At 45.2% G+C, this 67,322-nt stretch overlaps 2 protein-coding genes and 1 long non-coding RNA gene across 4 annotated transcripts; 1 reads left to right on the forward strand and 2 right to left on the reverse strand.

Moving 5' to 3' along the window:
* Nucleotides 1-633: 633 nt before the first annotated feature.
* Nucleotides 634-27,042, reverse strand: PIP4K2B (phosphatidylinositol-5-phosphate 4-kinase type 2 beta). 2 transcript variants are annotated; one of them, XM_061391592.1, is made up of 10 exons: nt 26,707-27,042; nt 17,057-17,154; nt 13,913-14,009; nt 11,576-11,728; nt 10,188-10,334; nt 9,097-9,135; nt 8,441-8,554; nt 5,826-6,084; nt 5,231-5,334; nt 634-4,716 (listed from the first exon to the last, which is right to left on the reverse strand). In XM_061391592.1, exons 1-10 carry the CDS (start codon nt 26,863-26,865, stop codon nt 4,636-4,638), a joined length of 1,251 nt encoding a protein of 416 aa, XP_061247576.1. In that variant the 5' UTR covers nt 26,866-27,042; the 3' UTR covers nt 634-4,635. The 2 variants fall into 2 exon arrangements, with proteins under 2 accessions (XP_061247576.1, XP_061247577.1); XM_061391593.1 differs by lacking the exon at nt 26,707-27,042 and adding an exon at nt 19,461-20,320.
* LOC133232325 (uncharacterized) lies at nt 11,664-17,061 on the forward strand. Its single transcript, XR_009731369.1, has 3 exons — nt 11,664-13,258; nt 14,069-14,442; nt 14,628-17,061. It is a non-coding gene; the product is annotated as an uncharacterized LOC133232325 (long non-coding RNA).
* Nucleotides 27,043-27,910: 868 nt separating the features above from the next.
* On the reverse strand, nt 27,911-49,594 carry CWC25 (CWC25 spliceosome associated protein homolog). Its single transcript, XM_061391578.1, has 10 exons — nt 48,828-49,594; nt 45,822-45,994; nt 40,332-40,568; nt 37,085-37,154; nt 36,129-36,256; nt 35,273-35,336; nt 33,855-34,066; nt 33,382-33,480; nt 29,824-29,985; nt 27,911-29,390 (listed from the first exon to the last, which is right to left on the reverse strand). The coding sequence occupies exons 1-10, from the start codon at nt 48,843-48,845 to the stop codon at nt 29,276-29,278; spliced, it is 1,278 nt and encodes a 425-aa protein (XP_061247562.1). The 5' UTR covers nt 48,846-49,594; the 3' UTR covers nt 27,911-29,275.
* Between the last annotated feature and the right edge of the window lie 17,728 nt (nt 49,595-67,322).

A 67,322-nucleotide genomic window follows, 5' to 3' on the forward strand; every position in this document is an offset into this window, starting at 1 on the left:
GGACCCTGAGGATTGATAAGTTCCTAGGTGTGGTCCTGGACCACACTCTTGAGAACCACTAGATTTTAAGCTAAAAGTCTAGGTGGAGAGCTGGAGGCATGTAGAAGTGACTTGTTAAAAGTCAACATAGCTAGTCAAGGGAGAGCTGGGACAGATGTGTGGCTTCCACCAAGTGCTGGCTGTACGTACTGGGGAAGTGTGGGCAGTTTGTCCATTCCTCTGAGAGGGCAAGGGTGAGGGTAAATGTGGTTGACAGGTGGACCCTCCAGGGCCTGTGCCCCTGCAGATGTACATGCTAAGTCGCTTCAGTCATGTCTGACTCTTTGTTACCCTATGGACTGTAGCCCGCCTGGAGGCTCTGTCCATGGGATTCTCCAGGCAAGGATACTGAAGTGGTTGCCATTGCCACCTCAGGGGGTCTTCCAAACCCACCTACTGAATCCATGTCTCTTAAGCACCACCTTAGTCACTGCTTATTAACAGCATCTGAAAATGAGTGACCAAAGGTCCTGACTCTTACTCAAACTCAAGCCCAGATTTAGCCCAAGCAGTCCCTGAAACTGAGACCAAAACCTTCTAATTAGGAAAAAGATAAAAGGATTATTTCCAAAGGACTCACATATAACAGGTGTGTACACAAAGCTTTTTTGAGTTTTATTTTTTTCCCCGGGTTGGAGATTCATCTTCTAACATGCATGCATCTTAAAACAGTAACAGGGTCTCGAATTGTTCCGAGCAGACATTAGACAAGCACAGGGGGTTGAAAATTCCTATTTAAAAAAATGGAAATTGCAGTGGGAAATTGAGAAGTCACACACGTGGTAGGGTGGTAGTTTATCCTGCTCCCCCAAAAGCTGAATCTAAACTTCACATTTTTTTACTACAAGGACCTGACCTGATGCTTGGGTGTGCTGAGTGGCACCAGGCCTTACCCCCAAAGGCTGTTGGTTCCCACTTCCTCCCAAAATGGCTCTGAGCAAGGAGAAGGGACTCCTCTGGAAGTTTCCTCCCCCAGCCTCCAAAGGATCGCCAGGGACAGCCAGGTCTCCTCTTCCCTTTGGAGACACTTTTCGTAAGTGTCACATTTCAGAAGGCCAGGGCTGCGTCACAGAGCCCCTGGAGATGGCTGGTAGATTTGGGGGCAGTTTGAATGTTTTCCCTTTGATTCCTGTGCTCAGGTTGGAGCCCCCTCCCCACATTTCTGCCAGAAAGATGTGGGGTCCCTGGAACTGGGGGAGCCACAGGTCTAAGGCCAGAGCCTTTTAAGGGTGGTTTTAAACACACCGTCCCTTCTGGCCCCTAACATTTGAGTAGCTCAAATGCTGGGGATTGCTGAAATTTTCTCTTCAACTTGATAAAAAGACAATTAGAGGAGGGTGGGATTGGCTACTGAGAAAAGTCCTGGGTCTTTGGTCCACCTCTCGGGGCAGACCCTGGCAGACTGTGAAGAGGGGAAAGTAGGGCAGGAGCATGTAGTCCCAAGCCCTGAGCACTACCAGGGAACCTGTGTGAGGCCTAAACAGGCAAGAGGAACGCAAGGAGGAAAAGGGAGCAGGGAGGATAAGCTGCCTGTAGTGGGGACCTACGGAGTGCCACTCAGCCACAGGGGCGACTTGTAGCACATGCCACAGACCAGTAACCCCTGAGCTAAATAAGGAGACATGGAGCACTGCCTCGGGCTGTGCCCCTGGAACTGCTGGCTTCCTAGCCTGCCCTGTAGCCCCCACACTGGAAGGCACAGGGAAGGAGCTCGTACTGGGGGATGAAGACTCGGTGGTTCATTAACAGGAACCAGGGCCAGAGGCCGCCTTCTAGTGGTTGAGGTGGAGTTTTCAGGGGAACTCTCGCTTTGGTGGGGAGACCTGGGAGATGAGAGTTTTCTCAGCACAGACTTTCAGAAGAAGAGGGGCAGGATGGGAGGAGCTGTGACTGGTTAAGTGGTAGAGGGAGAGAATGGAGAAGAATCCTCCCTTATCCCCAACCAGGCCCCATCCAGGCAGCTGTGTCCTGTTCTTATGCCTTTGTTCTTACAAGACCCCAAATTATTCTGGGATGCCATAAAACCATTCAGCTTTTCTTCTTGGCTCCAGAGTGATGGTGAGGGTAGTCACTTGCCCCTGGACACCTTCTACTGCCCAGACAAGGCATGGTAGGACTGGGAAAAAAGCAGGGACAGACAAAAATTTGGGGATCACTTCACTTTCTCTACATTCAAACTGCAAACCAAATTTAACATCTTCATCCTTAACAAAAAGAAGAGAAAAACCTTGTATAAACCAAGATAAATAGCTTTCAGATATTTGAATGCCAAAGGAATTAAAGGACCAAACCCAAGGTTTTGAAGATAGCAGAGAATGACCTTTAAAAAAAATTTAAAATCCACCAAACCACAGCTTAAATGTTTTGACCCAGTCAACAATACTGTCAGAAAAACAAAAAGAGCATTTAAAACAGAATGCTACCTCTCAAAATGTAAACAATATACAAAAAAAAAAAAAAAAAAAACCACACACCCCACAAAAACTCAATGTTAAAGAAGTTAGATATCTGGTAGCTCACCTTTAACTGGGAACAATTGGTTACACTTTTCATACACATTATGAGGGACATGATCAGCAGACCAAATGGCAGGAAGCTGGAGAGAGCCCAGGGCTGTGGAGGCCCCGAGAGGACAGCCTGCCAAGCTCGGGAGTTGCTGGGCCCGACCAGGAGCAGATTCAAATTTTCATTCTTGATTAGAAGATGGGGAAATCAAGTCCAGACATTATTCCTACTAACCCCTCCCTAAGTGAAATCTGTTTCTCCATGAGCCACTTGGTACAAGTTTCCCAAGTCACTTCGCGATCTTGCTGCTGACGTCCAGAGATACCTACAGCCCCTTTCGGGGGTCAGGGCAGTTGTCTGGCCCATTTGCCTCTCCAGAAGGGTTCCGACAGCCCAGTAGAGTCCAAGAACATGGTTTCCATTCCTCCCTGACCTAAATGCTGTGCATCGGGCACAGAGATGTTGCTGGTTCCTGCTTCAGAAGCTGAGCTTGGCCAGGTTGAAGAAAGCCAAAGAAGCCAATCCATTCATTCAAAATGGTTCCACAAACTACCTTTCCATTTGCAGTTATCTACAAGTTTCACCACATATCCCAAGTCCCCAGTTCCTGGTGAGGAGGTGAGAAGACGCAGGAATGTACCTCCCCCAGCACAGAGTTGTTTTCTCTCCTGACCAGGCCAGACTGCTCTGATGGCCTCACAAAAGGACGCAGTTCTGAGGCCTCAGTAGCAGGTTCAGAAGGTGGTAGAGATCCTGAAGGAAGCAGCCAGATGCCACTCCTGAGGAGGCCTGTGGTGGCAGGTATGCAAAAAGTCTATGCATCAAGGAAACACAGCTCCAAGGCTGGGCCAGGCTGAACTGCACATCAGGCCTCCAAATTGTATTTCCCAGGTCAGATCCTCAAGTGACCCAGAAGCAACCTCAGGCTTGGGTGGCACACTCCAAAGGGGAGGGCGGGGTACACCATTCCTGCTGGCCACAACCATCCAGGCGACACATTACTGCATGGAAGCCTTGGGGCTTGAAGAGGTATCTCTGTAAGGAGTGCCCCAGGCCCCGGCTAAAAGCTCACCTACAAATGAGAATGCCTGGGAGAAGATCTGAAGGAAGCAAATGGATGGAGGGCACAAGACCTCATTTGATACTCATCAGCTTTTCTGGAGTTTTCTCAAGGGGAAATAACCATGTAAGCATGAGGGTCCTGTTATATCCAGAGGTGCTTTCTAGTTCCTCTTGACTCAGTGGGAGACAGGCTTCATTCACAGAGATGATGTCTGCACTCCAGGGGCTGCAAAGAGCCTGGGGCCTGGGTGATGATCATGGGGTTCTCTGAGAACCAGCGGTCCCCCAACCCCTGACCATCCCGTGAGGATGAACTTATTCCCCTCTGAGCTCTTTGATTCTGCTCCAAGATGCCTGATGCTGACCTGGAGCACGCCTTTGGGAGGGACAGCGTTTAGATGGAGGAACTATGTAACATTTCACTTGGAGCCGAGGCCAGAAAGGTAGAGGAAGCTGTGCACAATACTCCATGAAACTAAGTCAACCAGACAAGATCAAACGCAGCAGGGCCGAGGTGTCTAACCTCTTCTCCGGCACCAGAGCATTTTGCTCTGAGAGGACCCTTCGCTGGGTCTGTGGGTGCTTCTTTAATTGAGGGAACGGAGAGCAGGGCAGGGACGGGGATGGTGGATAGGGTGATGACATAAATCATTATAAATAGCAAATCTGGAGCAATGAGATTTCAGAAACAAACCCCAAATAAACCCAGAAAATCATCTCTAGCCCCAAGGTATCTTACAACGTTACAAGGCAACAAAAAGGAAACACCTTTTTAACCTAGGTCAAAGGCGGGGAAATCAAGGGTAAGCAGATGAGGCTACATCCTGTGAGCACACGCACGCATGGCACATCCCCTCCCCTCCTGCTGGAGTCTCTCTCAATGTCACAGGCTGCAGTCACCTTGCTAAAGCCCTCCCCGACCCCCATTCTGCTCCCCGCCCTCCCATCTAGCCCAGATAACACCTTCTCTCTCTTCCAATCCCCGACCCCACATCCAGCACGCTGGCTCTGGCTGAAGGTAGACGATAACTACGTCAGGATGTTGGACATGAACTCGTTGAAGCGCTTGGAGTACTGCTCAGGGTTCACAGTCGAGATCTCGGCCCCCGCCTGTAATACACAGAGGCCCATATCAGGAGGTGGCACTGCCCCGCCCACAGCTGGGCGGGCCACCTTGAGAAATCGTTCCCATGTCTCAGAAGTGCCTTGGCCCTGCTTTGCTGATTCACAATCCCAGGGCTGCACCCACTGAAGCAAGAACAAGGCAGTGGGGAGGCGGCAGAGAGGCTCCAGAGCTCTGTGGGGGCCCGTTTGGAGAACAGTAGCTTGAAGCCCATGGGAAACAGGCCTCTGGGGAGCAGCATGGCATGTAAACAAAGCTATTACTGGCAGTCAACAAGATGCACGACATGCCCAGCAGCCTGAGGGAAAGGAGCCAGAGAACTTGGGGAAAAACAAGTTGGGCATTTCAGCCAGCTGCAGCGTGGGGATGGGGTGTAGATGGCAAAGAGAGAACACAAGGCACCCAGGCAGGGCCAAGGGGCAGGAGAGTCTCCTTTGAGCAGGAGCCCTGGGGGCCTGAGGGCCTGCCACCCGGGCCTAGACGGAGACGGGAAGAACTCACCCCGTGTTTCACTGTTTTGGCAGCATGCGCAGCTTTCTTCTTAGCATCGTATGGTGTGAGGATATCAATGATGGCCATGAAATACACCTCCTTCTTGGGGGCACCTGCAGGGGGAGAGGAAGCAGGAAAGGAGGAAGAGGCAGGGACAAGGGCAGAAAGCAGCTGTGTCCTTAACCCTTCAGATACGACATCCAGATTCATCCCTGTCATTTTGAATCTGAGAAAAGAAATGACCCATGGAGTCCTTCTTAGAAGCTTTCATAGCTCTCATCTTATCTGATCTTCACAGCTACCCTGTGGGGTTGACATGACACTGTTTAGGAGGCTCTGTCCCTCCCATGAACCTGAGCCAACCAGGCCTCAGCTATCCAGGACACGCACAGAGGTGAAGAAAGGCCTGAGAGAAGGACCTCAGGGCCCCAGAAGACAGAGTTACTGGTGGTGACCCTGGATGGCAGCCGGAGGCAAAAAGAGGCCAGGGTCAGCAGTTAATAAGGTGGAGGCTCAGGCACCCGCAGGGGATCTGAACAACAGGCCTGAAGCAGGGGGTGGAAGGAGGGCTGGAGGGGCCTGGCAGGCACAGGCTCCTACTTACTTTCATGGCTCTTCATGGCATAGACGTCAACAGAGGGGTCAAATTCCCCCGGTCCAAAGAACCGGGGAAAGCTGAGGAGGTTGCCCGGGCTGTCTGGAGGCGTGCCGTAGGAGCAGAGCAGGCTGCCGCCCATGCCGTCGTTCTCACACTCCTCGTCCTCGGCCCGCTCCTCCACCTCCATCTCCTCCTGCTCTGCCCGGTCCACGTCGTGGATGCCCACCAGCAGGCTGTAGTCCATGATCTTTAGCTGGGCCAGGAACTATGGAGGTGGGGGAAGGAAAGGCGGAAGGCAGAGGTTAACACGGGACATTTGGCGTGGCAGATTAGCATCTGGAAAGGGGAGAAAAGGCACTCCTTCAACTTAATTCTCCCACTCTGAAACACAGCAGAGACCAAGACATCAGAGTCTCTGCCCTGGACAAGTTCGATGTCTAATGGTGAAGACAGTCACTCCACCAGGGCAAGGAGCTGTGTGAGTCCAGCAGTGGGAAGAGGGCCTCCCTGAGGAAAGGAGTCGAGGCTGATCCTAGTGAATGAAGACAAGTCAGGCAGGTAGAGCCTGCAGGAGTAAAAGCAGAAGGAGCCCTGCACGAAGAGGGAAGAGGCAATTCCATCTGGGACTGAGAGGCCATGGTGAGCTGGAGGGAAGAATGGAATGCTGCACTATGCATTCCTCATCCATACAAGCACTGGGAACAGCACTGTGCTCAAGTCTCCTGAGCTAGGACTCCATAACCTGGAGAAGAACAAAGAGCGTGGGACGACAACCACAATAGGGGGTGGCTAAGATACAGATGCCTAACAAAAAGAAGTTTGTAAAACTCACGTTCACAGCAGCATTATTCACAACGATGAGTGGAGATTAATTTTATGTGTCAACTTGACTGCACTACTGGGTGCCCACAAATGTGGTCCAATGCTATTCTGGATGTGTCTGGGGTGGTGCTCGTGGATGAGATTAACATCTGAACTGATAAACTGATAAAGCAGATTGCTCTCCCTAAGGTAGGTGGGCCTCATTCAGTCAGTTGAAGGGCAAAAAGAATAAAAAGGCTGACTCTCCTACGAGTAAAAGGGAACTCCTCCTGCCTAACTGCCTCTGAGCTGGGCCATGAGTCTTCTTCCTGCCTTCAGACACAGACTGAAAAAAACGTCAGTTCTTCCTGCGTCTCGAGCCTGTTGGCCTCTGGACTAAAACTACACCATCAGGTCTCTTGGGTCTCCAGCTGGCCAACTGCAGACAGATCTTGGGACTTTTGTCAGCCTCCATAATCCTGTGAGCCAATTCCTTATACTAAATATCTAGCTATCTACATCCTCCTCTGCTTCTCTGGAGACGTCTAACTAGATTAACTACTTAATCTTAACTAGAGACCAAGTGTCCATCAATGGATGAATGCGTAAACAAAATGCGGTGCATGCATTCAACGGAATGTTACTCAGCCTCAGAAAAAAGGAAGGACATTCTGACAAAAAGCACAAAATGGATGATCTTTGAAGATATTCGGTTCACTTCAGTTCAGTTGCTCAGCCGTGTCTGACTCTTTGCAACCCCACGGACTGCAGCACGCCAGGCCTCCCTGTCCATCACCAACTCCCGGAGTTCACTCAGACTCACGTCCATCGAGTCAGTGATGCCATCCAGCCATCTCATCCTCTGTCGTCCCCTTCTCCTCCTGCCCCCAATCCCTCCCAGCATCAGAGTCTTTTCCAATGAGTCAACTCTTCACATGAGGTGGCCAAAGTACTGGAGTTTCAGCTTCAGCATCATTCCTTCCAAAGAACAAGTGAAGTAAGCCAGACACAAAGGACAAACACGGTGTGACCCACTCATAAGAGATCCCTGGAGCAGTCGACTTCATAAACACAGAGTAGGATGGGGCTGCCGGGGGCACGGAAGAGGAGGCAATGGGCACAGACTTTTCACCCAGGAAGATGAAAGGTCCTGGAGACGGATGGTGGCGGTGGCTGCACAACTGTGTGATGTGCTGAGCGCCGCTCAGAACCAGTCTCAGAGGGCCGATTTTATGTTATGCATATTTTACCACAATAAAAAAAACATTTTCTAAAGTTTATACAGTTTGGTTGTAATGAACAGGCTCCCGATTTATTAAAATAGGAGGCACCAAGTTATCAAGTGGTGCAGATATCACATTCATTATTTAGCACGTGTCCTCTCCAAAGAACTTCTCCACAGGAAGTCCCCTGCCAACCAGAAAGTTGCAAGGCAAGTGGAGAATCTGAGCCAGAGAAAGGCACGGTTGGTGGGTCTTAATAGTTGGTTTCCTGTCACTCTGACACCTGGATGCCTCCTCCACTATGGGGATAACACCAGAAAGGAAGCTTGCAGAGGAGTTTCAAAAGGAGGTTATAACAGACAAGAAAAGAAATGAGGGAAAGCACTTCAAACTGAGTTGCACAGGTTCGGCCAGCACAAACTGTGTCCTCCCAAATGGAATGTGTACTTGCACTAGCTTTACCCACACGGCTCAAATCACTACCTTCCTCTTGTCCACACTCCTGGAAGTGGTGAATTCAATTTTCCTTAAGGTTAAGGAGGCTTCTGTTCTGGGGACAAGAGCTCAACCAAAGTAAAATCATGGGTAAGTACATACCTCTACGTCCCGTTTCAGTTTTTCCAGGAAGTTCTTTTTACTCTCTTCTCCTACATGCAGCTTCTGCCCTTCGTTGAGGAAGTCATTGTCTTTGAAGGTTGGCAAGTCCTTGGCCTGAGAGAGCAATAGCAGTGTTAGGCTGGTGGCCTGCTTTGTTCACCTGCAAGGCTGTGGGCAATGATACAGGAGAGGAAAGGGTCCTTGGCACAAAGACGGCCAACCTGCTGATCAACAGCTCTGTCCAGGAGTCTACATTCCCAGCTTCGGACAGGCAGAGATGGCAAGTAGGTGGCAGGAGTCAGGCAATGAGGACTGATCAAAGGACTTCCTTCTGGGCCTGGACCACCAGGCTTGAGCTACCTCGAGCTCAGGGCTCAAGCAGCCACTCACTGATTCAGGCTGGGCTGAGATGGAAGCTGCCAGCCCTCTAGGACTGTGAAGAACCCAGCAAGGGCAAAGGTGAAAAGCTGGTGACCAAGGCCTAGGCCAAGGATGAGGACAGGCAGGAGCTTAGAGACACAGTACTTCACACCCACAGACTGCATGTCTAGGAACTAGGCTGGACGGCAGCGGAGGAAGGGACCGCAGGGGTGGGAGAAGGTGTTTCTGATTCCAAGTGACCCATTCCACAAGTGATGAGCACAGACCCCACATACCTTCTCCTTGTCACTCGCTTCTCTGGCAACAGTAGAACCCTGAAAGGATAAGAGCTGTCAGGAGAAGTCCAAGCTGAGGCAGATTCCGCTGAGCGAAAAAAACATGGACCAGTCTTTAGGGCGAGGCAGCAGGTGAACTCAAGTAGACTGGTTAGACTCCTAGAGGGGCCAGGAGGCAGCAACTTGTTCACTTCCTCTGTCACAGACTGTACAGAGCTCTGACTATAACCAGACTCGTGCTCAGGAAATAGGGCGGAACTGAGAGACTCAGTCCCTGCCCTTAAGGAGCTCTCCTTCTAACAGGGGAGACAGACAGTAAGCAGGAGTTACACAGTTAATTAACCCATTAATTACAATAGTGCAAAGTGCTACAGGTGAGCAGGCAGGACTCTCTCACCTGTGCAGCATGCAGTACAGGCCCAGGGTCTAGACTAGATAGGGGTTTGGCCAAAGCCTGCTTCTTGGAATTAGTGATGTTTGAGCTGAGCTTGAAAGGCTAAGTAGGAAGTGATTAGGTGGAGGAAGGTGGACATGGAGAAGAGGGCGGGGAGGGAAACAATGGCAGGCAGCCTCTGGGAGATGCTGGGGGTGTGGAGAGCATGGGCACCGTGGGAGCAGAAAGGAGGCCAGTGCAGCCGTGGCAGACAGAGGGAGAGGGGTCTGAGGGACCCGGGTCAGGAAGCCAGGTTCGGGAACAGCGGAGCACTGCGGTTCACAGGCACAAGTGTGTTTTTCACTGTGTCTAGAAATGTGCCTGTGCACAGTCCATGAGGCCTGGACAGCCGCCAGGGTGTGTGTGCCATAGCCTGTCCCCACCCTGCTGCCCTCAGTGTGCACATCCCCCTGACAGGAATTGAAGAACATTCATTGCACATAAATAGGAGACATTTGGGGCTTGAATAGCCTCCTGTCGCTGTCACCTGGACACGAGACAGCCTTTGGCTCAAGTGGGTTAGGAGTACCAACTCTAGAGCCACTTGTCCACACCAAAACCTATGCCTCAGCTTTCCCAACATGTGGAAGTTGTAGTTGCAGCCCCTCCAAGCCTCGGGGAGAGAGGGCCACAGAGCTGGGAAACACAGAGCTCTTACCTTGAGGTCATACTTGCGATGTACAGTGAGCCGATGGCTGAAAACGTTCCTGGTGACCACCATGTAGGTTTCCACACCATCCACGGTCAGGCGGTACATGCCCAGGAACTGTGGCAAAAGGGTATTGCCGTGACACTCCACTATGAACTACAAAGGAAGGGAGGAAAGGAACAGGTGAACGTGCCGGCAGACAGGGCTCTTCCCAGGCTCACATGCCCCCTGGGATTCTAGCCTCTAGACTGGTGCTGGTTTAGTAGCTAAGTCGTGTCCGACTCTTGCGACCCCATGGACTGTAGCCTGCCAGGCTCCTCCGTCCATGGGATCCTCCAGGCAAGAATACTGGAGTAGATTGGCATTTCCTTCTCCAGGGAATCTTCCCAACCCAGGAATCAAACCCAGGTCTCCTGCATCGCAGGCAGATTCTTTACTGACTGAGCTACAAGGGAAGTCCAGCCTCTAGACTGCTGCTGCTGCTAAGTCACTTCAGTTGTGTCCAACTCTGTGCAACCCCATGGACTGTAGCCTACCAGGCTCCTCTGTCCATGGGTTTTCCAGGCAAGAGTACTGGAGTGGGGTGCCATTGCCTTCTCCGGCCTCTAGACTAGTGGCTTCCAAACCAGATTCTGTGAAGTCATGGGGTTCCTCAGACCTGCAAAAGGCAAGGCCACCCCTGCCCCCAATTAGAAGGCAGACTGAGAGGCTCAGCAGGCCGTGCAGAGCCCCTTTGGTTTCATACGGTTGGGATTCTGCAGGAAAATGACTGATCCCGGCCTTGCATCCTCTCTGCCAGCCTGATATGGGGAGCCGGAGGGGAGAGATGGGGTGCAGAGGCAGGGCTGTGAGGCGGCCGTCTGGGGAAACAGAATGGATTCGCACTCACCACTCTCGCTCATGCCAGACCCCAGCGTTTTCTGCTCTAACTCCCCAAACGCCAGAGGGCCCCTGCACCACCTCTCAGGTGCCCACAGAGAAGCCAGTTTTCCCTGAAGACCCAGGCAGGCTTCAGACAGGCACCCCCTGCTCTTCCCACGGACAGGTTCCAGAAGAGAGGCGAAAGGGAATGGGAAAAGCAGCGGCCCTGCTGAGCCGACAGGACCTCTCTCAGAAGAAATGAGGCAAGTGCCAGAGGGTGAAAACTCCCCAACTCTGACGAGAAACAGCTGGTCAACTGGGACTGCGTCCATAACACACCTTCATTTCTTTCTTCTTTTTCTCAAGGAGGAATTTCACCCCACAGAAACACAGCCCCAGGGGAGGGCAAGTGCCTGGTTATCAGGAAGCACCTGCCATTACCAGAGAGGACCCAGCCCTCCCCAGGAAGCTCTACCGGAGGCTCCTCTCCCTCTTCCAACCCATCCTCTGCTGTTGAGGTTCACGACTCACCATACCTGGTGGTATTTCTTTAAGATGTTGTGCATTTCAGCCACATCCTCACTTGAGACAGTCTTGATCACAAAGCGCCGGTCATAGGTAGTGAGGAATCGTGTGCCACACCGGCCCTGGCTGTCACTGTTGATGGGGGCGCTGCGTGTCACTGAATTCTGATGGACCAAGACAAAAGCTGGTCTTGGGAGGGGAAACAAGGACTCTGACCTTTACTCTGAGTCTTCTCTTATGGGCCAGACTGCTCTGAAGCCAATAGCACTGAGGCAGATGAGACCTTACCTGCCCCCTTTCTCTTGGGAAATTCACATCTCTCCCAAATCTTCCTTAAGAGAGACATGAGTTGTTCCTCACCCACTGCACCTAATCCTTGACTGTGATGAGAAGAGGACCGACTGTGAAATATTTCTTTTCATTCTGATCCTAGAGAGCTGCTCTAGAACCTAAAACTCAGCCTCGGATGTTAGGGGCCTGGGCTCTAATCCTGACGCTCACAGGTACCGTGACCGTGGGAGAGCCACTGCACTTCTCTCCTCCTGAGTTCCCTCACCTGGAACACAAGGGAGCAGACCGAGATGATTCCCCCGTCTCTCGGGGGTGATGAAGACAACGCTTAGGAGATATTCAAGAAGTCAAGCATAAAGAAGGAGTGGATAGAATTGTCTTTATTTTCTGTTATGTACCCTCATGCTAGAAATCTCTTCCTAAGGCAGGAAGCTGGTCCTCACTGCTCTGCCCAACACCTCTCCCCTCACCTCAAACTCCTGCTTGTCTGCCCAGAGCTGGGAGGCAAACCTGCGGAGCTTTTCTGGCTTTGTCCCTGCTCCTCCCAGGGCCCCACTCCTATCAGAATCCGAAGCAGGAGAACCCTCAAGCAGGGAGGGAGTAGGGGAAGGTGTGAGTCAACCAAAGGAATGTGTTCACCAATCAGATGCCTGGAAAAGACCTCTGGTAGGTCAGAAGACAGAGGATGGACAAGAGCAGTTCCACCCCTGCCTCATTTCTAGGTGGCATCTCCTGCCTCTCTCAGTCATTGGTAGTCTCAGAGCAGAGTCCCCTCCCTGAACACCATCCTCCCTGCCCCTCTTCCACTCTTGAGCACAATTATTTGCCCACAAGACTATTAGAGAAATAAACAAGATGTGGTTAGATGGCCAAAGGGAAGGGAAAGAGCCACCGTGGAAGGAGATACCCCAACAACCTAGGGTTGCACTAATGGCAAATTTTCAGAAAACCTCATGCTCTGATCAGGGCATGACAGTTCAGGGTTTGGTCCCAACAGGAGGGGCTGGAGGGCGGCCCACCACCTCTTGAACATGACCGTTCCTGATTGCTCAAGGCCCTGGCATCCCTTCTGCCTCTCACGTCCCCTATCCCTCCTCCTCAGGAGGCCCCCTGGAGCTGGTGGAGAGGGGAGGAGACTCTGTTTCTTGTGGTCTACTCTGTGAAAGACTTTCCAGGAGCGGGGTGGGAGGAATGACAGTATTATCCAAGATGCGGGCATCCATTTTATATTTCACTAGGCTGTACATTCCTCTTTCCCCCCAACAGACAACTGAAAATCAGCTATATTTTTTACTGCTACACAAGTGAAGTGGAAAATTCTCCCACCTTCAACACCAGGCTGTCTGCCAGAGGAAGAAGTCCAAGGAAGGTGCTAGGTGGAGAAGTAACAGAAGCCACAGATGGTGAGTCACACTAGAATGTCCCTGATTGGGACTGATTGGGACTGATTCCTTCCAATAGGTCAAAGGCCTCTGTGACATGATCACCCCCTAAAAGGGGCAGCTTCCTGCATGCCTAGCCCCCTCCCAAAGTCAGAACAGGGGACAAGTTTAGGAGGTGGCACTCATATCTGGCAAGAAGTTACACTACCCTTGAAGTAAGTCTTCCTTTTCTAATCTGTCTTATCTGCTTTAAGAGGCCTCATCTCCTGCTAGCAACAATTCTCTCTCTTTTAAGTCAAACTATGAAGGAGAAGGGTTCTTCAGCCTAGACTGGGAATGTCAGACTAAAATGAAGCAGCTTCCACAGACCCCTCTCCCTCCACCTGCGCTCCCTCTGAGGGAGGGGAGCCTAAACCTAGGAGGCACCATCAGAAGTACTTCTAAGGCCCTCATTCCTCCAAGAGCCCACCAGCACTGGACAAAGACTGCCTGGGTGGAGTGAGACCTGACAGGAAGACACAGCACAAGAATAGTAGCACATTTTTTTCCTCCACTTGTCCTGTGGCTTCCTGACCACCCCAGCCACCCCCCCCGCCACTGCCCCCTGCCTCCCCCCGCCACCGCCCCCTGCCTCCCACTCTCTAACCCTCCTGATTTTTCAAAGACATTCCATACCTGGTAATCCTGATCGTCAATCCCAAACCTCTCCCGGAGATTTCGGAACACCATGGGGCAGTACTCCTTAAACTTGAAGCGGCTGGGGAGGTTCTCTCTGGGGAAAAGCAGAGACGTGTTTCTGTGAACTCCTTGCTCCTCTAATTCATACATCAGGGCTTCTCAAGCTGTGGTCCACACGTCACCTGGATCGGAACAATCTGCAGTGCTTAAAATGTAGCCCCCAACATTCTGGAGGTAAGTCTGGAAAGCTGCATTTTTAACACACACTCCAGGTGATTCTGAGCATGTTAAAGTTTAAAAACTTCACATTCCTTGTGCACATTCCTTAATTCCTTGTAAAAAATTAATCTAGCTGTGTATTTATGACTTACGTACTTTTGCTGAGTATGTGCTATCTTTCCATAAAACTTACACTGAAGTGGAAAAAAAACCCTTCCCTGCAGAGAAGTGAGACTGAGTGTGCGCCCTCCTTCATAAGTGCTGAACTTGCTACAGAAAGGTGGCTGCATGTGAACAGCTGCTGTGAGGTAAATGTCAGTTTGACTGCTAAAGGGAAAGCCTTTTCTCATCAAAGGACCCCTCTCCTCTGGGGAGGCTCTTATCAACACATCCTGAAAACGGTTACACGCAGGACGTCCTGCCCTTGGCTTCCACTAGGATGGAAGGGGTAGGTGCTTTCCTAAGTCGACTGACCGGGATCCTATCTTTTTAGGAAGCCTTGTTTGCTGGCTGCTGGCACCAATCTATGTCTTCCCCACTCCTCAGCCAATGCATAGACTTTCAGGAGGGAAGAGAATTACCTGAAGGGATGCCTCCTCCAAACCCTCCATCTTGACAAGAGCCACTTACTTGGGAACTCCCTTTCAGAAATGCGTCCCTCTATTCTCATCACAAGGAAAAAATTTTTTTCTTTTTTTTAATTCTATATGAGATGATGGATATTCACTAAATTTATTGTGACAATCACTTCATGAATTATATAAGTCAAATTATCATGCTGGACACCTCAAACTTAAGACAGTGCTGTATATCAAATATATCTCAATAAAACTGAGGTGGGAAAAAAAAAAAAGAAATATGTCCCTCTGATTACTCCAGGATGGGAGACTTCAAGGAAATAAAAAGTAGAGGCTTCTCATGAAGGCAGGTCCTTGTCTCATAGTAAACAGCACTGCAGTCTAATAACTAGCACATAAACAGTTGTTGAAAAGACAAAAGGAATCAGTGAAAAGAAAGAAAAAAAAGAAAAAAACAAAGATATTGGAAGTTCACTTTAGGCCAAAATGTCAATGCGGTGGTGGACACCATGGACCCCGGTACAATGTGGTACACGGTCGACTCCTGAGCCCTGACCTCTGGCAGAGAACAACCCCTTTTCCTGCCCCAGAGGTTAGGGCTGCCTCTCCTTCCTTAAGTGGTGTGATATTGAATGTAATAACAAATACATATTTAGTCTTTGTCCCTGTTTCTCGCACAGAGTTCCTAAAATCTTTGGAATTTGCTAAGTGGTAAGCAATAAAGGTGTATTTTGTTCTTTGTAACAAACCCCCTTCAATCACACCTGAATTTATGTTGATGAGGTGACTTCTGTTACACCTGTAAGGATGGGTGCTCATGGCCAGGGGAACCAACCAGGACTAGAGGGTTGGAACTTCCAGTCCCAGGCCCCTGACTTCTAGGAAGGGGAGAGGCGCTGCAGGCAGAACCAACTGCCAATGGCCAATGACTTCCTCAATCATGCTGTTATAAAAGTCTCCACAAAAATCCAAAAGGACAGGGTTGGGGAGCTTCCAGGTTGGTGAACACATCGAGGTCTGGGGCAGGTGGTGCACCTGGAGAGGGCCTGCAAGCTCCCTGCCCCTTCCCACATACCTTGCCCCATGCCTCTCTTCCCCCGACTGTTCCAGAGTTGCATCCTTTTATAATACGCCAGTAACCTAGCATGCAAACTGTTTCTCGAGTTCTGTGAGCCACTCAAGCAAAGTAATCCAACCCAGTGGGGAGGGTCATGGGAACTGCCAACCTATACGGCAAATAGGTCAGAGCACAAGTGACAACCTGGACTTGAGACTGGCATCTGCAGGGGTCGGGGGGTAGTCTGCAGGACTCAGTCCTTAATCTTTGAGACCTGATGCTAACTTCAGGTCGCTAAGAGTCAGAACTGAACTGAATTGCAGGACACCTTGTTAGTGTCCTACAGAATTGCTTGATGGGGGGGGGGAACCCACTTATCTGGTGTTAGAAATAAGCAGTTGTGTGAGAATAGAAGAGAAACAGTTTTTTCTTCTATACAAGTGGCCACTTAGCAAGTCACAGCTATGAAGACAGACAGCTTCTAGAATACAATGTTATTACTCACTATGCCAGAGAGAGGCCACTAATAGATGTTTTCAAATCAAGCTTCTCCTCTGGGCTAACAGTCTGGGAATGGTGGGGTGACAGAATTCAGCTGGTGAGGTGGTGGGGACTGTAGGACAATGGAGAGTGGAACCAAGATTCAAATGCAGAAAGGAAGAGAGTGTGAACACCACATATTTCTTGGGTGACCCACAGAAGGATGGAAGAGCCTCTACAAGGCTTAGAGGAGGTCCCAAACTGTGCCAAGGGAAATGGCTGCTCCATCAAAGTCTGAGACACCAGTTTTAATCCAAGAAGCCACAATGAGCAAAATTGGGAAAACCGATTTTAGATAGCACCCCTGGGCACCATGCTCAGCCTGTGGTTCACACACTAGTTGGAAAGAAAGGAGCTTGGCTGCATCCCAGGTCAGGAACATGCCTGGCAGTTCTTGCCTCAGACTAAGATCAAGATAGGGCCACTGCTGTCAGCCTCGTACTAGACACCTCAGCTCCTGGGCAGCTCACTGTTACCTAGACTGGCCCTGGATGAATCAGCCTGCGTGAGCCACAAGTCCTGAGGGACACTGAAGGTAGGCTGATGGAGGACTGAGATGACAGGACAGCACAAGCGGGAGAGGCGCATAATGAGCACGTTTTCCCAGCCAGTCTTCCAGCTCTGTGACCCAGGTGTCACTTTCACACCATGCTAGGTGCTTGCTTGCCCCCTGACGGTGAGGTTTTGGGAGGCTCTCTGCCTTGAGGGAAAGAACTGCCTACAAGACCCACTCAGCTGGCCACTTACTTATTGAAGAGATGGTTGTCCACCTTGATCTTGCTGTAGGCTTTGAAGTCATCTGGCATTAGCATGACAGGGACAGGGACATTGCTCAGCTCATTGATCTGCAAAGCAAGGGGAAAATGAGGTTCTTAGCCAGGCCACCTGCCTCAGAGAGATAACTGCTACACCACAGATGCCACCATCTCACCAAAGACATGTCCGTGGATTCCCTTCTTGTCTTTATTTCTGTTCTTCTCTTCAAATATTTAATATGTTCCCAACTTCATCTCTACCTATTGTAACTCTCCCCACCTGATAAGGCCCACCTCCTCTATGAAGCTTTTCATGATTCTCCAGACTATAAATGTTCTTTCCCATCTCGGAATTCCTGAAGCTTTGTTTGTATCCCTCTTCTGGCCATCTCACAGCCTCCCTCACATTGTATTTAATGCTCATAAACCTCATAAGCCTGCTTGACTATAAGTAGGCAAGATCATATCACTGATCTTTTTAAGCAAAGATCATCCACCTGACTCTTGGAGGCTCCACACAAGCTACCTGGCACCATGATTTGCATATGGTGGGTACTATGTAAGTGTATTTATCAAATGCAAAAATAAATGGATCAGGGAATAAATATCACCCAATATACATTGAGTATTCACTGAGGCCTTTGAACATCTTCATACAAATTAAAGGTCACTCCAGAAAGCAGCCTGGGGCAAGAAAAAATCGGGGTGGATTTATATGGGTGTGTAACTCTTACCTCCAAAGAATTAAATTTAAAGTGAGCAGAAGAGGTAGACATCTGGCTACTGGCTCACTCTCACTCTCCTGATAAACTCCTTTCATCAAGCCAATTCCTAAAGCCACATCCTGCCTTGGACTGAACTGGGGGAGACGTGGGAGGGGTGCCTTGCCCCCACTACAAACAAGCCTTCTCATTGTCTTTCATCCCCTTCAGGGAGCTGGAGGCTGCACAGGGAACTGGCCTCCCACTGGTGCAGAGCTGAGAAGGCAGCTCCTGCCCTTCCCCATCCCAGTTTAGCCAATTAGTGGCCTAATTAGCCACAGATGTCCTCTTCCATCACAGCAGAGTATTTGACATTTGACCCTCAACCCAGTTGCCACTAATGCATTCAGGATTTAGAGAGGAAACCTTAGTCCTGACTTAATGGATAGGGGGCAGGGGGAGTACAGTCTTGGGTCTCCCGGATACTTTCCTTGCAAATCCTATTATCTCAATGAGGCCCCATGCGGCAGTGAGGGAATAACCTAGTCATTAGGACTCCTCCAGGAGCATAAATGGGGGGAAATACCATTTAATTTGCTGCCCCTTTCATGTTCCAAAGCTTTTTTATTTAGAAATGTCAGAGGATGGAGGAAGTTCACATTAATGCAGTAACTGGGTGGGGGAAACCATTCCTTCCTAGAGCTGGTGAAAAACCCAATTTACTCCTGGGGAAACGAAGGATATGTGTATGGGGAGAGGCCGTAGGGTAGTAGTGTTAAGTTGGCAGTGGTGCAAGAGCCTCAATAAACTGCTGGCAAAACTGACTGGCACAGATATAAAAGTACATCTTATATGATTCCATTTATATGAAATTCTAGAATCTACAGTGAGAGAGTCCAGTAAGACGCAGCCTGGGTCAGGCAGTCGTGTGGTTGACTGTAAAGGCACATGAGGTGCCAATTCTAGGTATGAGAAATGTTCTAAGTGCTGTTTAGGGTGATGACTCCATGGGTATGTACATTTGTCAAAACTGATCAAATTGTAGGCTTAAAATTTTCAGCATCCAGGTCTGAGACGTCCACCACTGGCTAAACCACCACGGACACATACAAAACCACCCTGCAGTTATCCTTCCGGGGAGTGCTCACAGGACAACCTGATTGTTAAGTGTATGCCTACAGAGGAAACCACTCCACTTCTTGTCTCCCTGCCAACAGAAACAATTCATGGTAGCTGTGCCACTTCCTTTTTCCATTAAGTCTGGCTCTGATATTTAAAGAAGTTCATGGCTCTTATGCAATTCTTCCTTTTCGAGCTTATACCTCCATCCTAGAAAGAACTCACCACTGGCCCAAAGAGTATGATTTTATACTAGAAGGTTCTGGTATCTGCTACTGATTGAATCTGGGTTAGGCTAAAATCAAGACTCTATGCCATGGTCAGGGCTTGTTACTGGGAGAACTAGGAAAGACTAAAACACCCACTTGCGAGGGGTCAACTGCCTCTTAGCCAGGATGAATTATTCTAACAAGAGTTGTTCATTATTAATTTTCTGTGTAACTCAAAAGTGTGGCATACTTTGAACAGCTGTAAGTTGGTCAGTTTTTATTCTCAACTATACAACCCAACAGCAGGAAATTTCTAACAGATAATATATTGCTGAATAATCCATACAGCTGAACTGTGTAGACTCACCCTCATTTCCATTGGGCCACATGTAGATGATTCACTCTAGGGATCAGCTGTACTATTTTTTTTTTAGTTGTGCTAAATTTTATATCCCCAGAGAGTTCTATTCAATTTCAATTGAACAAGCACTTGCCGAAATACCTACTACATGCTTCATTTCATGTTAGGGAGAAGAGTGTGTGCAGCAAGGGAGCGTTGTGTGCACTGCGCACAGAAAAGTGGGAGGCTTATCCTCTTATTGGGGAGATGAGACAAACCCAGGATACAGTGAAACTTGAAGTCAAGGGGCATTTAAGTAAGTCAGAACACAGGGGCGGCAAACAGAACAGCAGAGTTTCAGAGGAGGGTGAAAACACGGTCAGTCCCAGCACTCACACATCAGGCTAGAATGGAACCTAACGCCCCGCCTGGTGTTGCCAAGAGCACTTGACGCTGGAAGAACCTACAACAAGGTCACGTTACACCCTGCTTAAAAACCTTCCATGGCTCCTCACCAGCCTCAGGGTAAAGTTTTAACTCCTTAGCCTGGCATCTAAGGTCTTTCCGGATCTGAGACTCGGCTAAACTTGTATTCAGTTTACTTCTCTCAATGTAGCCTTACTATGTGCCCTTACTGTCCCAGAAGCCGCAGATACAAAACCGAAAAGATACGGTCTCTGTTTAGCTGGGAAGGCAGACAACAAATAACAAATAAAATGTGATGAGTGCTATAGAGTTATGAATAAAGGGAGATGAAACAGCAGACTAAGAAAAGACTGATCTGGGAGTTCCCTGATGGCCCAGTAGTTGGAATTCCAGGCTTTCACTGCCATGGCCCAGGTTCCATTCCGGGTCAGGGAACTGAGATCCTGAAAGCAGTGCAGCATGGCCAATAAATAAATAAAATTTATAAAAAAATGACTGAGTCTGCCTGGGAGTGGGAGAGCTGGCTGCTAGAAGAAGCTATAGAGAAATACAAGTGAGAAAGGCCTAAGAGGTAGTTCGCCAAAAAAAAAGAACAAAACACAAAACCCAAGGAAGGGAATCCCAGCTGTGGGAACTATAAGCCTCAGAGGTAAAAAGTACATTGCCCATTTTTGGTAAGGGGGAAGGGCAGGGGGAAGGGCGGCAGGATAGAAGAGAGGTATGAAGAAGTGGAGGGAAATAGTACAGGAAAGACAGGTGAACGGCCTTGGACGTTATCAATATTAGTAAATAACAGTTGCTTCTATTCATGGCATGTCTATAAGTGGTCAGTTCTCTATATTATTATGTATCATATATCTCACACACATATATATATTCTTCTGTATTTCTAATACTTAATAGTCACATGAAATATTATTAATTTGATTTTGCCTTTTGCAAAAGATTCAAGGTACCTCGCTCAAGGTCACACAGACAATATGTGCAGAGTCAGGATTTGCTCCTAGGTCTGCTGGTGCCAAAACCTGGGCTGTTGACACTGTGCTGTGCAATCCTTGCTATGGGCAGCTACCTGGACTAAGGTAGTGTTTTCCATTCCTTCCCTCTGTCCTAATAATCTTCAAGGTAAGTGTTATGCTCATTTTATAGAAAAGGAAAATGAGGCTCAGAGAGAAAATTACTACTCCAAAGCTATACTAAGGCACACAGCCTGAATTTGAACTTAATTTGTCCACTATATAATAACTTGAACTTATCTGTGTAGGCAATGGGAAGTCTTCTCAGGTTTAAGTCCAGGAATTCACATGATCAGATGGATGATATAGAAAGGTAATTCTGGAATCAAGTGAGGTTTGGAAAAGGCAAAGGTAGCAAGACCATTTATAAGGCTATTAGAATAGTTCCCAGGTGGCGCTAGTGAATCTGCCTGCAAACGCAGGAAACACAAGAGACACAGGTTTGATCCCTGGGAAGAGAAGATCCCCTGGAATAGGAAATGGCAACCCACTCCAGTAATCTTGCCTGGAAAATCCTACGGACAGAGGAGCCTGGTGGGCTACAGTCCATAGGGCTGCAGAGTTGGACACGACTGAACACATATATACACACACGTAATAGTTCAGGTAATAGACTATAGCAGCAAAAACAGAAGAAGGAATAAAGCCAAGGGAATCATCTAAGATATGGCTAAATAACACTTTTTCTGTGAAAGCTTCCCTGTCTTTCCCAGGATGAACTACTCACTTGTTCCTCTGTTTATCTTTATATCCTAACTATCACATTCGCTTGGGTAATTACTTGTTTACACGTTTGATTTCTCCACTAGACTCTGAGCCCTGAGAAAGAAGAGACTATCTTACCCATTTTTATGTCCCTAGAACAATGGCTGGCACATAGCAGTTACACAATAAATGCTGGATGGAAGGACAGATGGCCAGAAAAAAGGGGACTGAAAGATGACTAACACTAGGAAAAAGAGATGGCAAAGCTGGTGTGACCATGCCAAAGATTCATGGTCTGGAGGATGGAAAAGAAGATTAAGGTTAGCTATTGAGGCTATGACCAGACTGTAAAGAGTCTTAAAAGCCCAGGACAGAAGAATAAACTTCACTTGGTAGACAAAAGAGAATGACAAAAAGCTTTGAAGTGTGAAAGGCTATGACTAAAGCAATGTTTCCGGAAGATCTGCCTTTCTTTACTACCTAGCACACTTCTGGGCCAACCTCCTTCACTTTCAGCAGAAGTGCACTTGCGGAATGCAACTCATTTGAGTAGTATGATAAACAGAACGTATTAGGGTGGTAAGTCTGTTGTATCTCACACCATGTAAGTGGTTCCGGGATTATCCACATGATCAACTCTATGAGCCATCAGCATAAATAATGAGGAGGCTAAAACAAGCTGTATGAGAACTTAGGAGTAGTGAGTTCACGCTATGCTGATCTGATTGGACATGAAAATTCAGTTGCTAGTTCTAATCTGGTGAACTTCTGATTCCAGAAGCCTCCAACTTCCCTGCGTGACCTTCATTGGAATTGCTACCCAGGAAGCTTCCCGACACGTGCCAGGGTTCTGTGGGTGGCTCAGCAATGGGCTGGCCACCACTGGCAATCATTTGTTGCCTGCCACCATCAGAAAACTGACAAGTTGGGAAACACATTCCCGAGACCAAGGAGGTCCAAGTGAGATCGAAACTCCAGAAAAAAAAGAGAAGAACAGAGAGCCACAAGGGCCAACAAATCCACCCCTATATAGTGGTTTATTCCTCCTTTTTACACCTTGGTTTTTCTGCTCCTGTTTTTGAGTCTCAGTGTTCTCTGTGAGGTGAGAAGGTGTGCTGAAGGACAAATTCATCCAAAGGCTTCATAGAACAGAAATATTTACTGAAGATTTTTAAAGTAGCAGGAGAAAAGGAAAAGGCAAGGAAAGGAGGTTCTGGGTCTGCATTAAGCAAAGAAAATGTGTGGACAGAATGGGGGAAGAATGTGGGGGAGAACTGAGCAGACTTAAGAATAAATCTGTTCCTCATACCATTCACAAAAAATTAACTTAAAATGGATTAGAGATCTAAATGTAAGAGTTAGATCTAAAAGAGTTTTTCTTAGAAGACTCTGAGTTTTTCTCAGAAAAAAATATAGGAGTAAATGTTCATGATCTTGGGTTTGGCAAAGCATTCTTAGATATGACACCAAAAGTACAAGTAACCAAAGAAAAATAAACTGGACTTCATCAAAACCAAAGAAAAATAGATAAATTGGACTTCATCAAAATTAAAAACTTGAGCTTCAAAAGATACCATCAAGAAAGTAAAAAAAGATAACCCGAAGCATGGGATAAAACATTTGCAAATCATGTATCTGATAAGGAACTTGAATCTATAATATATAAAGAACTCTTACAAGTTAATTATAAAGAAATAAATAGCCCAATTTTAAAATGAGCAAAAAAGTAACTGGCAAGGGATGTTAACTGGCCAATAAACACATGAAAAGATATTCAGCATCATTAACTATCTAGGAAAGGAAAACAAAATCACAATGAGATACCACTTCAAATCTAAGGTGGCTGAAATAAAAAAGACAATAACAAAGGTTGACAGGATTTGGAGAAATTAGAACCCACATACAATACTGGGAGAAATGTAAAATAGTACAGTCATTTTCAAGAATCAGTCTGGCAGCTTCCCAAATGGTTAAACATAATTACCACCAACCTCTCCTATTCCTTCTGATCACTGGGGTGAGGCTTCAAACATAACCAGTTCCTAAAATGGCCAAAAGGTTATCAAGCCACGTCTGCCTCCTCTGATCTCTACATACTTCTCCCAGGCCATCTCGTCCCTATCTCCAGGCCCCCTGAACTGTATTTCATCCACGAAAACACTAGTTTCTCTCTCTTTACTAGTTCTCCTCTAACAGATCCAAAGTCTTCTGAGCTTTTCTTCCTGTTTCCTCCATAAAGTCTAGGGGCTGCATCTCTTGTCCATGACAGGAGGTCCTGTTTCAATACTGAGTTCAAGGCCTCTTTTTCCACCCAGGAAGTAAATCAACCACCTCATGGGAGAATATGTAACTGACTTGTGCTATAGATAAAGATGTATCCATCCCTCATCTACCATACACCATCAGCCAGAGACCATCAATGTCTAAATGCTCAAAGAGGTGAGAAACTAAAGAAACAAACAAAAGGTGATATTTTTTTTCTATAAACTTAGATTGCAAAAAGTTGCAGCCGTGGGCTCTGAAGGAAGGGAACCTCCAAGAAAGGCTATCAATCCACCAAAACTGAGTGGTGCAAAACTTGAGAACTGCAAGATTTTATAGTCTTCTGGGGAGATGCTCCATTTCACATGGGGACCCACAAAATCCTAGACCTTACTGCAGGTCAAGAGGAAGCAATAAAACTCTTGACTAACTGATCTTCAAAGCTGGGCCTGTCAAGGACAGCGGTGTCGGGTACCTTTCCCCTGAGGCACTTGCTCAGTATATCCAGAGGCTTGGGTCTTGCTTAAAGTCAATACCTTCCCAGATAGCTCTCAAACAAACTTTCTTAAAAGTTAGCAAAGAAAGAGGGTGACTGCCTAGTCAAAGAGAATCTTAAGATACCTCATTAGCAGAGTTTCACTGCCTTCGTATGGGAAACCAAGTACCATACACACCAAGGGAACTGGCAGGCACAGGCACAGACATCTGAGCATACATTCAGGTTCTCTAACAAGACCATAATTCCCATCTATCCTGGAACTTGGCTGAGAGGCAGGACAAGGAACAGGAGGCAAATAAAATAAGACCTCTCATTCAAGCACATCATCAGCCAATGCAGCCCATGGTGTGGACAATGAGCTGCATTTTTTGCTCTGCAAAAGACCACAGGTGAACTAATTCTGCACTTAGGGCTTTCATTTCTTCATGTATAAAATAAGGGACTCAAAGTCCCTTCCAACTAGCAGTAATATTCCTGACTTTCAGACGACTACCAGTTCTCCACAGACAGGATGCCTTCTAGTGAGAAGCAAGCTCCACAACAAAATCAAGGATTGATTTCCAGGCAAGGACATAGGGTTCACATTTTAATGACCCAGTTTCCCTTGCAATATTGTCAGATGACCCCTGAGGCAGCAGGAAGCAGAGAGAACAAACTCTGCTGGACTGTTGGATCAAAGCAGCTCCCAGAGAAGATCAAATAGGTCAATTCTAAAGGAAATCAACCCTGAATATTCATTGGAAGGACTGATGCTGAAGCTGAAGCTCCATGTGAAGAGTTGACTCACTGGAAAAGACCTTGATGCTAGGAAAGGTTGAAGGCAAAAGGAGAAGGGGGCAGCAGAGGATAAGGTGATTAGATAGCTTCACTGACTCAAATGACATGAACCTGAGCAAACTCTGGGAGATAGTGGAGGACAAAGGAGCCTGGCGGGCTACAGTCTGTGAGATCGCAGAGTTGGACACCACTTAGTGACTGAACAACAGCTCCCAGAGGGTTAGGCATAAAGCCAGACCACAGAGAACCAGTGGTTCTCCCCACCCTAGCCAGGACCTTCACCTCAGTGAGGTCTTTGAAAACAGTAACTCAGCCAAGACCAGGAAACCTTGTTGGTTGTCTTCATTAGACCTCACCATACTCATGCATTTCCATATTAGAGGTAAAACTCTGGCTGGAACTATGGTTTATCAATCTCCAACCAGAGGCTCTTCCAGTAAAGCAAAGCAAAAAGTCCTGCTAGCCCTGCATCCCTTTGGCATCACTTGGTCTTGTGGGCAATTTCAAGTGCTCCGAGAAGTCAGGGAGCCTACAGAACTGATTGATATCCACAGAAAACTCAAGCCATTAGCTTCATTTTCTTCATTCCAAACTTTTAGCTGGTGAAGTGGCATTTCAAGTCTTCATACTTCCTCTCCTCATTTCTGGTGTAAGGACTCAATAAAATGGTCAGAATGCAAGAAGCATGTAGTTGGAAGAGAAAGAAGAAAGACCCCAAACAAACAGGACACAAAGTCCTCCAGCTCAAACACTGTGCAGCGTTCCAACTTCCTAACAGGAGCTATTGGACAATCCCAAAGCTACCCAAGGATCCAGGGAACCTCTTATCCTAACCATCATTACATACAATAGAAAGCACAACACCTGAGAAGTCAACATCTTTGACATGAACCCCACAGAATTCAGGTCCTCTGCTATGAATGGTCCTCATAAGCAGGCCTCACCTCCTCTCAGATGGTTACACTCTCCCTTCCCCCTAACCCAGGAAGACCCCAGTGAAGTGTCCATGGTCCAAGGAAGCCTGTGCTTCTCCAGTGGATACATCTCCAAGAAGAAAAAGAGGAAACCCAGGGAAGATTTCCAGTCGGTGGTAAGGAGGTCTGGAGGATGGGGAAACTCTGAGCAGCCACATCAACCAAGCGACCACAAACAGAGGAATACTCAGGCAGACTAATGCCACTTAACTCTCAATTGGACAGTGAGCTAGGCAGCCCATTACAAGGAACAAGGAGGAAAACAAATGCAACTAACGGGAACGAGGTGAGAAGAGAGGAAGAGGGGATGAAAGCCCTTTCATCCCACCCAGGCCTTCTCTCTGTGCTCTGGGGGTTGCCCGAAGCCAGACGCATGAAGCTTGAGGGGCTGGAGGGAAGGGGAGGACGCGACGGCACGCCACCGTCGGTGACACCAGGCCTCGCGTGGCGCGCGGGGAGGCACACCCGGATGGGACAGCGTGCAAGGGTGGGGTGGGCGTGCAACTGGCTCGGCTAGGGGTTGCAGGCGTCACTGGCTGGGCCTGCCGAGCGAGGGCCCTGGGGCTGCGGGGGGCGTGAGCACGCGCGGGGCCGCGCTCGGAGGGGCTGGTTACCGTGTGGTTCACCCCCCACATCAGGACGCTGAGGATCGGCTCGCTGGCCCGGAATAGCTTCACTTTCTGGCACACGAAATGCTTCTTCTTGGTCTTGGTCTTGCTGGCGCTGAGTGGCGCCACCGCCACCGCCGTGGTGCTGGTGCAGTTGGACGACATGCCCGGGGCGGCGGCGGCGGCGGCAGCGAAAGGGGGGGGCGGCCGAGACGGCGCACGAGCCAGCGGTCCCAGGCCTCCCCCGGACCGATCCCCACCCCCCGCTCCCTCACCGCGCCATGGTCGCGCCCGTCCCGTTACCTCCCCACCCCGCCCCGGTGGTTCCGTCCGCCCCACGCTCCGCCCTCCCCGCCCCGCCCCGCCCCGCCCCGCCCCAGGGAGCCGGCCGGCCCGCTCTGCACCCCGCCCTGGGCAGTGCCGAAGCCCCGCCGTCACCAGGCCCTTTCCTCCCTCCCTGGGTGGTACCGCCCGTCCCGGGGAGGTAGCGGGCCGCCCAGCCTGCTCCTCCTCCCCGGGCCCGACAGGAGCCAAGCCGGCCTCCGCGCGCCTCAGAGCCCCGCGCCCTAGCAGGGAGGGGAGGAGGGCTGGGTAGGTCTCGCAGACTACTGCGGGAGCATCTCCCTGACCGGGCCCCCAAAGCTAGGGTTTGGGTCTTTCCTCAACCTGACGTGCCAAGATGGCGGCGGCACCACGGCTCCGAAGGGGAGGAGGGGCGGGAATGCGAGGAGGGTGGGACGTACCATCCCCACCCCGGGGGAGAGAGGAGGAACACAGCGAGGGCAAAAGGAAGTCCTGCCGGGAAAAGCAAGAAACGCCCCCTCGCTCCACCCATGCGTGGATCTTTCCCACTCCCCTGGGACCGGGGGCGCGCTCCACCCGCGGGACACGCCCTCTCCCCCCAGGGCCAATGAGAGGAGCCAGCTGGAAGCCTCGGGTTTTATGAATGAGTCCCGCTCTCACCCACCGGTGGCCGGCCTCCGGCCAAAGCGTCCAGTTCAGGGGCAGGCCGGCACCTTAAGACACTTATCATGCGACAGGGAATTATAATCGTCTTACTCTCTGGCTCACTCGGTGAAATCTTTCAGTAAACTGCTCACGCTTTCTTCATAATTCCTCTCGGAATTATGTTTTATGTTGAACACAAATCGTGGATCAACATTGTTGTGTATAGGAATTCGGTACTCAGCACAGGTGGCTCTTTACACAGTTACAAAAATAAATGTAGTTTTTATTACCAAGTAATAAAATAAAAGACATAATTAACCCTAGTATAGGGAAGCAGGATAAGGTGTTAAATTGAATAACAAGTGTATGTTACTTTCTCTCTGGGGAAAGACTGGGTTTTAAGCATAACAGTGTCTGGCAGCATAAGTGCTCAAAAAATATAAATCCAAATTCGTTTAAGAATTAGGAATTAGCAGAACAAGGAACTAGCCCAGCTAATGTGTGGATCAAGAGTGCCTAGGACTCCTGAGTCAAATGAGAACTTCTGGTAGGAGACAGGAAAGGGATGAAGACAGGAGATTGATCCTATGAGTTTGGGTTTGTTTGTTTTTTTTTAATCCTGACTAAAAAATAATACCAAACAACTCCTGAAAACCTAGACTTGTAATAAGATTACTACATGATAAAAGGGAAGGCATGAAATAAACAGCTTCCACTATACTTTCTTTTAAGAGCCAGGGTGCAAACTGATAGTTTGGTCCTGACTCCTAAAATGATTTGACTTCATTTCTGCACTGCCCACACATCAGAGACTATAAGCAGTGTAAAAAGGACAGATACCCTAGATCCAATCAATAAACCCTAGGCCCCTCCAAAATCCGCCAGATTTGCAGAGGAAAGAAAAGCTAATCTGCCTTACTGTGTTACTGGATAACAAGATTCAATGAGGTTCTATTACATAGTAAAGTCACTTATCAAACAAGATATTCTCACAAAGCTAACTTCTTTTTTTCCAAAAGAATGTAAAAATTATAATTTATACATATGCACACACTATATTTTACAGTTTGATAGTTCAAATAGTTAAACAGTTCATTTAGGGGTTTTTTTTTTTTTTTTGCATTGTTTTCCCTTCCAGATTCTTTGTCACTGCCTTGGCTCTGCCCTAATCTGACATCATTCTGTCACATCATCTACTAAATCAAGTTAAGTCTTCATTTACCTTGGTAAGAACAATCTTTCTGGGTGATTCAGAGGGGAGAGGTTTCTGAAAGGTCCAGTCTATTCTGAGGTGGTAGAGTTAAGTCTGTTCACACAGGTGGAAGGAAGAGGCATAGGGAGGCTCCCTCCAGAGCAAGATGAGTGCTCACACCTAGATGTTCCAGTGCCTATCCACTGAAAAAACTACTCTGCACCCAGCAAAAGTTACCGAGGGTCCCATAGAGCAAGTCACACTGGTTCTCAAAAGAACTGAGCTGTTTCTGGAATCCATGAAGGAAAGTCACTTTGAACAGTGGTGGTTTGACATCTGTGAAAGAAGCCGTTTGAACTCTTATAAAGAGAATTTTTAAGGGATCAGCAGCCTCCCTGGAAATTTCAGGAAAACCAGCAAGAGAGGGGATGGCTTTCATCTTTTCATAAAGTTCTTCTCCAGAGCTACTGAGGTTCTCTGGAGAGAGTAAATATTCCGCTTCACCCGATCTTCCAGAGAGGAGGTAGATGCGCTCTCTAGCTTCATGCGGCTGGAAAGAGAAGATGGGAAAGTTAAAACATGTTGTTAGCCATAAAGCAGCTGTAGCAACACAAGCTATCTTTAAGTCCACATAGATAACTTTTGAGTAACTCCATCTGGAACTCAATTTTTTACAAATTTGTAAGGGAAAATTTATCAGTTCTGGAAAATAAGTCCAAGTCTCATTTGAAAAAGGCTTCCTGAGCCATGAATTCTTAGAAGGACAAGAAGATTCAGTAAAATACCAATTCATTTCTCCTCCCCTCAAATCAAAAACATCTCACGGTCTGGCCAGAAGTTGAGAAGAGCAACAGAGGTGTCTGGGGGCTGAGCTCCACACAGACACAGAAACACTGGGAACACAGTGAATGAACCAGTTTTTCTGACTGCCTCCTTGGGACCATTGCCATGAAAGCTGTTAGGCAGGGAAAAGATGCACTCACTGGATAAACTTCCCATCCCGGGAGTCTAGCTTCTCCAGCCTCTGCTCCCGCTCGTCATCCTTGGCATGCCTCTTGAGGATGTTCAGCCTCTCTTCCTCCCGCCACTTGGCGTTTTCCATCATCTCTTGCCTTTTTCGCTCCAGCTCCTCTGATGAGAGCTTTCTGTTGAACACAAAAATTACCCTAAGGCCTACTTCTCTCCCAGCCAAAAAATAGAAATATCACAGGAAGAGAAACCAGGTAGGACCCAGGATCTCCAGCCCATAGCTCTCTTCCCTTAGAAATGCCCAGCCCAGTGCCATACTCAGCAAGAGTTTCCTTCCTTCCTAACAACTTGATCAGGTGGTTTCACTCAAATTTCAATGACTTTTAGTGAAGGAATCCATACTCTCATTCAATAATCTCTAGAGTAATTATTCTGAAACAATAAATACATAATAAGAACTAATCAGGAGCCTCCATCTATGGCAATTATATTCCAATTGTTTGTTTAACAACTTATAGAAGAACAGGGAACCAAGTTTATTCATATGATGGTTGACATCTACCACCTACCCACTGGAGATGCTTAGAAATTCATGGACATAGCTCATGAGTATACCACTCAGGATTAAGCTAGAAGCAAGTTGCCTGAAGAATTTAACTCAGCCTCAGTCAGTAATAGGTCTTCTTTCCTAGCACTCACTGCAAATGAAGAGCAAGAAGAGGAGGAGATGAACCAGCTCGATCACTATTTACTAATGTAAGACATCCAAATCCATTGTTTCTCAAATTGGTGTGATATACAGATCCCCCTTTAAAAGGAAAAATAATTATTGGAGTCCCATAAGGGAGTGGGAGCCCAATTTTAAGAAATAAACTTGATACTAAAAATCTGACATTTAGTTATCTATAGCGAAATGAAGGCTCCCCTTCAAAAACCCTACTAACTAAAAAGAAAATGGAACAGGAAATAACTCTAGATAATACATATGTGAACAAACTTGTCAGAAGATACAAGAGGATGAAGGAGTGGTAACCACTTTAACAGATTAGAGAAAACTGAATCCTAAATGCCTGATACTGATCAGAAGCAATCACACTGTGAAACCCAGGAGAGCGTCAGGTAATGGAGGCTGTAATATTCTGGAGTGTGGTACACAAGGATGAAAACAAAGGGACTAATTAAAGTCTGTATAAGGAACAATTAAGATATCCTGGGATCCTCATGCCTGACTCAGGGGAAGTCAGTGACTGCTCTCCCAAACATCTACAGGAGATCCTCTAGAGGGTAGACTCTGGTAGTTTCTAGAGAAACTGAACCACGCAGGAGAACCACACCAGACAGCTACATGTAAAAGAATAAAATCAGAACATTTTCTCACACCACATACAAACATAAACTCAAAATGGATTAAAGACCCAAATACAAAACCAGAAACCATAAAACTCCTAGAAGAAACAGGCAGAACATTCTTTGACATAGTCACAGCAATTTTTTTTTTTTTAAATCTGTCTGCTCAGGCAAAGGAAACAAAAGCAAAAATAAACAAATGGGACCAGATTAAACTTGAAAGCTTTTGAACAGCAAAAGAAACTATCAACAAAATGAAAAAAATTACTGAACGGGAAAAAATATATTTACAAATAACATGACTGACAAAGAGTTAATATCCAAATTATATAAACAGCTCAAACAACTCAATAGCAGAAAATACAACCCAACAAAAAATGAGTAGAAGACCTGAAGAGACATTTTTCCAGAGAAGATGCACAGATGGTTAACATGCACACGAAAAGATGCTCAACACTGCTAAACATCAGAGAAAAACATCAAAACCACAACGTGGTATCACCTCACACCTGAAGAATGGCTAGCATCAAAAAGACCACAAATAACAGGTTGGTGAAGGTGTGAAGAAACGGGAGGAGCTTCATCTTTTTAATTGACAAGAAAGGTGTTTCAGATCACTAATTAAAACATTCAAAAGAGAATTCAAAAAATTTTTAAATCTTGCAGAACTCTCAGACCCTTGAGGAAATATTCAATGACTCTCAATATGAGAAACAATATAAACAGTGCTAAGAAAGGTTTTACAGCCGTAAGCTTTCTTTCTTTATTCAGTACCCAAATCTTGGTTACATCTTTAGTGTTCAACTACCTGGAACACCAAACCAAAACAAAGAGATCACAAAATCCATCCTTTCAAGTTTCTGTGTTTCCATTCCTGGAAGACTGAGATCTTGAGGGCTCTAACTCACTTTTTAAAAAAAGTTTTATTGAAATATTGGTCTATTGGTCCTACACAGTAGGAACCTGTTTATTCTAACTTTCTAAATCACAAAATTCAACAAAAATTCTAACAGCACTAAAAAAAGGTTGACAAAGTAAGACAAATTCAAGTGATGGCAGATGGCAAAAGAGACAGAAAAACAAAGCAGGATCTGAAAAAGCAGGCCTTGCACTGACCAAGAGTCTTAAAATATATTAAAAAAAAAATACAGATAGTCATGAGCATTCATCCCTAAGAAGAGCATGGATTACAGCACAGCTGAAGAACTGACCCAGCGACACCAACAGGAGATTAAATAACATGCAGTATACCCTCCCCCTCTGGAAGGCAGGGAAATATGTAATATTTTGGAAAGTTGCCGGTCAAAATTAAACCTTAAACTTAGGGAATCAGGCAATTAAGAGTTAAAAGGGACCTTAGGGTCCGCATCTCTTCTAACACCATAGTGATTGAAAGAGGTTATTATGAACTCAGTGATTTTTTTAGTGCTGGTTGTATACTGGAATTACTGAGGTAATTCATGTTCATTGAGTCGCTGATCCTAGCTACCCAACTCATCCTCCCAGAAATTATGTCATAGGAGCTGCCAGGGAATGGGATTTGGGGTTTTCTTTAAGCGTTTCAGGTGATTCTAACATGCAGCCAATTGGGGAGGCAGTTAAAGGAAGTACACAAAAGTTGCCCAACTCTTTTTTATTTTTTTGTGCCAAATCTTAGTTCCTCCACCAGGAATTGAACCCAAGCCCTCAGCAGGGAAAGTGCGGAGTCCTCACTGGACCACTAGGGAATTCCCTCATCTAATAACTTCTAAGAGCAATTGAGACCCTTTGGGACAGCCTCTCAAGGGCACAGCCAACTCCACTCAGGTCCCAAGGCTGTACATCTATGTTCTGTCAGATCCAAGCCATACCTAACTCAAACGCAGTTGATCTTAGGGCATTTGCCCTCAAAGAGACCACCCTGCTTCCCTTTCAGCTGATGCCTCAAGAAAGGAGCACTCTTTCTTCCTGTGGAAATCTCTGTGAGAATAACCGTGGTTTACAGATGTTGACAGAGAGTTACTTAGTGAACCGGTCATTAGTTCAGTAGTTCAAAACTATTTCCTTTGTCCTTTCAATGTGACTGCCATGCAGTAGGGGGTAGGGTGGATGGTTAAAAGTTAACAAGTGGAGTAAGAAAGCGGTAAACAAAAAAGGTGATACAGCTTATCCTCTTGCCCTGGTCTGAGCCACGCCTAGACTCAGGCCTGGGAGTCTGAAGTGAATCTCCTGGGCTCTAGACTCACCTGGTGTACCCAGGAGCATGCCGCCTTTGGTAAACCTCCTTTTTAGGAGATGGGCTCTTACTTCGGCCTCTGTCTTTCCTATTTCCCTTAGAGTTGTGCCTGTAACAGATACAGAAGGCAGAGAGGAGAAAAGCTTTTTCAATATAGGAGCTTCTACCATGTCCTTCAAAAGATGGAAGAAAAACTAACAGCTTCAGAATCATAACCCAATTGAAGAAAATAGAGGGAGGAACTGGAAGAAAAATAAAGGCATAAGGATACAAAAGATTTGATATTACTCTCACTCCAGAGATTCCACACATACAAATATGTAGTTCTAGAAATTTGAGCTTTACATTAAAAAAAAAAAGTAACAATAATAACAAAGCAAAGACATTTGGAAGAGTTGATGAACAGATATGGCCAAAAGCAAACCCCAGCTGTGACCAGGCCCCCACATTCACAGGTTACTGCCCCTGAATTCCCACACTCACGGTTTGCTTGGCCTTGGGGACCGAGACCTTCTGCCAGGGGATCGGGACCTCCTATCCCGGGACCCTGCTTCCCTGGTGCTCTTCTTGCTGGTATGTCTGGGAGGTGAGGAAGAGGAGCTCCTGGACCTGGAATAATTTTTCAACCCATGCGCTCCCTTTCGTTCGGCCATCAGAGAACCCTGCAGGCCCTGGCTATGGTCGGAGTTCCTGACCTGTATCATCAAGGAAAGGAAGGAAAGCTGTATGCAGGAAGATCCTGTGGCTCAGAAGATGCAGTGAAACAAGAAAATGAATAAAAACTGAGGTCCTATAAGGGGCCAACTGGGTATTGCAATCCCATCATACGGTTATCACTGAGAGCTACACTTAGGAAAGTCATCCTCTGCTGCTGCTGCTAAGTCGCTTCAGTCGTGTCCGACTCTTCGCGACCCCATGGACTGCAGCCTACCAGGCTCCTCTGTCCATGGGATTTTCCAGGCAAGAGTACTGGAGTGGGGTGCCATCGCCTTCTCCGAAAGTCATCCTCAGAATGCCCTAAAAGGATATATCACCCAAGCACTTAAACTGGCCTGGCTCTTCTCTACAGCCTGAGGGGGAGTAGGAGGCAGAACATGGAGGAAAAGACCTGAGGGGAAACAAGGAGTCCAGAGGGATGTACATTTATCAAAAAGTCATCAACCCGTACACTTAAAATGTATGTATTTCATGTAAATTACCTGCAGAAGGAAGGGGGGTGATGCCTAAATGCCCATTGATGGTTTAGCCCCTCTACTCACAGGGACTTCAGCTTAGTGAGAGGCTCAGGAGTAAGGAAGGGGCCTGTTCCCCAGCAATCCCAGCCTCTGCTGCCCAAACTCCCTTCTTTCTGTGTGTCTGACTGGCTGCTAAAAATGCTCTATGTCCATGCAGCAACATGGATGGACTCAGAGACTGTCATACTGAGGGAAATCAGTCAGACAAAGAAGGAGAAATAGCGTATGACATCCCTGATATGCAGAATCTAAAAGTGATAGAAATGAAACTGTTTACAAAATAGAAAAAGACTCACAGACTTAGAGAACGAACTTATGGTTGCCAGGGGGAAAGGCTGGGGGAAGGAACAGTTAGGGAGTTTGCAATGGACAGGTACACACTGCTATATTTAAAATGGATAACCAATAAGGGTGGACTGTATATAGCACTGGGAACTCTGCTCAGTGTTATGTGGCAGCTTGGATGGGAGGGGAGTTTGGAGGAGAGTGGACACATGTATATATATGGCTGAGTCCCTCTGCTGTACACCTGAAGCTACCATAACATCAGCTATACTCCAAAATGAAATAAAAAGTTAAAAAAAAATGCTCTATATCCAAAAAGGCTGTCAGGTTGGCATGTTCCATGGCCCCACAGTCACTCCCTTTGAGAAGCCATATCCTTACCTGTAAGCCATATCCAGGGACTTTGGACAAAACAGGGGGAGAATTTGCCATCTTCTTTTGAGATCTAAGAGATTAAACACATACTCATTGAAAAAGAAGATGCCTTAAGGTCCAGTTTACAGCTCTGTGCTGAAATGTGCTTCCTGTTTTAAACATGACCTCTCCCACCTCTTGCCTCTCACGTGGGAGTGTGTTTCTCTATCTTTGCTGGAAGATGCATCAGCACAGTCATGTTTTTCCTGTGAAAAACCGTGGGCCTCACTTTTCAGCCCTAGAGCCCGAGCATATTCTCCTCTCACCTCGTGCTGCTATTCTAGGGACTCTGAGTCAGCAGCGACAGTGCTGGCGGCTCCCGCAGAGAAGACACAGAACAGGCCCAGATGGGCCCATTAATGCATTAAAAAAAAAAAAAGCCTCCATAAAACCCACTTCAGTCTTGGTGGAATCAAGAGCTGAAATGAGGGACTGCCCTGGCAATCCAGCAGTTAAGATTCTGAGCTTACAATGCAAGAAGCGCAGGTCCCATCCCTCATCGAGGAACTAAGATCCCACATGTCATGCAGTGCGGCCAAAAAGTACATAAATAAATAAAATAAAAAAGCGCTGAAAGCTGCATCCAGGACGTCTGATTTAGGACCGACACGGCTGCAGCCAGCCCTGCTGGCGATCTTGCCAGCACCTCCAGGAACTCTAATGCTAGCTGGCAACTCCATGGGCAGAGAGCCAGAGTGTGCAAGTGCCCTCCACTGAGCCCCCAGAACCTAGCGGTTCTCGGTCCAGAGCAAGCGCTTGTCCACTTCTGTGGAATGAATGAGAGTGAATGAATCAATGGTGCAGGAGGCCACTCTGTGCTCACCTCCCCCTGCTGCGCTCGTCCTCGCTGCTGCAACGATCGCTGCCTGAGCTTCTGTGCTTATGTTTCTTGTGCTTCTTTTTCTTCTCCTTCTTTTTCTTCTTCTCCTTTTTTTCCAGACTCATTTGCAACTAGAAAATACCCAGAACATAACCATGTAAGATTATCCAGACCTGTCAGCCTCTCTGAGGGTAATGTGCAAACTGCCTGACATCAGGTCTCTGGGTCTACAGGGGTTCGGGGACATGATCAGTCAGCCGCCCCCTGTTGACAACAGTGGCGGGTCTTGACCCTGGTTGTGCAGAAACACCCACTAGACTACTGAATGGACTTTCTGGTGAAACAGTCCCCAGAACCACTGCCTAGGAATTTCTATTCTGTCAAAAGAATCCAACTCCACTGAAAGTAATTAGGGGCTGCAAGATCAATTTTTAAACTTTTCTTACCAACTGATCCAAGAAACATGCACATAAAGGGAGTTTAGGGGAGAATGGATACATGTGCACGTAAAGCTGAGTCCTCTGCGGTCAACCTGACACTCTCACAACAATCGGCTACACTCCAATATAAAATAAAAGGTTAAAAAAAAAAAAAGAAACAGCCACATAATATGTGAATGATGAATGGGCCCTAATGGTGAATGGGATACCACCTGATCTCCTGAACAGTGTACAATCATGCTTTCCACAGGCATATCCCAATATCCCTCTTTTTCTGGAAGAATGACATCACATGCTGCATTTCCAACCAAAAAACATAAAAGAGAAAATCAAGCATAACTAAGCTTGATATAAGATTGCATAAAATCACCAGGAGACAGTCTCTAAAAGACAAAGACATTTAAAGCCATTCTGTTTTCCCTCTCATAAGAATAAACGGAGAGAAGGAAAAAAAAAGAATAAATGGAGAGGAGTTCTCATGTTAAGTAGTTCTTAATGCTTACATAATGCACTACTTACCAATTCTTTGATTTTCTTCATTTTCACAGGATTATTCAATACTTCTCTTTTTTTCTCCTCCTCTTTCTTCCTAAAGAAAGAGAAGAAGTTATAAAAATTATAATCATTTCTTCAGAAAGGGAATTAAGTCATTCATTCTACTCTCCATAACTCTATGCAGCAATCTTTTTTCTAAATGCAGGCAGACAAGCCCTATGCTGCCATCTGCATGATGGTGTGAAAGCCAGAAATCTTCCCCAAGTCTGCATGAGGGATTGCGTATTGTGGGTAAAGTCCACACTGGCTCCCTGTTGGGCAACAAAGTAGTTTGGTCTGTTGCTTGTTAAGCTTCATGCTCAGGGCTTCCCAACTGGTCAAATAAATGTATGTCATCTTGTGTATCAAACATATGCAGCATTTCAATACTACCTCCACTGTTTAGCATCATAACACATTGAAAAGTAAAGAGAATGGATTCCTCTTTAAAGAAGTCTTATTCTCATATATTCATAGGAGGATAAACAGGTCAATTTTCCTGGAGGACAATCTGGCAACATTTATCACAGCCTGTACATACTCATAAACTCTTTAATCTTACAAATGCTTCCTCAAGAATTTATTACTGAAGGGATATAATCAAGGAAGGTCACTAAAAAGTTGTTCATATTAGAACAACAAAAGCCTGGAAACAAGTTAGGGTTTCAATAGAAGAATATTAATAAAATAAATTATAGTACATCCATACAATATAGATATTAAAAATGATGTTATAAAAGTGTGGTCAGCAATAAAAAAAAGATGCCCCATATATATGATTAGGTGGGAAAAAGGAGTTTATGCATATTTATAATATGCATATTTATACACCAATGTTCATAGAAGTATTATTCATAATAGCTAAAAGGGGGAAATAATCCCAATGGGCATGAGAGATGAATGAATTAAAAAATGTGGTATAAACATGCAACTGACTATCACTCAGCCTTAGAAAAGAAGGAAATTCTGATACAACCTGGGTGAACCTTGAAGGTATTATATAAAGTGAAATAAGCCACTCAAAAAAGCAAATACTGAAGGATTTCACTTCTGTGAGGCTCAGAATAGGCCAACAATAGGAATGGAAAGTACAATAGTGGTTCCCAGGGACTGCAGGGGAGGGGAAATGGAGAGTTGTTTAATGGGTATAGATTTTCAGTTTTGTAAGATGAGGACTTTCCTGGTGGCCTAGAGGTTAGGATTCCAGGCTTTCACTTCGGTGGCCTGGGCTCAACCCCTGGTCAGGGAAGATCCAGTAAGCCTTCCAAAAAAAAAAAACCAAAAAACAAAGAGATGAAAAACTTCTGGATTGACTACACAATAATTCAAATGCCCTACTGCTGAACTGTATATATAAAATGGTTTAAATGGGAAATTGTACATCATGTGCATTTTACCACAATTTTTAAAACAGAAATTCTTGACACATGCTATATAATATGGATAAACCTTGATGACATAATGCTGAGTGAAATAGGCCAGTCACACAAAAAAATAAATACCATCTGATTCCACTTATATGAGTAATTAGAGTATACTCATAGAAACAGAAAGTAGAAGTGGTTGCCAGGAACTGGGAAGAGGAGGGAATGGGGACTTATTGTTTACTGAGTATACGGTTTCAGCTGCAGAGATGAAAAAGCTCTGGGATGGATGGGTGGGGTGACGGTGGCACAACACTGTGAACGCGCCTGCTGCCACTGACTTGTACACTTCAGAACAGTTAGGATGGCAAATTTTATGTTATTCGTATTTTATACAAAATGGGAGAAAACATGTACATATAAAGATATATAAATAAGAAATAAACAGTTTTCAATGTTCTATCTTACATCCTTGAAATAAAATTATCCAAATTAAAACACACACACACACACACACACAACATGATTTTATTTAACACCCAAAATGCAGCTTTACTTTGATCTGTTTTGTATTAAGATTTCAAGTAAGATTCTAAAGCTTCTTTTTAAAGGGTTCTGCTATGAAAACAAACAAACAAAGGGAGGGAGAGAGGGGAGAGGAAAAGAGCTCTATCAGTTCAGTTCAGTCGCTCAGTCGTGTCCGACTCTTTGCGACCCCATGAATTGTGGTACACGAGGCCTCCCTGTCCATCACCAACTCCCAGGATTCACCCAAACTCAAGTCCATCAAGTTGGTGATGCCATCCAGCCATCTCATCCTCTGTCATACCCTTCTCCTCATGCCCCCAATCCCTCCCAGCATCAGAGTCTTTTCCAATGAGTCAACTCTTCGCATGAGGTGGCCAAAGTACTGGAGTTTCAGCTTTAGCATCATTCCTTCCAATGAACACCCAGGACTGATCTCCTTTAGAATGGACTGGTTGGATCTCCTTGCAGTCCAAGGGACTCTCAAGAGTCTTCTCCAACACCACAGTTCAAAAGCATCAATTCTTCAGCGCTCAGCTTTCTTCACAGTCCAACTCTCACATCCGTACATGACTGCTGGAAAAACCATAGCCTTGACTAGACAGACCTTTGTTGGCAAAGTAATGTCTCTGCTTTTGAATATGCTATCTAGGTTGGTCATAACTTTCCTTCCAAGGAGTAAGCGTCTTTTAATTTCATGGCTGCAGTCAACATCTGCAGTGATTTTGGAGCCCAGAAAAATAAAGTCTGACACTGTTTCCCCATCTATTTCCCATGAAGTGATGGGACCAGATGCCATGATCTTCGTTTTCTGAATGCTGAGCTTTAAGCCAACTTTTTCACTCTCCTCTTTCACTTTCATCAAGAGGCTTTTTAGTTCCTCTTCACTTTCTGCCATAAGGGTGGTATCATCTGCATATCTGAGGTTATTGATATTTCTCCCAGCAATCTTGACTCCAGCTTGTGTTTCTTCCAGCCCAGCGTTTCTCATGATGTACTCTGCATAGAAGTTAAATAAGCAGGGTGACAATATACAGCTTTGACGTACTCCTTTTCCTATTTGGAACCAGTCTGTTGTTCCATGTCCAGTTCTAACTGTTGCTTCCTGACCTGCATATAGGTTTCTCAAGAGGCAGGTCATACATATCCCCAGATTTCTAAGAAGCTGCCAGTCTTTCTCATCTTGTTTCTACCTCTTGTTATTTAATGGCTAAGGGTAAATGGATAAATCTGATCTGGTCTGGTACATTTACCAATCTCTTCCCAATTGTAAAGCAAGAGGCGAGATAAGATCTCGGCTGAGCGTCTTTAACAAAACCCCCTTCCCAGACCCTCATCAGTACCTGATGATGAAAAGCGGGTCCTCTCGGATTTTGCTGGCCATGTCCAGAAGGGAATTGGCACCTGACGGGGCAAAGATAGAGCCTGGGAGGAGTCCTGTCTCCGAAGAACAGCCTGCCTCCTTCTCCTCCATCTTTTCAAAAACGTATTTGTCAATAGGACGCCCCAGCAAGTACTCATCACGGTTCACCATCCCACCAGGACCCTGGTACATCCAGTCCAATTTTTCCTCCTTTTTCCTAGTTGAAGGGGAAAAAAAAAAAATAGTCAAAGAAAATGTAGACTCCTGCAAACCTTATCACAAAACCTGAACACAAGCGACAGATAATAAGCACAGCTAGGGGAATTCCCTGGCGTCCAGTGGTTAGGACTCCATGCTCTTGCTGTCAAGGTTGTGGGTTCAATCCCTAGTCAGGGAATTAGGATCCCACAGGTTGCAAGGCACGGCCAAACATTAAAGGAAAGAAAAAGTGTGGCTGGTCAGACTAGGAGTCATTCCTCAGGCTCTTTAGCAAAGGCTAAACACCACACTCCACGAGGCACTCGGGAAGAAATGGTTCTTGCTGTCATGGAGTTTACATTTTAGCAGAGAGATTATTTCCACACAACTAAAGCAACTTGTAAGGAAAGAATGTTCCTCAGCCTGGGGTGTGGATCTTTGCTCAGGGCTTCTCAAGTCTCCTTTACGAAGTTTTGTGCTGTGCCTTCATGTCGAGGATAACCTGAAACAGCTAATGTGCACATTTTGGATCAGCTCATCACCAAGAACAATGCCAGTGACCACATATGCAGTGGTGTTTATCACATGTTTTGGAAATTACTGGCATATTGGCGCCAGTGGTAATATCGCATTCAAGGGGATAATGAGAAAAACCAGCCATAACAAGCTATGTTTTCAAGCCAAAAGAGCGAAGCCAAATTATGTCACAGTATCACGCCAAATATTTCCCTGTGGTTCTAAGAGAAAAAGTGGTGAGAAAATCGGGTCTCCATGCAACAAACAATAAAGGTGTGCTGAACTCATACAAGTATGTACTGGGGCAACCAATGTCACATTCACATTGCAAGCGGCAAAGCAGTCTCATCAAAACAGTACTATCCATAACATTAGTTTCAGGGATTTTTGAGTATGACATTTTTTGTATATTGATTTTTAAGATTACATAACTATGAGCATAAATAATATCTTTCTAGTTATATCTTTGCACATTTTTAAAAAATGTTTTGAATATTTATTTATTTCGCTGTGCCAGGTCTTAGTTGCTCCCTGACCAGGGAATGAACCTGGGTCCCCTGCATCGAGAGTTTGGAATCTTAGCCACTGAACCACCAGGGAAGTCTCATGTTTGCACATTTTAATAAAAATAATTTAAACCAATAAGAGGGTCTAACCCTTTAGATACCTCTTTTCTTATTAAAATGATTGGTTTGATGGACTTCCCTGGTGGTCCAGTGGTTAAGAATCCCCTATGCAATGCAGGGGGGATGCAGATTTGATCCCTGGTCAGGGAACTAAGATCCCACATCAGAGCAAGGAAGGCCTTGTGCCACAACTACTGAGCCCGTGAGCTCTGGGTCGCCTTGCAGCATGACTCGAGAGAAGCCTGTATACCCGCAGCAAAAGATCCCATGTGCCACAACTAAGACCTGATGCGACCAAATGAAACAAATAAACATATCTTAAAATAAATAAATAAGTGAAAGGACATGTCAAAGATGACTCAAAGGATCGTGCCTATACATGCCTGACGTGAACATGGACTGGGAAGCGGGGACTAAAGATTCATTTGTATACATTTGTAAACACTGACTCAGCATTCTTCCTGTGTGCCAGGCAGAGAGGAGTAACATCAGAAAGATGACAAAGATTCAGGCAGCTGAGCTGCTCACAGGCTACCCGATAAGGCACAGAGGTCAACAGATTACCAAATGGTGCTGCTGAGAGCTAAGAATGTGAGGAGGTGACTGTGGGGCAGAAACACCTGAATATGCAGAGATACACGTGGGAGTCATCAGCATGAAGCTGACACTGGTACCAGTGGATGAAGGCACTCTTTTAAAAAAAAAAAAAATTTATTTTATGTATTTATTTATTGGCTGTGCTGAGTCTTCATGGTGGCTTGAGGGCTTCTCTACTTGTGGCGCACAGGCTTAGTGGCCCAGTGGCATGTGTGATCTTAGTGCCCTGACCAGGGCTCGAACCCACGTCCCCCACAGTGGAAGGCAGGTTCTCCACCACTGGACCACCAGGGAAGTCCCTGAAGGCACCCTTAGAGAATAAAGGGAGAAGAGCAGTGAGCCTTGGGGAGCAGGAGCAGTTATGAGATGAGGGAAAAGAAACTAAGCGAAAGAAAGAGAAGAGATGACATGAAAAGATAGGCGGGCTGGGAGCCTGAAGACAGAACAGCAAAACCTGTCCAGGAGAAAGAAGGAAAAATGAAAACGGACACTTCTATGAAGTAGTATTTTCAGGGCTCCAGTTTGTCTCCAAAGGACTCAACTAGGGCTTCCCTGGTTGGCCCAGTGGTAAAGAGTCCTCCTGCCAATGCAGGAGGCATAGGTTCTATCCCTGATCTGGGAAGATTCCACATGCCACAGAGCCACTAAGCCCATGTGCCACAGCTGCTGAATGTGTGCTCTAGAGCCAGGGAGCGGTAATGACTGAGCCCTCGCGCTGCAACTACTGAAGCCTGAGCTCTAGAGACTGTGCTCAGCACTGAGAAGCCCAAGTACCACAACTAGAGAAAAGTCCACGGAGCAGCAATGACCCAGCACAGCCAACAATCAATCAATCAATTAATTAATTTTTTTTTTTTAAAAAAGGACTCAATTAATATGAGTCCTCTTCAGGCCCTCTGGTAAGAAACCATGCTGTAATCACAGAGATCCAGTGCCACTGGACTTGGCCTGGTTCTACCACTAACCAGCCTGGTAACCATCCAAGTTATTTCTTCACACTTCCACATCCTCACATCTAAAATGGAAACTAGTTTCCCAATACAGGGGACATGAGTTAGATCCCTCGTCCAGACACTAAGACCCCACACGTCACGGGGCAAGTAGCCTGTGTACCACTGCTACTGAGCCCACTCGCCTAGAGCCTGTGCTCCCCAACAAGAGAAGCCACTGCAATGGGAAGCCCGTGCACGGCAATGACAGAAAGCCCTTGGGCAGCGATGAAGACCTAACCAAAAATAAACAGATAAATAAAATTTTTAAATAAAATGGAGCTAGTAACTGCCAACTCCCATTGTTTTTAAATGAGATCCTCTCTCTGAGTTTTTAAATGAGAAAAGACATAGGGTAAAAGTCATATAAAAATGAAATAATCTACAGATTTTTGCTGTTGCTATCACTAAGGATATAGAACAGGTTCTTGAGACTGCCCATGAGGCTCACCCAGGGAGATTTTTATTTTTGCCACGCAAGTGGCTTGTGAGATTTTAGTTCCCTAACCAGAGACCAAACCCGAGCCTTCGGCAGTGAAAGCTGAGAAGTGAGAGGTCCTACCCACTGGGTGGCCAGGGAATTCCCAGGGAGCTGTTAAAATCTACAGATGCCCTTGCCCCAGACAACCCCTGCTATTCTTAGGAAGTTCGCCTGAGTGGGAATCACTCCCATCTTCATCTATCTAATCTCCAAAGGGTGCAAGGGTTGAGAAATGCTGGTGTAGACCCGTGCGTGGAAAACACAATTTTCTAATAATATCAGAGAATACTAAAGCAACACTCTACTGCAAAGAGGAATCTGATGAAGATCAAGGATAATGTAGATATTAAGGTTTCTTTCTTTGTTCTAGGAGAGAAGCATAATAAACATAGAAAAGATCATCTGAACCGTAGAAGCGAGCTGTTAAACAGTAAAGGGTGTTTACTGCATCCATGAAAAGCACGACACTGTGCAAAGAACTACACAGGCCAGCCCGCTGGACAAGCAGATCGTCTAACACTTGCAAGTAAAGACCGAGAAAAGGGACCTACACGTTGACCTTTGAGTTTCACGATATTGGAGGATATAAGTGAGGGGGCTGGGGCAAATAATCAGAAGAATATAAAATCACCTTCCTCCCACTCACAGCAGACAAGAGGGCGTGAGGGTCAGCAACGTGGTAACCACTGGACTCCCAGCTCTTAAGCTGCTCATCTATACTCTGCAAAGCCCCAAATTTCTGACATATCAGGTGCATATCTGTAACACTTGTCTGAATAAAAATTTCAAAATAATTTTTTACTTTTGGTTAGTTGGGAAGTAAACTCTTCTAACAGATATTCTGTCTAAAGTTGACATTTGTTTTAAAATCAAGGGTTCACAAAATCTAAAAGGTCACATATAAGAATGTCTTACAAGCTGCCCAGGAATTAGTCCAAATGTGTGAAACTGATTTACTTTAAATTATAAAGGATATAATTTATACAAAGTGTGAAAAGTAAAATAACTTAATGTGTGCCTATGGTTAAAAAAAAAAAAAGTACAGAATTTGATTCTCTTAGCTCATTTTATATATTAATGCCCTAAATATATTGTGTTGTACTTGAAAAATTCCAAAATTTTATTTTAAAATATTCCAAATATTTTAAACTCATACTTAGGTCAGAATGGCGTTCTCCCAATCCATTTTCCTGAAAGAATGTAATTGTTATCCTGCCTAAATTCCATAATACCATTTGCATGAGCTGAAACGAAGTCTCTCTCTTGGTCTGTGTCTCTTCTCTCATATACACACTCACACACACACAAATGTCACTAATCCTCCTGTCATGAATACAGGGGAAAGTATGTCACATGTCACCCTGGAGACTTGTCCACAAGGATACGCACAAGGAACAGTACAGACTACTCAATTTTAGTCTAGAGTTTTTACTCAATTCTGATTTAGGACTGCACTGCATATCTTATGCTTTTTATTTTTCTCAGAACACATTTACTTCTATCCCCTTTTATGGAGGCTGGTAGGGTATATCATCTGTTACTTCTACCCGATATTATACAAGAGGAAACCGAATGGGACTATCCACAGTCACAAAGCTTTCACTGACAGACACAACATCTATCTCCTTCCATGGGACCTCACTGCCTCCCTAAAATGAGCCTGCAGTACATACAGTAACAAAAGTAGGAATGGGGCCTCCACACACTTAAGAGCAGGGTAGAGGCTGTCATCCTCAGTCACAGTTACTTGTCAATTGTCTACCATGAACTTGGCCTACACTAAGGCCTTTACATGTCATCTCATCTGATCCTCTAAAAGCCTTAGGAGTTGGGTACTCTCAGCCCACCTGGTTCTACTGAGGTCACTGAGGCTCCCAAACTTGCTCGCAGTTACATAGCTGGGCTAGTTCATACAAAGTCAGCCTTAGAACCCAGTTCAGACTGACTCCAAACTCATTCTCTTATCCAGCTATTATGCAACAACTGGACGATGCATCCACAGGCCTGCACTCCCGCACACACCAAGACACCCCCAGCCCAAACGGCCTGAGTGCCTTGCTTACTTGACAGCCCCGACATCCTCTGCGTAGCGCTGCATCTCCTCCCGGGCCCTCTCCTCCCGCAGCTCACGCTGAAGCTCCTCAATTTTCTTCCGCTCAGCCTCATGCTTCTGCTCAGCCTTCCACACTTTCTCCACATTGCGGAGGGTCTGCGGGTGCCAGCTCTTCTTCAGATTCTGTGGCAAATGAAAGGAGGGAGAAAACAAGGCAGGGAGTAGGTGTGTGGTGAGCGTAACTGGCCCTGCCTCACCCCACCCCATTCACGCCAAGGCAGCCATGTAAGGGCAAGATGTCTCTAACAATGGCAAGGTTGGCACCCAACAATCTCTCACACGTGGAGGGCGGAGGAGAGGTTGTTCAAGTACATAAAATTTCAGGATAGAACAGGCCCCTCCGCAATTCCCTTCAACTACTTCTATCCTGAAATGTATGAGTCTAACTTCCACAGGCCTGAAGTGAGGGCTGGTGATGACAATACAGAAATGAGGCAGAGAGGTGGGAAGGTATAGACTCTGAAAGGTGAAAGAACTCAAGTGCCTTTGGCACTGGACACATTCTTAAGAATACAACCTTCTTTCCTCGAGTCCACTGAACTTGCCTTGAACTTGCATGGTTTTACCACCACACCTGGTAGCTCTTTCAACCTTCCTTCCCAAGAATCCCCCCCTGATTCTGATATTCCCTTTCACTCTCAAGGAGTGCTTCACTTCTCCCTTTCTCCCCATGAGTCACTGCATGGTTCAGCTTCCCAACCAGGGAAGGTTTTCTGGAGGAAGTGACATCTAAGGACAAGTATAAATTATGCCAGTGATGTGGGAAGCAGGGACGAGTGGAGTAGATTTCCAAAGAGAGGTAACAGCACACACAACTGCAAGCCCAGTGGTGAGAAAGAACAGAATACAAATAATTCAGCATGGCTGGAGATAGGCGAGCAACCTGATGGGAAGGGGACTCGAGATGAAGCCAATAAAGCAAGCAACAGGTTAAGGGCCTTATAAGCCATGTTAAGGGACTGAATTATCCCGTTGGCAGTAGAATATATTAAACATTCATATGCAGCTGAAATGCATGACCAGCTTAGCACGTAAAGAATGAATTGGAGAGAATCAGGATTGGAAAGGCCTCAATCCCTCAATTCCCTCAATCTTGAGGTATCTCTCTTATCTGATTAAAAGCTTTCTAACAGACATAAAACACCTTGCTAAAAACTAGCAAGGGGGCACTCTGTCCCCTTCAGATGTCTATGTCAGAAGCTTTCCCTATCTCTGTTATACTTTAATAAAACTTTGGTACACAAAAAGCTCCAAGTACTCAATCAAGCCTCATCTCTGACCCCAGTTCGAAATCTTCTCCTCCGAGGTCACGAATTCCGGTGTAACACATGGCTCACAGCAGCAACCTTTCACTTTCCCCTCATCAGGTTATTCAACCCTTCCTTCCCCACCCCCCACCTTGTCCTAATGGTCCTTCTCGCTTGCCTTCAATACAGGTGATTTTGCGTCTCAGGGAACACTTGGGAATGTCTGTAGACACTTTTGGCTGTCACAACTCGGGGAGAAAGGTGCTACTAGCCAGAGGCCAGGGATGTTGCTAAATATCCTACATGCACAGGACTACACACACAACAAAGAATTATCCAGCCCTAAATGTCAATAGTGGTGAGGCTGAGAAACTTTTGATTCGAGCTTTCCTGTCCCTAAATGCAGCTACTTGAAGACACTAAATCGGACTAACCTTGATGGTATCATGGAAGTCATTCTAATTGATAACATCTGACAAACTCTAATATAGCTACTAGACAAATGGCTAAATCAATCTATTTGCTGATTCAATTAGCTACACTTTCAGGAGATAAGCATTTTTCTGATCTTGTACCACGTTCTTATGGGTACATTTTCCCATTTGGTGGCTATACAGGTTATGAGAATTAGCCACATAACTTACAATCACTGCAGACAGTGACTGCAGCCATGAAATTAAAAGACACTTGCCCTTTGGAAGAAAAGCCATGACAAACATAGACAGCATATTAAAAAGCAGAGACATCACTTTGCTGACAAAGGTCCATATAGTCAAAGCTATGGTTTTTCCAGTAGTCATGTATGGATGTGAGAGTTGGACTATAAAGAAGGTTGAACACCAAAGAACTGATGCTTTCGAACTGCGGTGTTGGAGAAGACTGTTGAGAGTCACTTGGACTGCAGAGAGATCAAACCAGTCAATCCTAAAGGAAATCAATCCTGAATATTCATTGGAAGGACTGATGTTGAAGCTGAAGCTCCAATACTTTGGCCACCTGATGCTGGGAAAGATTGAAGGCAGGAGAAGAGGATTACAGAGGATGAGATGGTTGGATGGCATCACTGACTCAATGGACATGAGTTTGAGCAAACTCCAGAGACAGTGAAGGACAGCAAGCCTGGCGTGCTGCAATCCATGGGGTCGCAAAGAATTGGACACGACTGAGCAATTGAACAACAATGAATTCAGAAGAAAGCTCTGCCACTACAGATCAGAATGCTGCACTAAAGGGGTGAAAGTCAGAAAGGCGAACATGAGGAAGATCTGTGATCCCGGAACGTGGCTCAGGGATGAGGAGAATGGGGCATAAATCACCACAATTACAGCGCAGGACAAGACTGAATTCTTAGTTGAGGAAAGGCAAGGTACCCCAAGACAAAATATACAAAACAAAATCTGCGTGACACGTCCTCCACACCGGCCTCCTTTGCTAGCCACGGTTCCAACCGTCCCGAAGCTCCCCAGATTTTCCAGCCAGAAGGGTTTCCTGCCAACAAACACCACCTGCCATCCTTGGCGACCCACCTCACACGCCTTTCCAAGTCTCCGCCCCGTCCCTCCACGGCCGCAGTGATCCGCACCCTGTCCAGGGCTACAGCTATCTCTCCCCGAAAGCACAGCTGCGTTTTAAGAATACTCACTGCCACACCCGTCGCCAGCCCCAGCTGGCCTCTCAGTCCTCCCCCAGCCCTGGGCTCCCTCACTTACCAGGTCTCCGCCTCCCATGATGGTGGAGACGTTGCCTCACTCCGCGGAGCCAGAAGACGCAGGCAGGATAGGAGAGAAACTTGGAGAAATAGTTCAACAACGACCTCCCGAGATCTGGTCCCGGGGGAAACCGGCTACCACTTTCACTGCCCGATCTAGAGCCCACTTCCGGGAGGGCGTCCTATTACAGAAACAGCGTCGCAGGACAGTGACGTTTAATACTAGCTGTCGCGTTGCGTGGCGGTAGCTTCGCGAGCAGTCTCACGGGGTACGGCCCATGATATCGCGGGATTTGTGGTTTCCTTTCGGTCACCTCGAGTTGGCTCTTCCCCCCTGGCTTTCCAAATGGTGTGGTAATAAGCTGAAGATCTGTGGGGTTGTGCTTCCAAGGTGGCGCTAGTGGTAAAGAACCCAAATGGCCAGTGAAGGAGACATGGAGACGCGGATTCCATCTCTGAGTCGGGAAGATTCCCCTGGAAGAGGGCATGGCAACCCACTCCAGTATTCTTTCCTGTAGAATCCCATAGGCAGAGGAGCCCCGGCTACTGAAGCGACTTAGCACGCACGCGCTGTTCGGGGGTTCTAATCGAGCCTGGGCCTCACCTGGCGGTTCTGTTGCCATGGCAGTGCACTGTGGCGTCCTTGGGAGCTCCCCTCCGGATCTCACTCCCGAGCCCCAGCGTGGACCAGCCTAGGCCACCTAGAGTTTGTAAAACGGCTTTTCAAATCAGCACTCTCCTCCAACCTCGGCTCACAGCCACCTCCCTTTCCCCAGGCTTATTTTACAGAGTTAAACAGAAACCAGCCAACCGAAATTCCATCAGCTTCCCTGTATCAAACCTTGAGAATCTGCCAGTTTCTCCCTTTCCTTTCCCTTCGTTTATGGTGGAAGAGGCATCCCTCCTAATCTAAGGCATGGAGGTTCATCAGTTGGGATCCCACCCCTCACATCTGGTATTGATAAAGTAGTTGACTAAATAGTTAATGCCACTAGGGGATTGTTAAGTAGAAAAAAAATGGGAGACCCTTCTAAGTTAATGATTACTGGAGAAAGCAGGCTTCCCTTGTGGCCCAGCTGCAATGCGGGAGACCTGGGTTCGATCCCTGGGTTGGGAAGAATCCCTGGAGATGGGAAAGGCTACCCACTCCAGTATTCTGGCCTGGAGAATTCCATGGAGTATATAGTCCATGGGGGTCGCAAAGAGAGATGACTGAGCGACTTGAAGAAACCAGGCTTGCTTAGCAATAAATCATGCAACAGAAGCAGGAGACATGCCCCCCAATGAATGATAGCATGCGATCCACATCCTGCCCAGTGAGCTGAATAAGCTAATGAACGCTAGGTCACAACTCTCTGCTCAGGTAAAAAACAATAATTTGTGGACCTAGCTTAATCGTATAGGAACAAGAAAACTCACCTGCCCACCCTGGAGTAGGAACTGATGGTAGAAGCATGATGTCTACTGAAGAAAGACAAAGAAGGTCTTCTCCCCTTCCCCACTTTTCCTTTGATTATAAAACTGTAGCCTGGACACAGCACTACCTTGCCCTCCTGCTTGTAAGCCTCACAAGCATCCTATTCTAATAAATCACTTCTTGTGCATCAGTTTGCCTCTGGCTGAATTCTTTCTGTGCTGAGACATAAAGGACTATGGTTACGAGCTCTTTGGAGTCCCTGGAAGCGACACCAAACAGTTTAAGTATTACTCAATTTCTCACTCTCTCCTCTAACTCCCTAAGTATTGGCTTACTATCATCATCATTTTAGATATACTTGATCCTTTAAAAAGAAGTCTTTCCCTCAGCTACTGCAATCTCCTCTCTGTCTTTAGCAAACTTATAACAAGTTACCTCCACTGTGGAGGCAAGATGCTTCCGCTTCAACTTTGGCTTAACCTGAACTCTCCACTCAACTATTCTTCCCATGACCTTCAATAATGCGCCCCTCCTCGTATTTAAATCAAAAACCACATTTCACCCTCATCTGGACTACCTCTAAACTTTGGTATTTAGGATTACTTTCTCCTTACTGATATACTTTTTACTTAATTTCTTCCCATCACTGTCCAAATTTTCATTCTCTAGATCCTTCTCAGGGAACGTTTTTTTTTCTTCCTCATTCTGCCTCTTAAGTTCTGTCTTAGGCCTTTTCACAGTGTTCTCCTCTTGTGATCTCATCTAGTCACAGGGCTTCAGTTACCGTCTATTAAAATATGCTAATGATCCCAAATTCATTATCTCCCATCATAGCTCCCTTTCAAGCTCCAGGGTTTTAAGCCTGGCTATTAGGCATTTCCAACTGGACATACCAAGATTTAGAGATATCTTGCTATCTACGTGAGTGCAGGCTGTGTCTCTCTCAACATATGATTTTATCAACCCACTGCTTTAACAAGTTTCACAGCTCCCCATTATTCATACTATAAAACCCACATTTTAAAAATGTCAAGTCCTGGGAATTCCCTGGTTGTCTGGTAGTTAGGACTCTACACTTTCACTGCCGAGAGCCTAGGTTCAGTCCCTGATTGGGGAACTAAGATCTCACAAGCCACAACGTGCAGTTCTTTCATGACTTGGCTCTTCTGACTCCTCCAGCCTCACAAGACTTCCTACCTCTCACTCACTACGCTACAGCTAAACTTTTATTTCCCTAGCCAAATACTCTTAACAAAAACAGTCTTTAACGGGTAATACATTGTAAATATATATATATATATTTTAAGATTTATTTATTTGCTTACTTTTGGCTGTGCTGGGTCTTCGTTTGCTGTGTGGGCTGCTCTGAAATTGTGGTGTGTGCACTTTTCATTACAATAGCTTCTCTTGCTGTGGAACATGGGCTCTAAAGTGTATGGACTTCAATAGTTGTGGCACATAGGCTCAGTAGTTGCGACTCCAGGCTCTAGAGCAGAGTAGTTGTGGCCCATGGGCTTAGTTGCTCCAAGGCACGTGGGATCTTCTTGGCTCAGGGATCGAACCCATGTTTCCTGCATTGGTTGGAAGAGTCTTTACCACTGAGCCACCAAGGAGGCCCTGTAAATATGTTTTAAAAGATATAAAAGTCAACATGATACAGACTTCCCTGGTGGTCCAGTGGCTAAGAATCTGTGCCACATTCCAGCGGCATGGGTTCTATCCCTTGTGAGGAAACTAAGATACCACATACCATATGGTGCTGTCAAAAAAAAAAAAAAAAAATCAATGCAATAAAAGTCTCCCACCATGCTTATATCCTCCTCAATCAGCATTTCATTTATCTCAAGTTTCCTTTATGTATCATTATAGTTTTGTATTAAATGTTTTAGTCTTTGACCCATTTGGAATTTTTTAAATTGTCTTTCTGGTTGGCTACACATTCATCTCAACATCTCTATAGAATAATCTTATATTTTCTCCACTGGTGTGAAATACATGCATATACACATATACTATATTCCCATTTGTATCTGAGTCTGTTTCTGAATTCTCTATTCCACTCCATTAATCCATCTATTCACGTGTTCTTATCAAACTGCCCTGATAGCTTTGTTTTAATGATATAGGCCCACTGTACCCTCGCTACTCTTCTTTTCCTAGAGTTTCATGGTTTTATTTTACAATTTTATTTTTCTAAATTAACTTTCAAGTCAACTTGTCCAGTTCCAGAAATGATGTTTTTAATATTGTTATTGAGATATATATTAAATTTATAGATCACTTACTCTGTATTAAAATTGCCTATATATATGTCTGCATCCATGCAAGTTCCATAATGCTAAAGATCTTCACCTTTGTATCCCTTATGCATAACACATTTTCTGGCACATAGTAGTTGCGTGTGTGTGTGTGTGTGTGTGTGTGTGTGTGTGTGTGCCCAGTCGTGTCCAACTCTTTGCACGTCCCTGGACTGTAGCCCAACAGGCTCCTCTGTCCATGGAATTTTCCAGGCAAGAATAATGAAGTGGGTTGCCATTTCCTGCTCTGGGGGATCTTCTCAACTCAGGGATCGAACCCAAGTCTCTTGCATCTTCTACATTGACAGGCAGATTCTTTAGATTGCACCACCTGGAAAGTCCTGTTTAATGTTGTTAAATGAATACATGAATGGATGGATGATCCTTAAAGGCCCTGTGTTCTGAAATCACAATAGACTAAGGTGTTTTGCATAGGGCATGAATTCATAGAAATAATTGTTAATATTAACAATTTCATGTAATAATAAGGGAGTTATATGCTTTAAAAGTTAAAAAATAATGGGGTTATATGTTTACCTCCCTCCTGAGAAACCTGTATGCAGGTCAAGAAGCAACAATTAGAACCCTACATGGAACAACAGACTGGTTCCAAATTGGGAAAAGAGTATATCAAGGTTGTATATTGTCAACCTGCTTATTTTACTTATAGGCAGAGTACATCATGCGAAATGCTGGGCTGGATGAATGGGGAGAAAAATTAATAACCTCAGATATGCAGATGACACCACACTAATGGCAGAAAGCAAAGAAAAGCTAAAGAGCCTCTTGATGAAAGTGAAAGAAGAGAGTGAAAAAACTGCCTTAAAACTCAACATTTAAAAAACTAAGATCATGGCATCCAGTCCCATCACTTCATGGCAAATAGATGGGGAAACAATGGAAACAGTGACAGACTTTATTTTCTTGGGCTCCAAAATCACTGTGGACAGTGACTGCAGCCATTTAAAAGACTGCATTTAAGTAACTGCAGCTCCTTGGAAGAAAAGCTGTGATCAACCTAGACAGCATATTAAGGCAGAGACATTACTTTGCCAACAAAATTCTGTCTAGTCAAAGCTATGGTTTTTCCATAGTCATGTATAGATGTGAGAGTTGGACCATAAAGAAGGCTGAGTGCTGAAAAATTGATGCTTTTCAACTGTGGTGTTGGAGAAGACTCTTGAGAGTCCCTTGGGCTGCAAGGAGATCAAACCAGTCAATCCTGAATATCCATTGGAGGGGCTGATGCTGAAACTGAACCTCCAACACTTTGGCCACCTGATGCGAAGAGCTGACTCATTGGAAAAGACCCTGATGCTGGGAAAGATAGAAGGCATGAGAAGGGTACGACAGAGGATGAGATGGTTGGATGGCATCACCGACTCAATGGATATGAGTTTGAGCACACTCGGGAGTTGGTAAAGAACAGGGAAGCCTGGTGTGCTGCATGGGGTCGCCAAGACTTGGACATGACTGAGCAACTGAACAACAACATGCTGTAAAAGCTATGGCTTTGACTTGAACTTCAATCTCAAGTCTATCAGGTATGTTACATAACCTTGGACAAGTTACACAACCTCTCTGAGGATTTTTCCTCATCTGTAAAATAAGAGCGATACCACCTACCCTGCAAAGTTGTAAGAATTAGAAGCAATAAAATTTGTAAAACATTTTACATGGTGTTTGTTGGGTAGTAGGTGTTTAATAAATAACAATTCTACCGACAAAGTTACCAATATCCATAGTAAGTTATCTTCTAGGGGGCTTATCTTCTAGGGCTGATTGATAGCAAACCTTAGCAGGAAGAAAATGATTCTAAAAAACAACAGTACCACAGTTTTGTGGTGGAAAGTACTTGAAAACAAGACAGGGCTATTTTTGAGGCAGAAATAACTGAAATTGCAGAAACTACATAAGCCAATTTCTTTTCACCAGTGTTTCTCAAAGTGTGACCTGAGACGATCTATAATAGAATACATAGAAGGTCTCCTTAAACATGACAGATTCCTGGACTTTACCTTTGAACCACTGAATCAGACTTTTCAGGGGTGAGATCCTCAGATTCTAGAAAGTTCTTCGTGTGATTCATGTGCACACTAGAGTTAGAAAACCACTGCTTTAGAATAAAGTTATTTTTCAAAGATAAATAAATAAATGAAGTTGTCTTGTTTTAAGCCAAGAAACATAAAGGTTATGTACAAATGCTGTAATACAGCTGGTTTCTCAGTGAGCAGAGGGGAGATATCAGAGGCGAATTAAGAAATTAATTGCCACAACTGAGCTGTGTTGCCTTTCATCTAGCTACTCATTATTTATGAATTCGTTCATTTTTCCATTCAGTGGATGTCGGACACTGGACAAATTGTACTATAGCCATAGTCTGTAAACTGATAAATGCTCTTCCCAAGGTAGAGTCAGATCTTTGCTACTCCTCAGCTACTCCAGAGATGAATGCCCAAATGATGCTCCTTTGGATCTTGTGCCAGTCAGTCCTACAGTCAAATAACCACAAATAGCCCCACAGCTACTAAATCAGGTTAACAAGTATGGGCCCTGATCAAATGGTCTGCTTAGACATGAATTCTTGCAGAAAGTGGTGGAAGAGGGATCTATTGAGGTGGGATTAAGTTAAAAAGCTTCATCCAAATTAGGAAACATTCCTTTCTTCCTTCCTTCCTTCCTCCATTCAGCAACTTAAGGGAAGATTATTATGGGCTAGTTGAGTTCAGTTCAGTCGCTTAGTCATGTCTGACTCCTTGCAGCCCCATGGACTACGGCACGCCAGGCTTCCTTGTCCATCACCAGCTCCTGGAGCTTACTCAAACTCATGTCCGTCGAGTCAGTGATGCCATCCAACCATCTCATCCTCTGTCATCTCCTTCTCCTCCCACCTACAATCTTTCCCAGCATCAGGGTCTTTCCCAATGAGTCAGTTCTTTGCATCATGTGGCCAAAGTATTGGAGTTTCAGCTTCAACATCAGTCCTTCCAATGAATATTCAGGACTGATCTCCTTTAGGATGGACTGGTTGGATCTCCTTGCAGTCCAAGGGACTCTCAAGAGTCTTCTCCAACACCACAGTTCATAAGCATCAATTCTTCGGCTCTCAGCTTTCTTTATAGTCCAACTCTCACATCCATACGTGACAACTGGAAAAACCATAGCCTTGACTAGACAGACCTTTGTTGGCAAAGTAATGTCTATGATTTTGAATATGCTGTCTAGGTTGATCACAGCTTTTCTTCCAAGCAGCAAGTGTCTTTTAATTTCATGGCTGCAGTCACCATCTACAGTGATTTTGAAGCCCAAGAAAATAAAGTCTGTCACTGTTTCCATTGTTTCCCCATCTATTTGCCATGAAGTGATGGAACCAGATGCCATGATCTTAGTTTTCTGAGTGTTGAGTTTTAAGCCAATTTTTTCACTTTCCTCTTTCACTTTCATCAAGAGGCTCTTTGGTTTTTCTTTGCTTTCTGCCATTAGTGTGGTGTCTTCTGTATATCTGAGGTTGTTGATATTTTTCCCCACAATCTTGATTTCAGCTTGTGCTTCATCCAGCCTGGCATTTCACTTGATGTATTCTGCATATAAGTTAAATAAGCAAGGTGACAGTATACAGCCTTGATGTATTCCTTTCCCTATTTGGAAACAATCTGTTGTTCCACATCCAGTTCTAACTGTTGCTTCTTGATCTGTATACAGATTTCTCAGGAGGCAGGTCAGGTGGTCTGGTATTCCCATCTCTTTAAGAACTTTCCACAGTTTGTTGTGATCCACACATTGATTATTAATAAATTTATTTATATTTGGCTGCACTGGGTCTTCGCTGCTGCACTCTAGTTGCAGGACTTTCTAGGGCTTTCTCTAGTTGTGGTAAGTGGGGTCTACTCTTTAGCTGTGATGTGCAGGCTTCTCACTGCAGTGGCTTCTCATTGCAGAGCACAGGCTATCGGGCATGCCAGCTTCAGTAGTTATGTTGCACAGTCTTAGGTGCCCCACAGCACATGGAATCTTCCTGGAGCAGGGATTCAATCTGTGTCCCCTGCATTGGCAGGTAGGTTTTTAACCACTGGACCACTAGAGAAGTCCTAAATTTTGTTTTTTAACAGGAATCACAGAGCATAAAGGCCTTCACTGATGGCTCAGCAGGTAAAGAATCTGCTTGTAATGCAGGAGACACAGAAGATGTGGATTCTATTTCTGAGTTGGGTAGATCCCCTGGAGTAGGAAATGGTAGCCCGGTCCAGTATTCTTGGCTGAAAAATTCCATTCCATGGATAGAGGAGCCTGACAGGCTACAGTCCAAAGGATCACAAAGAGTTGGACACAGCCAAGTGACTAAGCAGCGGCAGTGCACAGAACATAACCATAGTCTCCAGTTCACCAATCTGTATTCTCTGTGGTGGGCCATTAGCCCATAGCATTTGGCTGGTTCTGTGGTTATTAAGAAGGAGTCTTCCTGTATTCTAGAGAGACTTGAATAGTACACACTACTGGATGTCACTGAAACCATAGTCAACTCTAGGCTTAACTAGCTCCCATCACTCCATTTTGGGTTTACCCTAGGTAGTAATGAGCCATCTCTGGTATTTATTTTTGTGTATGGTATGAGATTCATCTTCTTCCATATGGATATCCAGTTATTCTGGCACCTATTTATGAAAAGTCTTTTTCTCCCCATTGCATTATTTTGGTGCCTTGGTAAAAATCAAATGATCAAATAAGTGGGATCTATTTCTAGGCTCTCGATTCTCCACCACTGGTCTATTTGTCAATCCTTATGCCAGTACCATCTGTCTTGATTACCATGCTTTTTATAGAGTATGGGAAGCAGGCCATGTTGCTGCTGCTACTGCTGCTGCTAAGTCGCTTCAGTCGTGTCTGACTCTGTGCGACCCCATAGACGGCAGCCCACTAGGCTCCTCTGTCCCTGGGATTCTCCAGGCAAGAATACTGGAGTGGGTTGGCATTTCCTTCTCCAATGCATGAAAGTGAAAAGTGAAAGTGAAGTCATGTTAAGTCATTCAATTTTGGTCCTTTCTTTGAAGATAGCTTTGGCTATTCTAGGACTTTTATGTTTCCTTATAAATTTTAGAATCAGCTTGACAACTTAAAAGTGCTGCGATTTGAGAGAGATTGTGCTGAATCTTGGAGAAGGCAATGGCACCCCACTCCAGTACTCTTGCCTGGAAAATCCCATGGATGGAGGAGCCTGGTGGGCTGTAGTCCATGGTGTCGCTGGGAGTCGGGCACGACTGAGTGACTTCATTTTCACTTTCCACTTTCATGCATTGGAGAAGGAAATGCCAACCCACTCCAGTATTCTTGCCTGGAGAATCCCAGGGACGGGGGAGCCTGGTGGGCTGCCATCTATGGGGTCGCACAGAGTCGGACACTACTGAAGTGACTTAGCAGCAGCAGCAGTGCTGAATCTATGGATTTGGAGAATTGACATCCCCTATCACTACTGAGTCTTCAATATGTGAACATGGTATATTCTCTGTTTTTTTCAATATGGTATATTCTTTTATTTATTTGAGTGTTCTTTAATTTCAGCAGTACTTTGTCATTTTCTGAATAGAGATCTTACATATCTTTTGCTAAATTTATTCCTAAGTTTTTATTTTTTGTGATGCTATCTTATTTTTTTATTTTTTGGTTGTCTGGGATGTTTTTATTTCACTTATATTCTCTTTTTTTAGAAAAAACATATTAAAAGAATAATGAGGGAATTTCCTGGGAGCCCAGAGGTTACGACTTGACATGGCAGGACAAACAAAAAAAGAGAATCCCTTTTATCTGAATATATAATATGAACATGAAATTTCTCACTTTACTGCCTTAAATGTGAGGTGTGAGAGCTGTGAGAATCCACCTGCTACTGCAGGGGACATGGGTTCGATCCCTGGTCCAGGAGGATTCCATGTGCCTTGGAACAACTGGGCCCGTGTGCCACATCTCTTGAGCCCACACGCTGCAAACACTGAAGCTCATGCACCCTGGAACCTGTGCTCCGATACAAGAAAAGCCACCACAGTGAGAAGTCCACACGTCGCAACTAGAGAGTGGTCCTGCCCTCTGCAACCAGAGAAAGCCCATGCGCAGCAACGAAGACCCAGTGCAACCAGAAAAATTGATGATTTATTAAAAAAAAAATAGTGTGAGACTTACAGATATTGAAAACAGACTTATGGTTACCAACGGGGAAACATGGGGTGGGGGAGGGATAAATCAGGAGCTTGGGAGGAACACACACACACCACCATATCTAAGACAGACAACCAACTCTATAGCACAGGGAACTCTACTCAGTATTCTGATAACCTATATTGAGAAAAGAACCTAAGAAAGAATGAATATATGTATATGTCTGAGTCATTTTGCTGTACACCTGAAATCAACACAACATTGTAAATCAACTATACTCCCTAAACTCCAATAAATATTTTTATAAAACAAATAGTGGAAATGATTCATTTGTCCATTAATAGAATGGATAAATAAACTGTGACAGTCAGACAATAAAAAAATGACCAAAAAAAAAAAAAATACTGATGGAGACAACAACTTGACTATATCTCACAGATGTGATGATGAGTAAACAAACCAGAGCATATGTACTGCTCATGTGCTGTATATTCCCATTATATATGAAGTTTATAAACATGCAAAACAAATATATAGTGTTTGTGTCAGAACACTAGGAAACATTAGCAGCAGAGGGACCACAAGGGTACCTGGGGAGGAAGGCTGCATGCTAGTTACCCAGGTGTGCTCAGGGTGGGATGCTCATTGAACTGCACACTTTTAATATGTGCTCTCTTCTCTACGTGTGCATCAGTGAAAGTCACACAGAAAGAAATCATCACAATATCCACTCAGTAGGGCAAGATGTCCCTGATGAGTGCTGGAAAAGCAGGTTTGGGGCTGTAGGTCCAAGCATGCTTCCCAAACCTGGCAAAGAACTTGAATGAGCACATTCCTGCTGCTGTCGCTGAGTACTAAATGAAGTCGTTGGCTTGGGGACGCCTCTGCCTGGGTTATGCCCTGTATTGTGACCTGATATTGGATTATTTATGCATTTATTTATTTTCTGTCTTCCCAACTAAGGTGTGATCTCACTGCTGGCACATAGTAAATTCACAACAAATATTTATAGATGTATTTACCTCTTTATCCTTTATTAACCGAGCAGAATTTGTCTTTCTCATGAATACATTTTTTTCACCTTTATTCTTTTTTTGCCAACATCTATCCTCTGATATAGAAGCAAAATAAAAGAAAGAGGAAAATTTTCCCTGTGATGAGAACTCTAAGGATTTACTCTCCTAAGAAGTTTCATATATAACATCTGACAGTGTTAATTATATTAATCATGTTAAGCTACCATCAGTTACTCTCATTTCACATGCTAGCAAGATTATGCTCAAAATCCTTCAAGCTAGGCTTCAACAATATGTGAACCCAGAACTTCCAGATGTACAAGCTAAGTTTAGAAAAAGCAGAGAAACCAGAGATCAAATTGCTAACATTCGTTGGATCATGGAAAAAGCAAGGGAATTCCAGAAAAACATCTACTTCTGTTTCATTGACTATACTAAAGCCTTCGTGTGGATCACAACAAATTGTAGAAAATTCTTAAAGAGATGGGAGTATCAGACCATCTTACCTGTCTCCTGAGAAACCTCTATGGCAATCAAGAAGCAATGGTTAAAAATGGACAGGGAACAACTCATGGTTCAAAATTTGGAAAGAAGTATAACAAGGCTGTATATTGTCACCCTGCTTGTTTAACTTATATGCAGAATGTGTGTGTGTGTGTTAGTCACTCAGTCATGTCTGATTCTTTACGACCCCATGGACTGTAGTTCGCCAGGCTTCTCTGTCCATGGAATTCTCCAGGCAAGAATACTGGAGTGGGTTGCCATTCTCTTCTCCAGGGGATTGTTGCAACCCAGGGATCGAACCCAGGTCTCCTGCATTGCAGGCAGATTCTTCACCATCTGAGCCAGCAGGGAAGCCCTACATGCAGAATACATCATGCAAAATGCTGTGCTGGATGAATCACAGGCTGGAATCAAGATTGTGGGGAGAAATATCAACAACTTCAAATACACAGCTGATACGACTCTAATGGCAGAAAGTGAAGAGGAACTAAAGAGCTTCTTGATGAAGGTGAAAGAGAAGAGTGAAAAAGCTGGCTTGAAACTCGATGTTAAAAAAACGAAAATCATGGCATCCAGTCCCATCATATTATGGCAAATAGAAGAGGAGTAAGTGGAATCAGGAACAGATTTTATTTTCCTGGGCTCCACAATCACTGCAGATGGTGACTACAGCTATAAAATTAAAAGATGCTGCTCCTGGGAAGGAAAGCTACGGCAAAACTAGACAGCATATTAAAAAGTAGAGACATCACTTTGCCGACAAAGGTGAAATTTGCTCAGTTATGTCCAACTCTTTGCAACCCATGAACTGTAGCCCACCAGGCTCCCCTGTCCATTCCCCAGACAAGAATGCTGGAGTAGGCAGCCATCCCCTTTTCCAGGGGATCTTCCTGACCCAGGGATCAAACTCTTGCATTGCAGGCAGATTCTTGACCATCTGAGCCACCAGGGAAGTTGATAAAGATGCATATAGTCAAAGCTAGGATTTTCCCAGTAGTCATGTATGGATGTAAGAGTTGGACCATAAAGAAGGCTGAGCACCAAAGAATTGATGCTTTTGAATTGTGGTGCTAGAGAAGACTCTTGAGAATCCCATGGATGGCAAGATGATCAAACCAGCTAATTCTAAAGGAAATCAGCCCTAAATATTTATTAGAAGGACTGATGCTGAGACTGAAACTCCAGTACACTGGCCATTTGATGTAAAGAGCCAACCCACTGGAAAAGAACCCTGATGCTGGGAAAGACTGAAGGAAAAGGACAGTGGGGCAGCAGAGGATGAGATGTTTAGATGGCATCACCGACTCAATGGACATGAATCTGAGAAAACTCCCAGCGATGGTGAAGGACAGAACAGCCTTGTGTGTTGCAGTCCATGGGGTCGGAAAGAGTCGGACATGACTAAGCAATTGAACAACCACATTACATCCCTGGTACTTGTTTATTTTATAACTGGAAATTCATACCTTTCGACTACCTTCATCCAGTTCCCCCACACTACCCACCACAGGCTACCTCCAGTAACCACAAATTTGATCTCTTTTTTACTAGTCTATTTGTTTGTTTTTGAAGTATAATTGACCTGTAACACTATTTAAATTGTGGTACACAACAGAGTGATTCAATGGGTGGGTGTGTGCTAAGTCTCTGCAGTCGTGTCCAACTCTTTGTGACCCTATGGACTGTAGTCCGCCAGGCTCCTCTGTCCATGGGATTCTCCAGGCAAGAACACTGGAGTGGGTTGCCATGCCCTCCTTCAGGGCATCTTCCTGACCCAGAGATAAAACTCTTGTCTCTTACCACTAACCTGCATTGGCAGGTAAGTTCTTTACCACAGCACCCCCTGGGAAGCCCAATATTGGTATACATTTGTGAAGGGCAGGGTGAAGATGGTGAAGGGCAGGGAAGCCTGGAGCGCTGCAGTCCACGGATGGGGTCACAAAGAGTAAGACAAGACTGAACGACTGAAGAACAACAAAATTGTGATATTGTGATGAAATAAGAAATACAAATATTTGGTATTCATCTCTTAGCAGGAGCTCTTAATCCACTTCTAATTGCCTAAGGGATAAGAGCAATAAAGATGAAAGGGGCATCTTTTGTTATTCATAACAAGCCTCTTTCAACCCGCCTATTACTACAGGATAGCTGGTTGCCAGGGGAAACAACCTTGAGACTACAGGGTTGGATATTTGAGCCCCACCTGCTGACTGCATGGGAGAGGAAAAAGACTGGAGTTTGAGTTAATCAGCAGCGGACAGACCTACATAATGAAGTGTCCATTTAAAATAAACTCTTAACTGAAAGGATTCCAGAGCTTCCTGGTTGGTGAACACGTGGAGATGCTGGGAGGGCAGCCCATCCAGAAAGGTCATGGAAGCCTCGGGCTCCTTCCCACATACCTTCCTTATGCTTCTCTTCCATTTGGCTCTTTCTCAGTTGTGTCCTTTTATGTGCTTAGTCGCTCAGTCATGTCTGACTCTTTGTGACACCATGGACTCTAGTCCGCCAGGCTCCTCTGTCCGTGGGGATTCTCCAGGCAACCCATTCCAGTATTCTTGCCTGGAGAATCCCCCACTGGTTTAGATGGTAAAAAATCTGCCTGCAATGCAGGAGACCCTGGTTTGATCCCTGGGTCGGGAAGATCCCCTGGAGAAGGGAATGGTTACCCACTCCAGTATTCTTGCCTGGAGAATCCCATGGACAGAGGAGCCTGGTGGGCTAGAGTCCATGGGGTCGCAAGGAAGTGGACATAAGTAAGCGACTAACAGTAAGTAAACTGTTTCCCTGAGTTCCGTGAGCTGTTCTAGCAAACTGTGGTACTGAAGAAGTATGGGAACCAATGATATACAGCTGGTTGGTCAGAAGTACAGGTGACAACTTGGACTTGCATTTGGTACCTGAAGTTTCAGGGGTGGGGGGGACACTCGAATGAGACTGAGTCCTTCATCCTGTGGATGCTGACTCTAGGTAGAAAGTATCAGAACTGAATTAAATTGAATGTTGGGGACTTCCCTGGTGGTCCAGTGGTTAAGACTCCATGCTTCCAATGCAAGGGATTCGGGTTCGATCCCTGGCTACAAAACTAAGGTCCCACATGCTATGTGGTGCAATTAAAAAATAAAATAAAATAATACAGGGAGAAACCATGTCAGCCCCACTAGAATGGTTACAGTCAAAAAAAAAGGGAAAAAAATTTAATGTTGGACACCCAGTTGATATCCACAGAGAACCAGAGAGTTACTTGTGAGAAAAACTCTCACACATTTGGTGGTTAGAACTGAGTCTGTGAGTAGGAGAAACTTGTTTTCATATATAAAAACATAATTTTTGTACATTAACCTTATATTTTACAACCTTGCTAAATTCACTTATTAGTTCTCATAGCTGTAAAGGAAAATCAACCCTTTGGAAACAGTCTAGTGGGTACTCAAAAGGTTAAACATAGTCACCAAATGAAACAGCATTCCACTCTTCAATATATATACATAGGTTAAATGAAAACATATATCCATACAAAAAGTTATATATGAATATTCATAGCGCTGAAATAAAACTCACATTTTATAACAAGACAAGAAAAATTGGGGGACTTCTCTGGCAGTCCAGTGGTTAAGACTCTGCTTCCTCTTCGGGAGGTACAGATTTGATCCCTAGTTGGGGAACTAAGATCCCACATATATACGCTACATGCAGCGTGGCCAACAAACAACAAAACAAGAAGACAAGAAAAGTTTAAACATAAAAATTTTCTTTGTCCATCTGGTCCTCCTCCCTCCCCTTTAGTGGGTATTGTGCCTCTGCATTAACTAGAGATAACGATATCCTTAGAGATAACGTTCCTTCTTAATCTCATCAAGGGTCATAACTCCTCAGGAGATAACCTTCCTTCTTAATCCTGTGACTCGTGACTCACCCACTGCTTGCATTGTACCTGTAGACCTGGATTGTGTAAACTGTCAATGTTACATCCCTCAGTCTCAAAACCATATATAACCGTGCTTTGACCTCTAATGGGCAGAAGAGCCTGGAGGAGGGCATGTCAGCACACTCCAGTATTCTTGCCTGGAGAATCCCATGGACAGAGGAGCCTGGTGGGCTACAGTCCATGGTGGTGGTTGTTTAGTTACTGTGTCTGACTCTTGCAACCCCATGGACAGTCCATAGGGTTGCAAAGTTAGTCAGACACGACTGAAGCAACTTAGCACGTATGCATGCGTGGAGACAAAAAGTGGATCTGTGGTTATCTGCAGATGGATAGATTGGAGGAAACGGGGAGTGATTGCTAATGGATATGGGGTTTCTTTTGGGGATGATAAAAGGTTCTACAGTTGATTGTGGTGAGGGTTGCACAACTCTGAATATACTAAAACCATTAAATTGTGTGTGTTTGATAGGTACATTGTATCATATATATTTATATCAATAAGGCTGTCATTAAAAAAAAGAAAATCAGTATCACTTGCAATAAACAGAATGAAAAGCCAAATGCAATATTATTAAACACTAGCTAGATATTTACATCTACTCTCATTGATTAAAAAAAGATAGGTTTCAGAAGTGACCTTTCTTTTAGGTCTCTCATTAGAGAGATGATCTCATACAATTTTTCACTTAAGTTACTCAGGAACGAAAAAGAATTGAAAAAAAGGTAATTTTTTCACTCTGTGGTTCAGATGTTTTTGTGACATGTTGACCAGTTATTGTCAAACTGCATATACCTGTAGTACCCACCCCACCCTTGGGGCAAACTGAGGGGCAAGATTCAAAGTCAAAGTATAGCACTGAGTGTGTGGCACCTGGTCCATCCACTGAAGCAATTCTTACTAAGTGGCACAGGAAGGGACATCTAAGCTTTTCGGTTATCACTCTACAAACAAGCCTGTAAAAGTGATGCCAGGTGGGTTTAAGGTGTCTCTTAGAAAGGGAGGGGTTTTTGTGGAAAAAAACTGAATTGAAACAGGAGCCAGCTGCCTTGTGCTGAAATACTGCATCACGGAGTTCTGACCCCCACCAGCACGTGGCCATCAGCCAGTGAAAGGAGAGCAAAAGGAGGGAAGAAGTCCCTTCTTCCACACTCTGATGTTTAATTAAGTTTTGTTTCAGCTGAACTTTCTCAAAAACTTCCTCAACTCAGCAACACTGGGTAGAATTGGACTCAAAGCTACCGGGTTTCTAGGAAACTATTAAGAGACAAAAAAAGGTGTAGTGATTGCATAGGGAGCAGGAGGATTTGAAGTTAGGGCTCGTGCTGGGCAATGAAATGTTCTACTTGTACTGTAATAAGTCCAAATTCTGTTAAGTGTTGCAAGACTTAATTAAAAGGGTGGCCTTTTAATTACTAGTGTTAAAAGGTGGAGGTGGCTAGGTATGTTGAAAGCAACTTTGATTATAGTCCTAGCATGTGTCTATCAAAACAGAGACACAACAAAAAGGGCAGGAAACTGAGAAGACAGCTTTCATTCGACCCAGTGTGTATGTTGGTAGAGTTATGTCTGTTGTTTGCCTAACGATTGCCGTCCTATAAGGAGCAACCAGTGTGTATCGAGCATGTAGTAGGCATTCTGTATTGTGATTACATGAGCAAACAAGTGACTGTGAGAATGGAAGAGGACTCCTGGCCACTACAGAGAGCAAGCACAGCAAAGCTGTTGCTCCTAAGAAATTCCAACTCAAGAGACGGGTCACATTTATACACATTTAAAAATAAATATAGGGCTTCCCTGGTGGCTCAGTGTTAAAGAATCTGCCTGCCAATGCAGGGTTCAATTCTGATCCAGGAAGATCCCATGCGCTGCAAATCAGCTAAACCCATGAGCCACAACTACTGAAGCCCTCACACCCTAGAGCCCACGCTTTACAAGAGTAGCTCCCACTAGCCACAGCTACAGAAAAGCCCACTCAACAACAGGACCCAGCACAGCCAAAAATAAATAAAATCCATATAAATATAATTATTGGGATTTCCCTGGAGGTCCAGTGGTTAAGACTCCATGCTTCTGCTGCAGGCAGTTTGAGTTCAATCCCTGGTTAGAGAACTAAGATCCCACTTGCCACGCAGCACAGCACCTCTTTCCAAAAAAAAAAGAATTTAGCATGAGAAACAAACACGGAACATGTGTATTTAGCTTCATTCCCTCCCAAAACTCTGCCAAAACAATAACATATATAACTTGACATGGAAAAAAGAGAACTGAAAAGGGAAGAGAAGAGCTGGGTCAGTTTTTGAACATGGAAAGTGGTGATGGTGGGGGCTATGATTTAGCAGAAAAGAGGAAGCTGAAACCTAAGTGTTGACTCTGGCAGTACACTACATTTTGAAAGCATATTAAAATGACCTGTAAGATAAAGAAACAAGTGTGGAGGCCTGGGTCCCACTAGGTATAAATAGTTCAAAAATAACTCTGGGTATATGGCAGCTCCTCAAAAAATTATGTATAGAATTATCATATGATGCAGCAATTCCACCTCTGAGTATATGCTCCAAAGAAACTAATGTAGGCACTCAAACAAATATTTGTATATTCTGTTCATTCTGTTCATAGTAGTATTATACACAGTAGCCAATAGCTGAAAGCAATGCAATGCAAGTGTCCACTGATGGATGGATAAACAAAAAAAATATATATATATACAAAATATAAATACACACATATATACGAATTGTGTATATTGCAGGCAGACTGTTTACCATCTGAGCTACCAGGGAAGCCCCTGTACCATATCATGTGTGTGTGTGTGTGTGTGTGTGTGTGCGCACTCAGTCTCATCCAACTCTTTGCAACTCCATGGACTGTAGCCCACTAGGCTCCTCTGTCCATAGGATTTCCAGGCAAGAATACTGTTGTGGGTTGCCATTTCCTCCTCCAGGGGATCTTCCCGACCCAAGGATAGAACTCATGTCTCCTGCATCTCCTGCACTGACAGACGAGTTCTTTACCACTGAGCCACCTGGGAAGCCATATATATATATATATATATATATATATAAAAAATACCATATATAATAATAATATATAATATATTATAATATAATATCATAATATATAAAAATATAGTATATAATATATTATCTACATTCTCTGTGTATATTTATATTTTTTTATTTAAAAATA

The sequence above is a fragment of the Bos javanicus genome, chromosome 19 (assembly GCF_032452875.1).
Source record: "Bos javanicus breed banteng chromosome 19, ARS-OSU_banteng_1.0, whole genome shotgun sequence".
In the NCBI taxonomy this organism is placed as follows: Eukaryota; Metazoa; Chordata; class Mammalia; order Artiodactyla; family Bovidae; genus Bos; species Bos javanicus.

Bases quoted from the DNA above. Each gene is read 5' to 3' on its own strand.
- PIP4K2B (XM_061391592.1), bottom strand. From the start codon at position 26,865: ATGTCGTCCAACTGCACCAGCACCACGGCGGTGGCGGTGGCGCCACTC. The intron at 11,729-13,912 runs GTATGGAATGTC...TTGGTCCATCAG, and splicing joins TTGACGATCAGGATTACCAG to AATTCAGTGACACGCAGCGC. The intron at 4,717-5,230 runs GTGAGTTCTTCC...TGTGTATTACAG, and splicing joins CCAAAACAGTGAAACACGGG to GCGGGGGCCGAGATCTCGAC.
- CWC25 (XM_061391578.1), bottom strand. The intron at 40,569-45,821 runs GTAAGCAAGGCA...CCCTTCAACTAG, and splicing joins GAGGATGTCGGGGCTGTCAA to GAAAAAGGAGGAAAAATTGG. The intron at 36,257-37,084 runs GTAAGTAGTGCA...GGTATTTTCTAG, and splicing joins TGAAGAAAATCAAAGAATTG to TTGCAAATGAGTCTGGAAAA.